Raw genomic sequence first — 72,089 nt, 5'->3', positions numbered from 1 at the left:
TTCTTCTGGTCAGGGTATTCTTCTTCGCCCATGTACTAATTTCCAGCTTAAGGTGTCACACCCTGCCCCGAGCCCGTCTCCTGAGCTCAGGAGAGGTGTGAGGGACCGCAGATACCACCCTTTTGCGATACCTACTACCCAACTAAAACCTCTTTACTCTCAGTAAACTTTAAGTCAAGGACATAAGAACAACTGAATGATTAGGCCCATTTTATTACAACAATGTAACATTTATACAACTCTAGGACTTAACTACAAAGTTTACAACAACAACTCTTAAAACTCCGGAAGTGTGACTGTGGCTGTGGCAGACCTTAACCTTAGCAACACTCTGGAACTTTTCACCTTTCGCTACCTGGGAAGAAAAACATGAAGGAAAAGGATGAGCTTCACAAAGCTCAGTGAGTGGTAAGCAACTTCTAGAATCTATAACTCATAATACAAGCATATCACAAATATGAGGTTAATACTCAAACCTCATCCTTGAATGAGTCTGATCTCTACCTACACACATGGTAGATAGTTAACTATTACTAATCATAAACGCTTACTCTCTTGTGTTCCCTTTGTTTCCTATTTCCTCTATGTTCACATAGCTCCCCGTTCATGGGCTCAGAAGCTAGGCTTGCTGGCCCTCTAACCATCCCATATCAGGTTCCTCCTATAGGCTCAGGAACTAGATCTCTTGGTCCTTTGACCATTCCATGAGGTTCCATTTGGGGCTCAGGAACTAGGTCTATTGACCCCCTGACTATCCTGATCACATAATCTCATTTCTCATACTTTTTACTCATTCATAAAATAAGCATGTACAATACTGCAAAAGATATGCTTAAGACTTGAAGGAAAGTACCACTCACCTTGCTAAGGTATGAAGCTTTCTCTAGAAGTTCCTTGGTCTTCTCGAGCTCCTCTTTTGAACCCTAAATTCCATATTAAAATTAAAGCTCAGATTACTCATAGTTCTAAGCCTTATCTCGAGATACTTCCTTCTACAAACATTCTCTAAAATGTCTCAAGAAACTTACCTTAAAATCTTAGCTCAGAACTTCTCGTGGTTTGGCCGGAATCTTCAAAACATCAAGACTGGCCCAAGCTTACCCGACAGCTCGACCCTTCTATTTTTTCCTCACTCTCCAATCTAATTCCTTGGAGCTTCTTCTCTGGCAGCCCTACTTGAAAACTAGACTCTCATAGCTTTTAGGCGGCTTTGAAATCTCTCAAAATGCACGAGTATTCTAGGAGAACACCTCGTCCCAAATTGATGCTACTTTCAGACTTCACTGTCCTACAGCATCTCCTCCTCTTCGAACTTCATGATCAACGCATGGTCTTGCTACGAACTCTTCATCTTTATTTTGCTCCTCTGGTCTTATTCTGACGAGTTTTCCTTCCAGCAGCCCAGCCACAGAAAATAGACACACAGAGCTTTTGAATGCTACTAAAATTACACAAATAGCCTAAGTAGTTTGTCCAAACCGACCCAATGAATACAACCTTCTAGCTTATATTACCGCCTAAAATCCAGCATGAACCCTCCTTGTGCCACCTGACCCACTATTGGTGATGAAGGCTAGGATTTAGCAAAACTCCTTTTTCTAACTTCACGAACAATATTACTTCAGCACTACACCTTATTAGATGGCATGGTCTCGTTCATATGCTTATTATGCATTCCATCATCAAGCATGACCTTCCTTAGCCTAGCCGGGTTTTGTCCTACTTTTACACTTAGCTACCTAAGAGCCTATTTATTCTTGCTTCCTTCTTCTACCCTTCCTAAGGCATGGCTTCATTTAGCTCATTAGAAGACATCACATTACTTAATCTTACTTGAAGTAATTAGGGTTTGGGTTTTACTGCCCTTCATGATCAACGCATGGTCTCCTCCCAATCACCTTCTAACACGCTTCCTTATGTTCTTTGAAGAGGATTTTGAGATATGAATTGAAGAAACACCTTGTGGTGGTATTTATAGGCCAAAGGAAACGATGCTTCTCACCTTTACTAAGCCTCAATGCAAGACACCTTCTATCTTGAAATGTTTGAACCATGTTTTGCCACCACCTACTTCCTTGTCATTCACCTACTCTTATGTCACTCACCTACTTGAGTTTTCCTCGTGTATAAAATTTCCTTTGCATGAAACTTTATTCATCCAACTCCTACTAACTCAAGCTTCAACCACCTCTCGGTATAGACATTTGTTCGGATGAGCTCATCAGCCTTGCATAACACAAGCCTCAACACCGCTCCATCGTTCAGTCCATTGTACAGCTCTTGCACTTCATCACTTAGCTCCATCGTCCAATGAATCTCTCGCTATCGTTTAACATTCAGCCCTCTCGCTGCCTCTCGCTATAATTGTCTAATGCCTGCGTCCATCACATAGCACTAATGCCCCATCGTGTAGCTCAATCATTTAGCTATATCTCACTCTCAACGATCTCACGTATAGCCTATCGCATAGCTGCTACGCCTATCATTTAGCTCCATCGTGCAGCACTGATGCCTTATCATCTAACGCATTCGTTCATCGCATAGTATCATCACCCAACGTCTGCGTCTATCGCGCAATGCCCATCATTTAGTATTCTTCCTATCATGTAGTGGTCAGGCTCATCGTGTAGTGCCATCGTGTAGTCTATCACTCAGCGTCCACGCATCATCTAGTGCTCAGCTTGTCTCTAGTGCCCACTCAATGCTTAACGCTATCGCATAACACTATTGTTTAGCTTCCACGCTTATCCTCTAGCACTTACACTGATTGTATAGTGTCGTCTCTTATCGTGTAGTGCATCGCTTTACATCGTTTAGCGTCGCGCGCAAAGCTACACGATCATCTACCCAATGCCTTGTACTCAAGTTTCTCTCACTTTCTCCGCTCTCGCTCACGCAGCCTCAACGCATAAGTAAATCTTGGCAACGCTTCTTGCCAATGCTTCAGCCAACATGCGTCCAACCTCACAAAACGCATGGTTGCCTTTGGCTTTCATGCTTACTCTCTTTTAAACCTCTACTAACTCAGTATCATCTCATGCGTTAATGTTTCCTAACACCACAGCATGGTTTCTTTTGACTTTACACTTAGCCAAATTTCACTAATTAAGGCTTAACTCAAAGCTACTTAAGGAAAATCTATTCAACACTTAGAAATTTTCCTTCCTCTTTACATAGGATCTAACTCTTACTTAGTTAATTCCTTTAATTACCTGCTTAAGTCGAGAAATTGAAATCGAGGTTTCACATAAGGCTTATTCAGATTCAGATTAGACTTCTTGTATAATCTCTCGTAAGTCTACTACTGGGTTCTATGTTTTTCTAGGAGATTCTCTTATATCTTAGAAGGCTGAGAAACAAACGACCATCTCACAATCTTCTGTAAAGTCGAATATCAAGCCTTAGCTACTACTAAATGTGAATTGATTTGGATTTCACTACTTTTGAATGAATTACCGATTGCTCTCATATCTCCTGCCATCATATATTGTGACAATGATGCTACACCTCATATAGCTTAAAACTTGATGTTTCAAGAGCGTACGAAGCATATTAAGTTAGATGGTTATTCCATTTGAGAGAAACTTATCAAAGAAGTTATCAAACTGCTTTCAATTCGATCCCAAAAGCAACTTGCTAACGTCTTCACTTAAGCCTTATCATCCGAAGTTTTTCTTCCTTTTTTGTCCAAGATAGGTGTGATAAATATTACACTCCATATTGACAGGGAGTATTTGTTGTAGGTGTCAAGCCCACTTGTTACACAAGTAAGACTTTATTTTAAACTTGTGTTTTGTGAGTTCAATTGGGGCTAATTTTTAGATTGGACCATTTTGGAAGCTCTGAGTTTTCGTTTATGTGATATGGGAATGATCTAAGGAAAAAGAGAGTGAAAAAAAAAAGAGGTAGAAAATTGGAGAGAAAGACAGCAGTTCAATTTTTCAACAACAGCTTTCACAAAGTTGTCAATTTTGAGAGTTTGAATCACTGGATCGTGCTAAAATTTGGTCTGCTTGTTCGGGACACATTGGGTCTTATTTTGAATGGTTGGGTCATTGTTCGAAGCTCTCATTTGTCTGTAATCGCTGCCTAACAGAATTTGTAAAACTTGGTGATTTTTATTTTTTTATCTCTCATATGTTCATCTTTTATGAATGAAAGTATTGGTGGATAATGAACCTTTGTATGCTGATTTGGGTTCTTTTTCCCTCAATTTTATCATAATAATAGAAGTTAAGAAGGGTGGACTCCTTACAAGTTTCGTGGTTTTCTACTCTTCACATCGAAAGGGTTTTTCACGTATGATTCGTGTGTGCTCTTTGTTTTTAGTCTTCCAGAATTTTGTGGTTTATTATTGTCCATTGTTGGTTGATTTCTTGGTGATTATTTGGTAATTTATTTGTGGTGTTTTAGAGAACAATTATTTGGTTGATTTTTCTGGAGGAGATTCTAATGGGTTGTTGTTATAATGTTTAGGTCCTAACGGTTATTATCAAAGCAGAGTTTAATTTAATCATTGTTATGGAATCTACTAGTAATGGTAGAGGTAGTTCAATGATAAAAGATACACCAATAAATTATTCCATCTGGAGACCGATAATGGAGGATGTGTTATATTGCACAAATTTGTTTGATCCAATTGAAACAACCACAAAAGCAGATGACACAATTTCTAAACTTATAAAACCAGAGAAAATGGAAGAAAAAGATTGGGGAAAGTTAAAGAGAAAAACTTTGGCGACTATTAGGTAGTGGGTTGATATTAGTATTTTTAACCATGCGTCTAAAGGGTCCATTGTAAACCCCGAACTCTAAGTTTCCTAGATAAGCATGTTTAGCCAAAGGAATGTTATATAAAATATTTAATAAGTGAGAATCCATGTTTATTTATAGGAGTTATGGAGGAAGGGAAGGAAAAACACATTAAATGAGGAAGCTCACTAATTGGTTTTGGCTGGAGGCACTAAGTGTGGGATGACGTGGCGGTTTAATCTTTGAACTCGGGAGGCGGCAGGAAGATTAAAAGGAAGTGGAACTTCAAAAGCTTAGTTTTGGCAATTGGCATGAGCAAATTTAGTGAAATTAGTGCCATTTGAAAGTTGGGAGAATCTAGTTTTCGAGGTTGTCTTGCTGGAGAAGGATTTCAGGAGCAGAAGAACAAAAATGAAGAATTTTCAGAAGGGGGCAGATTCTCGGATTAATCAGAGCTCGAGGTGAAGATTGGAAGCTCTAGGCTAAACTACAAGGAATTTTTTGCTGAAATTTTAAGGTAAGAAATAACTCAATTATAAACAAGTTTTAGAAGAAAGTTTCTTGAAAAGAGTTCTGGATTTTGAATTATGAATTTTTGAAGTTGAAACAGAAAATCTGTACATAAGCAAACAGCTGCTTGGGAAGAACAAGCAAATAGCTCACCGTAGAGAGCGAGAGCGAGATAAAGAGGATGAGAATCTCGCTCAGGATGATAATCTCGCTGATTTTTGTGCTAAATCTCGCTGAAACCTTGGGCTGAATCTCGTTGGTGAGGAAGCAAAGCTAACTAGAGGAGGTAAGTCTCGCTAGGTTGAAGACTTGCTAGTGAAATGCTTAATCTCGCTCATGAGGATAAACTCGCTCATGATGATTATCTCGCTAGTAATGCTGATTTTGTTGATGAAAGTTTCATTAGTAAACGAACTATCTGAGGTATTTTGCTGAGAATTCTAAGGAATTTAACTGGGAATTATGTCCTTTCAGGCCAAGAAGAGCTAGGAGAGGCGTATAAACCATCAAGATCCCCGACGAGCTGTGAGTGACTAAATGAATCTAATGATTTCAATACTTATGCATAAAAGACCATGTAAGTTACAGTGATGTTGATGATGAATTCATATTTCCTCAAGCAACAAATGTTTAATGAATAGCTTAGCATATCTCCTCCGACTTGTATATGTTTTAATGCAGGCTAAGGTATGTTGTGAATTTATTACAAAAGTTAAGTTTCTAATATGAAGCATGTGTTCTGGAGGAGGGCTATGATAGAATGAGTCCTTGTGTAACTAGCATGCAATGAAACTTAATTTGATGCTAGGAAATAACCCGGTACTGAAGGATACGGAGAAGGCATCTGGGTAATAGTACCTAAGGTATTGACGGTACTTAGAAAACTCCACGTGCACATAGGTAGTTCTGAATGAGAGGCCGAAGTATGGGTCTCCTAGGCCATATACCACCAAAGGGAGGCCGAAATATGGGTCTCTTGGCCGGTAATAGACGTTGGGAGTGAGAGCGATGTAGGCTCGTTCTCAACTAAGGAATAATGATGTTTAATGATGTCTAAGAATGGTTCTTAATGTTATATTTAGAGAAAGTTTCTTGAGATGTTCATCGGTATATTTACATGTTTATAGTGATATAATGCATGGTGTAATATGATTCTATAGTCACTCACTGGGCTACTAGCTCACAGATTTTCTATGTTTTCCTTTTTCAGGTAATGGTTAGATTCCTCAAGGTTGATCCTACTGCTGCTTGCCACTGAAAGGCTCGGCTTGTTAAGAAGACTTAGGTTGATGGTCTGTTTATGTACACATGTTTTGTGAGGGACTAGGGCCTTGTTAGTGATGTTTGGGCCCAGCTGTAAATATTATTTCTGTAGATGTTATGTCATGACCGTTTGCATATGTTCATATACTCTCATGTAGAACCTTAAGGAGGCATGTTGTATGCGTACATTATTAATGTTTAACAGGTTGGTATTTAGGTTGGAAGGCTAGGGTGGTGAATGTTAGCAGTAGGGCTAGTAACAACCACCTTCATACTCTCTTCCAGATTAAGAGGGTAATCTAGGAGGGGGTTTGACATCCAACCCATATGAGTTGTGGAAGAAATTGGAAGGTCTTTATGAAAGGAAGACCATACATAACAAAGCTTCTTTAATCAAAAAACTTGTTAATTTGAAATTAAAGGGCAGGAAATCTGTTTCTGAGTATTTGAGTGACTTTCAGGATATTATTAATAAGCTGACTACTATGAAGATTGATTTTGATGATGAATTACAGGCTTTGTTCTTGTTGAGTTCTTTGTCGGATAGTTGGGAAACCTTAATTGTGACTATGTAACTCTGCTCCATAAGGTATTTTATCTTTGGATGTTACCAAATAAAGCATGTTCAATGAAAAGATAAGAAGAAAGGAGATAAGAGTTGATAATTCACATGTTCTTGTTGTTGAGAATCATGGAAGAAACAAGAGTAAGGGACCCAAAGATCGTGGTAACTCAAAAGGGAGGTCCAAGTCTAGAGACAAAGAGATTAGGACATGTCATTACTATTACAAACCTGGCCATATAAAAAAAGTTTTGATATCGTTGGAAGAAAGAATAAAGTAAGAAGCAAGACTCATAAAAAGAGGAAGATGATAAAAATTTTGCAACAACTATTTCTCATGTGATAATGTTGTCACTTTGATTTGTGCAGCCAGTGAATGAGTTCAAACACAGAGTGGGTGGTAGATTTAAGTGCTTCATACCATTGTGTTCCCAAAAGAGAGTATTTCATGAACTATCAATCTTGTGATTTTGATAATGTGAAGATGGGAAACAAGAGCTCAGCTAGCACAGTTGGGTTAGGTAATATTCGTGTGAAGACAAGTGTTGGGTGCACACACTTACATTAAAGAATGTACACTATATTCCTGATTTATGCCTTAACTTATTGTCTGCAAATGTTCTTGATCAAGAAGGATTTCGACATAGCTTTTGCGATGGTAAGTGAAAATTGTCTAAAGGTTCAATAATAGTTGTTCAAGGTGAGTTGTGTTATTCTTTGTATAAAATAAATTTGAGCATATGTTCTAAGTGGAATACAGTAGAAGAAAAGAATTCTCCAAATTTATGGCATCGAAGGCTAGGGCATATGAGCAATAAAAGGATTAAATTGTTGGCAGATAAATTGATAATTTACAAAAATACAAGTTATTATAGTCTTTTACTTAGAATAATGAGGATAGATAAGAAGAATATGCATCAATTTTGTTAAAAATTTATGCTACATATTAAACTTGCGCTGAAGTATCTCAAAAACACCCTCTGACCGCATATCATGAGTTATATTGCACCAAAATTTCTATTTTGCAGACTAATCACAGAACTTCATCGTATGCACGGAACCCCTATCCAATAAATAAATAATTGGTCGCATGCTTCGAGATCTCTGAGCCAGCACCAGCAGATCACCTGGCAAGTATTCAGAAGATTGACCATGATAGCAGTGTTGACATTCTCACCTACCGCGTCAGACGATAGCAATTTATCAGAGCAGAAATCCCACCAATTATCAATGCACGACTCTATAAATAAAGCTTTGACGCCATCAAGGGAGAAGAATCTTTAGACGGAGAGACAGAGATTTTTACGAGAGACAATTCCACTTCCATACTTCACCATGATTCTTCATCGGAGCCTTGCTGGAGCAAGAGTCTGAGAAGGCCTTCTCCATTCACCTAACCATTATATCACCAGTAGCCTTGACATTCATCTGTAGGAAGCAAGAGATTGCTAACAATAGCCCTTACCTTATCTCTTCAATTCTTTAGTTGTTGTATTGCATTTTGTTTAAGAGACTACTCATTTGTGTATCCAACAACAATATTTCTATTGAAATATCATCATGTCCACTTTCATCATCTTCTCTATCTTCACTTCCACTTTATCTATTATCATGAGTAGCTAAGTTCAACGGGGTGAGGGGAAAGATTAATACCATGATCTAAGTAGAATTTGTGGGAGTTATCCTATTTGCTTAATGTATGAATATTAAAATGCTTACCTATGAGAACTCATTGAGTCAAGTAGTTATGACTAACTACCTGAGAAGGAAAGTAGTTGTGGATTTCATTAAGCAAAGCAAGAAGTATTTCTAGAGAGAGAAACAACCTTGCACTCAAAGCAATTTTATCCATGCATCATAGAAATATGATAAGTGTGGCTAACCACTGAGAGGTATGTAATAACCTGAATTGCGTGCCAAGGAAAACTCTCATTATAAGCTTAGTGATGTGGTATTGATCTTCCCCAAACCCTGCCTTCTTCAGATATTTTCCTTCATGTTAAGACTGTTGTTTCTCTAAATTACTCTTAAAATTTATCTCATGGTTTTCTCTATTAGTTTAGAAATTTATATCACATAAATTAGTTAATCGCATGAACTTGACATTATTCTAACAATATTTACTTGCCGCATACCCACATTCACTAGTCACTCTATTATTACAAATCCCCGTGTTCGACCTTGGGTTATCCTAAGAAACTTGTAATCTTGTTATACTTGGCTTGATGACGAGAAACCGTGTGATTAGTGCATGATTGCTGCAACTAAACGTATAATATTGATATCGTATCTTCAATCCAGTATAGCTCATAATATACGCATCATTAACATCGCAACATAAATCTTTTATTCCTGTTGATAAAACGGTTTCTCTTGACCCTTGTGATCATTGTTTGGCAGGTAAGCAACATAGAAGTTCCTTTTCTGGAAAGTCCACCAGAAGGCAAGGAAAATTAGAGTTAATATATTTTGATATTTGTGGGCCTATTGAGGTGGAGTCACTTGGTGACAATAAATATTTTGTCACTTTTATTGATGATGTGACTCGAAGAACTTGGGTGTATATGTTGAAGAAAAAATGCCAAATATTCAAGATTTTTAGGAAGTTTCACGTCATGATTAAAAGGGAGATCGAAGAAAATTGAAGTGTCTTCGATCTGACAATGGTGGTGAGTATACTTCAAATGAGTTCAAGTATTATTCTTCACAACATGGCATTAGACATAAGAAAACAAAGCCTGTCACACCACAACACAATGGAGTTGCTGAGAGGATGAACAAATCCATTGTGGAGAAGGTGAGGTGTATGCTTAGAATGTCTGATCTTTCTAAGACATTTTAGGGTGAAGCAGTGCAATGTGTCGTGTATTTGATGAATCAATATCCATCAATTCCTCTTGGTTTAGACATTCTAGAGAGAGCATGGAAGGGACATGATCCCACTTATTTGCATCTCAGAGTCTTTAACAACAAGGCATACATGCATGTGCCTAAAGAACAGAGGTCAAAGCTTGATTCGAAGACCAATCCATGATTTTTGTTGGGTATAGGGATGAAAAGTATGGTTATAAGCTCTACGATCTAGAAAAGAAAAAAGTAGTGAAAAGTAGAAATATAGTGTTCTTTTACACAAAAAGGGTGTAAATCTTCTTAGTACAAGGTACACTTCTACTTTAGAGTTGTATATTGATACTACTAATGATTCTGCATATACTCCTATTGTTCAGCTGACAAATGAGAATGTTGATGATGTACATGATAATGTTGGTGAGATACAACCTGATGGTAATGTACCAGATCATGCTGATGATGATGATCTTGATGAGTCTTCATCTGATGAAGAAATTCATGAGGAAGATGCATATGAAGAAATAATCATGGAGAAGTTCATGAGCAAGGGGAGCAACCTATTCCCCAAGTGGAGGATACTCAGGCTCAAAAGTCCACCAGAGTGCGTAAGCCTTCAGAAAGGTATTCAAGCTCAGAGTTCATTCTAGTTAATGAAGATAGAGAGCCAGAGAACTATCAAGAGGTCTTGTCTCATGATGAAAAAGACCAGTGGCTCAATGCAATGAAGGATGAGATAAATTCCCTGGAAGAGAATGGAACCTAAGAGCTAGTGAAGCTTTCAAAGGGCAAGAAAGTGTTGAAAAACATATGGGTTTTCAAGTACAAGAAGGATGGTGAGAAGATAGTGAGGTACAAAGCCAGATTAGTGATTAAGAGATACATCCAAAAAGAGGGCATTGACTTTGATGAGATCTTCTCTCTGGTGGTCAAAATGACATCAATCAGAATAGTGTTAGGATTAGCAGCAAGTCTTGATCTTAAGATAAACAACTTGATGTAAAAATAAATTTTTTACATGGTGACTTGCATGAGGAGATCTACATGGAGCAACCTGAAGGATTTGAAGAAAAAAGAAAAAATAAAATTGTTTGAAAATTATAGAAGAGTCGTGGGCTGTGATAGGCACCAAGGCAGTGGTACAAGAAATTTGATTTGTTTATGATAAGCAATGATTATAAATGAACTACAACTAATTCTTGTGTGTATTTTAGAAAGTTTCCTGCATACAACTTCATCCTTCTTCTTTTATATGTAGATGATATGTTGATAGGTGAAAAATATATAAATATGATTCAAAATTTAAAGAAAGATTTGTCCAAGTCATTTGACATGAAAGATTTGGGTTCTGTAAAGCAAATCTTAGATATAGAGATTGCTCGTGACAGGAAAGCTGGAAAATTGTGGTTATCCCAGGAGAAGTATATTGAACGGGTGCTGGAAAGGTTCAATATGAATCATGCTAAGCCTGTTAGTACACCGCTAGTGACTCACTTTAAGCTAAGTAAGAAAGCTTGCCCTACAACAGAGAAAGAGAAAAAAGTTATGTCATCCATTCCTTACTCTTCTGCTATTAGTTCTTTGATGTATGCTATAGTGTGTACTAGACCTAATATTACACATGCAGTCAGTCTAGTGAGTCGTTTTCTATCTAATCCAAGTAAGACTCACTGGGAAGCAGTGAAATGGATCTTCAAATACTTGCAGGATACCTCCAAATTGAGTTGGTATTATGGAGGTGGCAAACCTATGCTTAAAGGGTTATATTGATGCAGACATGGCAGGTGATCTTGATAACAAAAATTCTACCTTAGGTTATGTCTTTACATTTTCAGGGGGAGTCATCTCTTGGAAATCCAATCTAAAAAATGCGTAGCATTGTCCACAACTAAGGCGGAGTATATTGCAGTAGTGGAAGCAAGCAAAGAGATGTTATGGCTTAAAAGGTTCCTTCAAGAGTTGAGTTTGAAGCGAGATGAGTATGTAATATTTTGTGATAGTCAGAGTGCTATAGATTTGAGCAAGAATTCAATGTATCATTGGATATGAGATGTAATTGAAGGAAAAAGATTGAATCTGACGAAAGTCTACACCTACAAGAATAGTGCAAATATGTTAACTAAGGTAGTTCCTAAAAGCAAGATTGATCTTTGTAGTAAGCCTTCCGGGATGAGGTTCAAGGGATCATGAATATGATTGAGTCTTCTCCATGTTGGGCTAGAGGGGGAGATTGTTGTGAGTGTCCAACCCACTTGTTGCACAAGCAAAACTTTATTTTAAACTTGTGTTCTGTGAGCCTAGTTTGGGCTAATTTTTTAGACTGGCTCATCTTGAAATCCCTAGATTTTCTTTTATGTGATATAGAGATGTCTCACGAAAAAAGATAGTGAAAAAAAAGGTAGAAAATCGGAGAGAAAGACAGCAGTTCGGTTTTTCAGCGACAACTTCCACAAAGTTGTCGATTGGCGAGTTTGAATGTTGGATTGTGCTAAAATTTGGTCAACCTGTTTGGGACACATAGGGTCTCATTTTGAACGGTTGGATCTTTGTTTGAACCTCTTGTTTGTCCGTAGTCGTTGCCAAATAGAATTTGTAAAACTAGATGATTTTCAATTTTTTTATCTCTAAAGTGTTCATCTTTTATGTATGAAAGTATTGGTGGGTAGTGAACCTTTGTATGACTAATTGAGTTCTTTTTCCCTAAATTTTATCATAATAAGAGAAGTTGACAAGGGTGGACTTCTCACAAGGCCCATGATTTTTTACTCTTCACATCAAACGGGTTTCCCACATATAATTCATGTGTACTCTTTGTTTTTAGTCTTCCAGAATTGTATGGTTTATTGTCGTCCATTTTTGGTTGATTTCTTGGTGATTATTTAGTGATTTATCTGTGGTGTTTTAGAGAACAATTATTTGATTGATTGTTTTGGAAGAGATCCTAGTGGGTTGTTATTACATTGTTTAGGTCCTATTAGTATTAAAGGTGTATATGAGCATACTTGTAAATTTACTTTCATCGTATTACTTGGATCGTTCTGGATAGTTGGGCCTATATATATCCACTGGGCTGATTAATAACAAAATGACCCAATTTATTTACTTTCAACAGGCTTGTTATGTTCATCTAAAAATTTGATTGATGAAACTTGTATCCACTTCAACCCAATGGCTTTTGTGTCAATTAATTTGTTAGATTATCAAGTGATAGGCTCCAAGGTACCAAGGTCTATACACAGGAATAAGAAAGAAAGAAAGAAAGAAAAAGTGAGAAAAATGATGCAATGATATAAATGGTGAGGAGTAGAAAATAGTTAACTATGAGTGTGTGTTTGATTGTGGTGGGCCATTTTGTTAGTTAGAAAAGGCATTTAAGAGGCTGAGTAAAGGAAAACTATTTTTATCTTTTGGTATTTTTACCCTTTTTTGTAGCTCTGTTGAGCATTGAGGAGAGGGGACTTCAGAAACTCCCTTGGTTTTGTCAAAATAGTGAATACATAGTTTGAGATTTATAATATTGATATCAAAGCCACTATTCTTTATAGAATAGAAAAAAAAGATGGTAGCCTAAGTGATTGCATGGGAGGAATAATTTACTTTGTTGCAAGTGGATATGGAGGCGAGGATAGATCAGCGATTTGTGGAAATACAGAATAGAGTTGAAGCCACAATCACTTCGAAACTTGATCAGGTTAAAGAGGAGTTAGGAATAACTATGGAACATAAGATTATGCAAGGTTTTGAAGGTTGGTCAGGGAGAGGAACCGTTAACGGGCAGGGAGTCTCTAGTTCGAGCCAAAACAAAAAACAATAACTAGTAACAGAAAGTAACTCGTGAGTAAGGAATAGAAACATATCAAAGGTACAATGAACATTGTGAGCGGAGATGTTCCTTTATTTGATATGCGATTTAGAAAATGAGAGATTCTGATTTTCAAGGGGGAAGAAGGCAAAAATCCTTTGGGATGGTTGCATCGGAAACGATATTTGTGGTGAATAATTTTAGAACATAATAATTTTATTAGTCCGACCTCCATCTTCCTTCACCATCCCTTTCATCCTCTAGAAGTTTCATGATAACCCAATCAAAGGTCAAAATGGAGTTGTTTGAATGTATCAGAGGCTAAAGAAGGAATTGTTTTAAAGGGATATGAAAGTTAGAGTTCTAGCTTTTTTAGGTGCCATGTGTCTACAAATAAAGTACTTATCTCTAGCATCGATTGGCCTCTTATAGCCCCTTTCCGTTTCGAAAGGAATATGCCTGACCACACCTTCTTGTTCTAGATTATGAATAAAGTCTGGAAAAAGTCAGCGAGGTTGGGTTTTGGTTGCAAGGGCATGATGCAAAGATATTAGGATTAAGATCAAATTTATAGCGGGCACAACAGCTAATGAAAGGCTTGGTTGGCACTAAATGAAAGGAAAAGTTTGAGGCTCGAGATTAGGTATATATCGAGCTACGTGTTATACCCCCGCCCAAGCTACCCTATTGTCCTAGAACGAGATATCAAGACAGCAGATGTCAACCCTATTATGACACCTATTGCCCATCTAAGAACTGTAATCTATTTTCTTGCTCCTCTATCACCTGATAGACAAATATAAATATTTTGAATCGTTCATGCATTCTAACTTAAATCTCTAAAGTAACTAGAACTTTTCATATAAAAAGGCTAACCCATCACCAACTTGTATATATAATTACAGCCAGAGTTCACAACACCAAATCACAAACATAAATTACAAACTTAGGGTCATTATGCCCTTTTCCAGCTAATAAGTGTTGGGTTTTATGTCCTAAAATTTATGGTTTGTAAACAATAAACTTATTTTGTTAATCAATAAAGATATTATTGAAGTTTAATTCAATAAAGTAGTTATTGAATATATGAATTGCTCATTTGGTTTTAGAAATAAAGCCAACAAACTTAAGATCCATGGCTATTACATGAGTACTTAAACTTTATGTAGAGACATAAAAGTGGATCAAGTTCGAGTAGGTAGAAAAAATGGTCTACAGTATACGGATAAGGTTGGGTACCTTATCCTGGGGACACTATCAGATATGGCTCACTTTGTAGGTGATACAATTTTTTGTAAAGTGCTACAAATGAAGTGATTCTAATTCGTTCATGTGGAGACATGAGGAGTGGGGGCGTCCTATGCAATGAGTTTGTATAAGATCGGACCAAGAAATAAGTCACTCTTACTTTATAATATTGTTTACTGAGACTAACTATTTCAAAACGATAACCTAGGTAACTTAATCTTAATCCTGAGCTAACTATGAACTCCTATTTACTTGCGACTATCCATAGATTTGCATCGATGAGGGTTTACACAACAACGCCGGCTCAATAAGGCTCCCATCTTAGCGGTAAGACCGGGTAGATAGCTGGAGACATAGGGTGCAAGATGGAATTCGCTCCTACCCGCTTTTAAGGATAGTAGAGATGTTGTTCCCTTAAATGCTGACTCCAGGTCTTAAACAAGGGGCCTCACCCTCTCATTGGCCCGAAAAGGACTCATTTTAAAGATTGAATCTCAAACCAATTGTTCATTAAAGAATCAGTGGGACTTAAGGAACAAGAGGTAATCTTAGGGGTAAAATAGCTATTGACCCAGCCATTTTACGAACAACCTGTGAAAGATTAACTTACTAATTATGGTTATATCAAGTGGACATAATATATCTACAGTTAAGGGAGTGCAACTATTGGGCTTTAGTGGAGTGGCCCGGTAGTTAACAAATGGTGATTAATTAGGTTAAAGAGTTTAACTGGTTAATCTCCGATCGTTGGAGCCCATGATCTGTAGGTTCATAAGGTCTCCTACTAGCTCACAAACAAAATAAACCTTAGAATAGTGTGATGAGTGAATTTGAAACGTTCAAATTCGAATTAAGGAAATTAGTAATTATATATGATATAATTACTGGTTTAATTATTGAATTAAACGAAATTGAAGAATTCAATAATATTTAAATATGATTTAAATATTAATTTCATGAATAGAAGATTCATGGTAGTGGAGTTGGTGTTTGATTAATTTAATATTTGATATTAAATTAATATATTCGATTAAATTGTTTAATTAATTAAATCAATTAATTTTAAAATTGAAATTTGAATTTTGTGAAAATTCAAATTGGAAAATCAATTTTGTTTAACTTAATATTTGGAAAACTAGGTTAAAAATTTAATTTTAATAAAAATTCAATTAATTGGTTTGAATCATTTTTAAAATAGAAATTGATTTTTACAATTGGGAAATTCGATTTAATTTGATTAAAATTGAATTTAATTGAAAAATTAGAAAAACCCAACTTTAGTGGGTTTTTCCAACATGAATCACAATTCCACCAAAATTCTATTTTGATTTTCTAAGTAAGAGTTGTCCTTTTTCAATGCAATATGGTTGCATGGCTGGAAGAGATAAAACCAATTGATTTCAGCTGATTGTGATTGATGAAAATTAGATTTTGGTTAAGAAAAGAGCTAGAAGAAGGGTTATTTAGCTTGAAGAAAACCAATTAGCTTTCTCCTCCAAAATTCCTCGATCCAGCTTATTTGAGCCCCACAACTCAATCTAAGGTCCTAGAGAATAGTAGGGAAGATCTTGTGGTGGTTCACAACCAGTTTTTGAGGAAATTAGAGCTAAATTTGAAGATCAAAGGTGTTCTTCAAAGGTATTTTTGAAACCCTCTTTATTTTGAATGAACATGTTTAATTTGTTGCTAAAATTAATGAATTAGAGTGCTTAATTATCCTGAATTCTTCTATCATATGCTTGCTACTTTCGACAATAAGTACATGAGTTTTAGGAGCCAACGAGAGAAGCACATAGAGCAGAAGTATCATCTCATCCGAGAGATTGTGCATCGAGGGGACGTGATCGTCACGCAGATAGCTTTGGAGCATAACGTTGTTGATCCATTTATAAAAGTCCTCATGGCTAAGGTGTTTGAGAGTCACTTGCAGAGTATGGGTCTATGTGGCAGGTCACATCTAGTCTAGGGCAAATGGGAGATTTTGTACTGGGCGCATATTATGCTCTAGTTTATTGTTTTATGTGTACTTTTATATTAGTGTGATTTTTATATTGTACACAATACTAGCTTTAGGACAAGAGGGAGATTGTTGGGGTTGATGCCTTAAATCTCGTGGGTTCTATAGTTTGTAATTATAATATACAAATATTTTATTTATTTAATAAAATATGAGATGTTTTATTCGACATTTAGTAGCATTAACCCACAAAACCAATAAACTAACATCCAAGGTTATCTTCTGTAGCTTAAACATGTATGTAGAGATATACAGGTGGATCATGTTTAAGTGGTAGCCTAAATGGTCTGTAGTAGATGAATAAGGTTGGGTACCTTATCTTGGTGACACTACGAATACGACCCACTTTGTAGATGTTACAATTGTTATAAAGTGTTACAAATGATCTGATCTTGATCATTCATGTAAAGACATATGAACATGGGTATTCTATACAATAGAGTTTGTATAAGACCAGGCTACGAAATGACTAGTCTCATAATATAATACCGTTAATAATAGAAACTTACATTTCACCAGGATGACCATAGGTAACATGATCTGAATCTTGAGTGAGTTGTGAACTCCTGCCTATGAAGGCAGTTCTTTGATTTGTATGGGTGAGAGTGCCAGATCGCCGGCTCAATAAGTCTACCATTTTGGAGATTCGTCTGATTGGAGAGCTGGGAACACAGCTATATAAGACAAAATTTACTTCGTTGGGAACACAGCTATACAAGACAAAATTTACTTCTTCCCTAATATCTGGATTAGTAGATAAATTTCTCCCTTAAGGGCTGATTTCGAGGCTTGAACAATGTGGCTCCACACCCGCTCTTGGCCCGAGAGGGGTTTGGTCATAGTTGAACTATGACTTATTGTTCATTAGAGGGATTTGTGGTACTTAAGGAGTTAGATGTAACTATAGGGGTAAAACGGTAACTTTGGCCCAGTTGTACTTATGAGTAATTTGTGAAGGGTCATCGTATTGTTGACTAATTATATCCAATGAACATAGAAATATATCTGTAATGTGCAGAGTGTAGTTGTCAGTCTTTAGTGGAATGATCGACAATTAATGAATGTTGAATAATTTAATTTAAGGAGTTTAATTAATTATTCAAATACTATTAGAGCTTCAATCTACAGGTCCATAAGGTCCCCTCTGTAGCTCAACAGAGATTATTAGAAATTAATTTTAGATTCATTTGAATTGTTCAAATTAATTGAGGGAATTAATTATATGTGATATAATTTAACTTAATTATATATAATATAATTAATATAATGTATTTGATACATTATATAAAGTTTATTTGAAAAGAAATAAATATTTGAATATGATTCAAATATTAATTCTATGAATTGGATTCATAGTTGTTAAATTTAATATAAATGTGATTTATATTAAATGCAATATTAGAGAGAAAAGAAACTAAAACTATAGATTATATTGTATTTGATACAATATAAAACTATAGGTCATGTGTTATATTATATAACATATATAATATATGATAAGGTAGTTATTATATATATATATATCAAATTATTTGTTATATTATTTAATTTTTTGGGGAAGGAGTTGTAACTCCGTACCCACTATTCTCTCAACTTCGTACATGATTGTGTGATGGTTTTTCAAAACTTTGGTTAGAAAACATGTTTGGTTTCTAAACTTTTACTAATAATTTATTTTTAAAATTTTGTGGCTAACGATTTAGACTTTGTACTCTTAAATTTGTACTATTTTAGTTCCTAAATTTAAAATAAATAACAATTTAATCTCCATTATGAAAAATCTCTTTCAAATTAAGTGTTATTTATGTTATGTAATGATTTGATCTTTATAGTTTATGAAAAAAAAAATGATTCTCAATGATCAATTTATCAAGCTATATGTGTAAGAATTTTCATTAAATTTGAATAATATTTTTTGCAATAAGGACTAAAGTGACAAATTACACATGCACGCACACATGCACCCATACCTATTTTCAAAATTTAGATGTAAAACAATAATATTTTGAAACCTAAAAACCAAATGAAACTAGATTTAAAATCTAGTACCAAAATGATTTTTTTTTCAATTTTTTTGTTCGATATCATTTTTCAAAATCGTGATTTTATTAGTCATTAGTATTCTGACATGTTTAGTGCTTCTGTTCTTCAAAATGATAAGCTAGAGTTCAAAGACGTTAATTCCTTAACTACCCTTTAGCTTATAACCACATAGTAGGGCACAAAGCTTGCTTGGATTTATTATTTTAGTGTAAATAATCGTTTAATTGCAACAAAAGGTTTGAAGAGTCACTTGTATTGCTGCTAACTTTGAAACGAGCACAACTTTCATATCCATAGTACCTTGTACCCCAAGTGATCTGTCAGGTTGTTTGATTTATGTGTTCTTTTGTTGTTCGAAATGGTTACATACTTTCATTGATTAGAGGATTCATGTAGACTTTTTCCCTTAAAATATGTTTACTAGGATCTTTTTAGGTTGGTTCTTTTTTTCTTTGTCCTTGTCATATATGGTTGTGTGCTTTGTTTGTGTCTTGACCTCAAAGTAAAAGTTATCTAACACAACAAAATTTGTTATGCACGATGTTATAACAATTCCAAGAACATCAAAGATAAACATATAAAAAATGAACATGAACAGAACACAGAGTTTGGTATCCAATGAACACAGAAATATATCTGTAGTGTGAAGAGTGCAACTGTCAGTCTTTAACAGAATGATCGGTAGTTAATGGATGTTGAATAATTTAATTAAAGAAGTTTAATTCATTATTCAAATGTCATTGGAGCTTAAATCTACAGGTCCATAATGTAACGACCCAGATTTGTACGCATACAGGAAATTAAATATCAAATAATAAGCAGGACGAAATTTTATTTAAAGGGGTGGAAATTTAGAAGGAAAAAAATAATAATAATAAATAAATAAATTGGAAATTGGAAAATTTATTCATTATTCAAAAGATAATGAATAAGGGAGCGAGCGGGAGCAAGAAAGTGGGAGAGAGCGAAAGCCACACCAACGAGAAAACTGGAGAAAACGAGATTCTGAGAAGAGAGTTGCGCGATCGAAGGAAAAATTGGAGAGCGAGAAACCCAGCGAGCGATGCTAGCGAGATTGAGGCTGGCGAGAGTAAAGAGAGCGAGATTGAAGGAAAATTGGAGAGAGCGACAATTGTAGCAAGGAAGTTGGAGAGAGCGAGAGTAAAGAGAGCTATTCTTAGCGAGACAGTAGGAAAGAGCGCGAGCGAGAGCGAGAGAGTGGGAGCGAGAGCGGGAGCGAGAGCGAGAGAGCGGGAGCGAGAACGAGAAAGCTGGAGAAAGCGAGACGAAAGAGAAAATTTGAGAGCGAGAGTGGAAAGAGCGGGATTTTCAGCAAGAAAGCTGGACAGAGTAAATTCCTAGCGAGAAAACGGGAGAGAGCGAGATTTTAAGAGCAGAATGAGCGAGATTTGGACAGAAGCGCGAATTATGCGTTGAATTTGGCCACGATCTTATAGATTATACATGGAAAACCCCTAAAATTGAATACAAACAAAGAATGATGACGTAAGGGCAAACGTTAGCCAAGATTAGGTGTCTTATTGAGAGGAATCCATAAACCATAAGTAATTTTAAAAGAAACCACCTGTACGATGATTTGTCACACTGAGAAGAGCTGAAAACTACTATAAATAGGACCCTTTGCCCGAAGATTTAACCCATTCTCAAACAAATCTCTAGTAACAAAGAATCGTGTTGAAAAAGTAAGTGTGAGTGAGGAAGTTCTGTGAGATTAAGAGAAAAGCTTGTGGTAAAGTGCTGCCCAAATTTCTTCTTTTGATTTAAAAAGGGAAAACTCTGCTGATAAAATCATAAAGAATAATAAGGATAATTAGATCACAGTCAAGGTAAGTAGTTTATCTCACCTCTCTTTAAATGTTCTATGGTAGTGTACCTTTATTATGTTGCATGGTTATGTTAATTGTTATATTGCATTACATGTTTAGAACACGTTTCTCTACAAGGGACCCCATGCATTATGTTTTGTTCACGATTACGTTAAATCAAGTTTTAATTAGGTGCAAGTTATGCTTCCAGTCTAATCTTATGGTTATGCTAATGGTTGATGTTGGATGCGACTCTGGCCCTACTGACTGCATGACCCGCTAATCATCAGATGGGTTAGTTTTCCGCTTAGGTTCTCATCTTCCTATCAGGGCGGAGAGATTTCTGTTGGAAGCATAACGTTTAATGCTAATGGTTGATGTTGGATGCGACTCTGGCCCTACTGACTGCATGACCCGCTAATCATCAGATGGGCTAGTTTTCGCTTAGGTCCTCATCTTTCATCAGGGGGAGAGATTTCTGTTGGAAGCATAACCGACCACCATATGTTATTATACGTTTTCGTCCCAATCATATGTTTTCATGACATGTTGCTTGTGATTGTGCATTTGGTCACTACCCTACGTGAGAACTACTTACTGGTATATTATATACTATTCCTATATTTTTACAGACTTTGTTAGGTAAGGACGCAGCGTAGATGGCAGAGTTGGACGTCGCTCAAATGGCCAACATCAAACCTCATTATTATAGGCCACATGCATTTTTACCACCACGCTAATGTTTTATGGATCCTGGTGTTTGATTAAATAAATTTTTATATAATTTTTTCTATCTAATTAATAAAATTTAGATTTTGTTCTTTGAAATTTCAACCAAAACTCATCTCATGATAGAAAAGTCTAAGTATGCATGTCGTAGCGGTCGGATCATAATGTGTAAGGATCCGGGCGTTACACATAAGGTCCCCTATATACTCAACAGAGATTATTGGAATTAATTTTAGATTAATTTGAATTGTTCCAAAAATTAATTGAGGGAATTAATTATATTGATATAATTTAACTTAATTATATATGATATAATTAATATAATATATTTGATACATTATATAAAGTTTATTTGAGAGGAAATAAATATTTGAATATGATTCAAGTATTAATTATGTCAATTGGATTCACATAATTAAATTTAGTATAATTGAATTTATATTAAATATCATACAATAATGAGAGAACTAAAACCAATATATATAGAGAGTGATAGATAAATGGTAATTAAATTATTTGTTATATTATTTAATTTTTTAGCGAAGGAGTTATAACTCCCTATCCACTATTCTCTCAACTTCATACGTGATTGCATGGTGGTTTTTTAGGGGAGTGGTTTTCTTCTTCTTCTTTGGGTTGATGGGGAGAACTCTATATAATTTTCTCAAGGACATCACACTAATTTCTCTCTCAAATTCTCTTCTTCTCTTCCAAAAATCTCAGAGCTCATACCTCTTGAGAAATTCTCATCTCAAGAGAACACAAAGGTAATTTTTGTGGTAGTACCCCTTGGTTTTACCGTTCATGGTCTATTGTTTGTGATCCTTTTGGAGAGGGGAGTTCATGAAAGTTTTGGTATCTACAAGGGTAAGTTTCTTGAAACCCTAATCCAAATTTCTTTTTCCCTCTCTTGCATGCTGTATAATTTGATGTGATAATGCATAAAGGTTCTATAAATTTTGTGTTATGTAAAAATAAATTTTGGGACGGATCCCCGCTTCCTCAATGGAACTTCAAAGTTCCTTCAGTGAAGATTTGAAACTACATATATATTAATCTGAAGAGCATATACCTTAACCACGTTCAAGTTGACATGCATAGAGTTGAGTTAATCATTGTGCTTAGTGCAACATTTGATAGTGAAGATTCGAACCTTAAGTATTTTAATCAGAAGATACCTTAATCATGTTCCGATTGCCATGCATAGAGTTCAGTCGAGTTATTTCAGTATCTAATGTGAAATTGTGCTTTTGAGTTTAACATTTAAAATAATGTATTTTTATGATTTGGGGTTCTTTCTTTTTATCACCCCACCTTACATTTTATCTAAGGAAGCAAGACATCTTTAATTTCTCTACCCAAAGGTCACATTCAAAAAACCCTCCCCTACCCCATATGAAATGTGATATGTGATGGATTGGGCCTTGCTGTGATGAGCCAAGATCCAATATTTATTGGACCACCCACTTCTGTCAATTCCCATCTCTCTCTTGTCCTAATCATTTATCACTTTTTCTAGTCTAGAGGCAAACAAACAAAAATAAAAAGGTTAAGCAAATATTTTTTGGTCCCTACCATTTGTAACCATGGTAAAAAATCATTATGAAATTTTTTACCCACGTAGATTGATAATTAATAGAAAAGTAGATTTATTTATAAATTATAAAGATTAAATTGTTAAAGATGAAAAATTGACACTTAATTTTACTAAAATTTTTTATAATAAGAATCCAATTGTTATAAATTTCAAAATATAAGAACTACATTATTATTCGTTAAAATTTAAAGAATAAATTATTACAAATTTCAAAATACAAAACTAAATTATTACTAATTGATGGACAAACTTAACCAACAAAAACAATTTTTACCCAAATAAAAACATCGAATTTAGTTCCTTTTTCTACAATTTCTTCAACGCATTTTATAATAATTTTTAAAACATGATTATAAATTTTCCAATTGAATTATATTTTCATTAAAGATGTTAGTCTTGTCTATATTCTTTGATTGGTCTCTAAACTAGCACTAATGCCAGCCCTCTTCTAGATAAAAATTTTCTCAATACCTTCTGGACTTTCAAAACCATGTTCTTTACATACCTTGTTTTATTTTATTTTTTTAGCATTAAACTAATTTTCCTTGTTAATCAAAATTTTGTTACTGTGTTTTTTTTTTTTTCTCTTAACAAAAGTATGTAGAAAATAACAAAAAGAAAAGAAAAAGGCACAAAAATTAGTGATATAAATAAGACTCTAATATTGCATATATAAATTGTTTGTTACAAGAAATAATGAATAAAAATAATAAAAGAAACACAAGATGAATCAAACAGCAATAATCAAAATATAGAAAATAATGGTTCTGTGATTTTTATTTAAGAAAATGGGTGTATAATAATTAGAAAAATCATAATATTCATATTCATATTCATATTCATACCAGGCTAAGGCTAATCTTAATCCTTTTGACTAAAATCACCGGAGCGAGCTTGGTTTTTCTTATATGGATTTGGTCTACAGATCGGACGGCGGAGAAAGAATCAAAAAAGCCACTGAGATTAATCAGACGTTGACGGTGTTGCAGAGGAACATGAGGGACAATGCGGACGCGTCGCCGCCGATTCTCCCACTCCCAGTGAGTCGCTCGTAATAATCCACACAAAACAGAGAGAGTGAAAGTTGAACCTCATCCTGAGTCCAAACTCGCCTCACCAGGTCCGAGTACCCGAGTCGACTCAGCACCGGCCGGATACTAACCATGTACAGCCGTTTGTACCCTCCCAAAGCGGCCACCACCGATTTCACCGACGACGGAAGCGGCGATGTTACATGACGGAAGCAAACCTGTTCCCACACCGATTCACTTCGAGCGATGGTGCACCAGAGCCGGCAGACGCATGTGGCGACGCCGAGCGACGGTCCGTCTAGCCGCTTGAGGATTTCAATCAGAATGTCGAGATTGTCGTTGATTAAGAACTTCCGTCTCTTCTCGTTCGGCTCTGGTATGTGATTCTTCTGCATTGTTTATGTTTAAGCCCTAGAGTAATTAGGAATTTGGTAGGTGAAACTTGAAACTCTATGCCTCTTTGATATATATGGAATTGACAATTAGATTGAGAGATGGAAAGAGAGAGAGAGAGCTTGATCTGATGGAAATTCATTAACAAGGAGAAAAAGTCTAAGATAGGATTTGTCTTGCTGTGCGTCTCGAAGTTCGCGTGTTTGTGAAAATGTCTGTGAGAAGGATTGAGAGGGTATCGAGGGGGGAGGAGATGGGGCCAAAGAAGAAGATCCAAACCAAAAAAACCTCAAAACCAATGCAAATGAATGCGATGCTGCTTAACTTTCTCTTTCTTTGGTTTTCTTTTTTTTTTTTTTTTTTCAAAAAACAAATTGGTTTGGGGCTTAGCAGAAGCTGTAGTTGAATTTAGTTTGTGCATATTCCAAGAATTTGGGCGTGTGTCCTTTGTGATTTGGGAATCAATCTTCAAAGGAGGAGGGAGGACCTTTGAAATTGAAATCAGCTGTGCATGGATATGTTACTGTCTTTATTTTATTATGCCTATCTTTTCTTAACTTCAGTGTGTGGACTGTGGACCATCTCTAAACATTGTTCACTGGACTCTAATCATGAAACACCAATTTGTGTATAGTGCCTTATCAAATTATGGATTCTTAAATGTTAATGATGTCATGACAGATAATATGTGCAATGAATCTTGATTATAATTGCATTTAGTTTTGCAATCATAGTATAAATTAAAGCAGATGTCTGGAAAAGTGTTTTTGAAAATTCTTGCAAATGAGAAAGAAAGTATTTTTTTTAAGCTTTTATGATGTCACAAGTTGTAGTTAAATAGTGTATCTCTTTGAAGGATTTGATGTCACAAGCTTTTATTTTATTATGCCTATCATTTGAAAGTCCTATCCTATTCCAGAAAACTATTCCATATATTTACTCTTTTTCTACCTAAATGATATATTTTTGTTTGTGAATTTAAAATTGTGACATGTTATTGACTCTATGATCTTAATTGTCGAATCACCCTCAATCTCTCTCTCTAAATCACATTGCTCCGCTCAACCTCCTCTTTCTTCTCACTTCATATAGTTTAATCATCCATTTTTCCTCCCCATGATTTCTGGGAAGACTTATCCATCGTACTCCACAATCTCACATCATTTACTCTCTTTCCATCTCAAGAACAGAGGGATTCTATTTCTAATTCCTAAATGTTTTTTCTTTTCCATTTCCCTTTTTTTAAAAGAAAAATGTCACTGTTTTATTGATGCAGATTTTAAGTAGATGGCATGTTATACTTAAGACTTTGCTCACTCTCGTTCTTTAGTCATGTCATTCCCTGTCCCTCTCTTGAAGAGAGAGTTAATGATTTTCAACTTTAGGGATAGGCAGGCCAGAGACACACACCCGGGGGGCAGGGGTGGAACTTTTAGACTATGAAAAACGTGTTGACAATCACATAATTGTACCATAGAGGTATATTTTGCATTGTCTTTGCTTATGAGATATCTAGAGGTTAGCATTAAACTTGTATGCTTGAATTAAAATTATTATTCTTAAAATTCTGAATCTTGTTGGATGGTTCATTTCTATTACAAAACGTACAGTTTTTTTCATATGGTATGGCCTTCATATGATACAGTGATACATACACATCATACTGAGGAAATATATGCTGGAAAACTAAAAACAAAATAGACAGAACTTTATGCACTTAGGGGAAAAAGGTGAACCAGAAGACGATAAAATGCATTAAAAAATGTTTGAAAATAAGAAGTGTTGTTTGTGAGCAGGAAGAAAAGTCAGAGGGAAACAAGCATCATAGGTTTCCTCAGAAAACAATAAATAAATAATGTAAATATGTTTGAGAATTGAGAAAACCCATTGAAAATCATAGACAGGGTAATGCCCATTTGATTGTCTGATAGGGTTGTCACAGAAAGGAAAACCCCAAGTCCTTTGAGACAGAAAGCATATAATAAAATAAAACATCATTATATTGGGTGTTAGAATTGACATTTAGATTTATAAAAAGACCCTTTAGGTTGGGTTGTGGGGAAAGGACTTAGGAGGAGGGAGATTCTCTTAGCGCCCCCCCCCCCCCCCTGCCCCCACCTCTATATTATATTCTTTTAGGGTTTCTGAAGATGTTGTTTTGTTTCATGTTGGACTTGTCTATTGGACTCATCTGAGAAAAGCACTGTTCCCAAGTCTTGCTGAGAAGAACTTAATAATTGCAACAATACAACAAGAAACCCCTAAAGGTCAATAACCCATACAAAAATTCTTACGTTTTCCATTTTCTCACTCATTTGCTTAACCTTCTGTGTTAAAAGACTGCCTTTCGTACTTACTTTGTTGTTGTAGAGTTCTTGTCATCATCATCTTGTAATTTTTCCTTTTTTACAGCTTAATATTGCAATTCAAGTTATTTAACTCCCCCCCTTTTTTATTTTTTAATATTTTCCATGCATACATTTGCGTTCTAATACCGTGTTTACTTATATTGTATGAGCTTAATATTTATTTAATCACAAGACAGTGACATTTTCCCATTTTGCTGTAAATCTTCTTTCACTTTTTGGGGGTTTCATCAATTTAGAACAACAATTTCTTTAATGAAATGTGTACTGCCTCTTGCTGATTTGCATAATATTTTGTTAACTCTGCGTTTGTTTACATTTCTATGTTTGAAAGTATTGTGTGCCTATGCAATAAAATAGAAAAATGGTAAATTATACATTCGTTTCATATATTTGTTTTACCCTCCATGGTCCTAGAAATGCTTTGATATTGATTTTTCATGTCAAATTTGTGCACGTGATTTGGTTTTGTATGTAGATACTTGTTTTTATACGATTTTGAAATTTGAATATATATGTGTACTAAAAGTAAGGTAGATTTTGGATGTTTTTGCATATAACACAAGAACTTAGGTCTTGATAAGTTTCAAAACCTACTATATTTCAAACTCAGAATTCTACTATTACTAGGTCACTAGAAACAAGCTTAACAGTGAACTATGTTTGAAATTAGTTCACTATTTTTTAATTAATTAGGGGATGGAGTTTTATGATTTGAAAATTAAGCTTATAAACATTGTTTTCCACTTGTAGGTTTTTTTATTTTGTCATCTACTTTCTAGCATGGTTTTCAAAAACCAAGTCAAATTTTGTCAACTAAAAAATAGCTTTCAAAAGTATTTGTTTCGACTAAAAATGCAAGTGTTTTTTTTTTTTTTAAAGAAATGTGAAAAAAAAAAGTGTAAAAATTGGGAAGCAATGTTCAAACTAAAATCATTATTAAATCAAACCTAAATGTTGAACTCATCTATTTTTATTTGTGGCAGTTTTTTTTGTAAAATATTAAACCTAAAGTGAGGCATAGGAGTTTACGAATTGAATTGGAATTCAACAAATTTTGAGGAATTTCTCTCTCTTAAGAACAAGAACATGATTTTTTAATTGGTCACCTCACTAACAATAAAAAAATAATTAGTAAAAATGGTAAACATTAAGGGCCGTTTCGGCCCCCAATTTGGAATAGGCTTAGCTCACTCAGCATTCGAGGAGTGTGGAGTGTGTTCAGAAAATGGGGCTAAAGATTTTTGTTAACTCCCCTTTTTCTACCGTAATACAATTTATAACTCAGCATTTACATAACCAACTCTTTCACCTTCCAACGTTAGCGACCACATTTGACAATTAACTCCGGAAATCACCTTTAATGATCATTCTGACTGCCAATTCTAGGAAAGATCTCAAAATTAAGTCTATTTTCTCTTTCTTACAATGATTTACATTTTTCTTATGTACAATGGTTGAATTCTTCGAAAAACTAAAAAAAATAAAATTAAAAGTTATTTTTTTTAGTCTTCAAAATTTAGCTTAGTTTGTTAAACCATTAGTAAAAAGCAAATAACAAATGAAGAAATTTGGAGGTGGACATAATGTAATACACTTAATTTTTTAAAAAAATAAAATAAAATAAAAATAAAAACTAAAAATTAGATGGTTACCAAACGGAGTCTTGGTGTTTAATAGTCTACTTTTATATTTAATATGACATCAATTGAAATATTTTGAGTTCATAGAAAACCAAACAATCTTGGATAGAAAATCACTTATGAAGTACAATTACTTTATGTGAGGCAAAGAATCCGTATCAGACACGTATCAAATATCGATACTTCCTAGATACGTATCTATTTCTACGCGTGCATTTTTTTTAAAAAAAAAAAAAAAAAAAAAAAAAAAAAACAAGTAAGTCATCTAATCTTTTTCAATATAAAACTAGACAACATATTTAAAAAGCTTATTGCTCGAGTCCAAAACTAAAAGGAAAAAAATAAATAAAAGGTCAAACCTTAGAATCATCTAATCTTCATCCTCACATTTGAATTCCTACAAGTCCACCAAAATATAAACCGTTCGGATATCTTCAACAATTCAATGAATAAGTTATTTGTTTATCTTCATACTTCTGCATACCATAATATGAATAACTTTTCTATTCCATTTTATTAACTATTGTACTTCAACATCTTAGATGTTGCAAATGTTGCCTTTTTTGTATTGTATTTTAGCATTTGTATTCTATTTTGTGCTATTATTATTAACATGTATGCTAAATTTATCTATATCCTAGATTTTTTTAAGAAAAAGAAAATATATCTTCAATATACCAGTATCATCTTTTTTAGAAATATATATATTAAAACCATGGTGTATCCTTATACGTATTTGTATATTAGTTTTTTAAAAATTGGCGATCGTCATATCTGATCGTATTCGTATTGTTTAACTGTATCTGTGTTTGTGTTTCATAGAAATTCACTCTTGTAACATTTTCAATATTTAACAGTTTTTTGAATATGAGTTTCTAGAGAGCAAATGTTGAGTTAAATTTTGTAGCGGTACTTTGTTAAAAGAAGAAAACCGTAACAAAGGTGTTAAAAAATTTAATTACTTAATTTTGTAGATTCAAAGTAGTCCATAAATACCCCACTTATCTTTCTATCAAAACACAATTTATCAGTAATTTTTCCAATAAGTACTTTTGAGAAAATGTAATCAAACACATGAGTGCCTTTTATTTTAAACAGTTTTTAAATGAAAATGGCTTTTGAAATACACTTTTTTCTAAGCAATTCAAACATATCTTAGTTCAAGTCTTTTATGTTAAAAGAAGATCGAATTATTTACAAAATACTATATTTAACATATCATTACTTAACTTCTTATACCAGACTAAAATACTCTACACCATAAACGTAAATTATTCAAGTTCACATACTAGTATAATCCAATAATTTGTAATAACCACAAAACTATTAGGACCAACTTTGTGGAACCTAGCTAACGTTTATTTATTTATTTATATTTAAAAGAAAATTGATAATTGGATGGTAAAGTAATGGAAAAAAGGATAATGAATGATGATTAAAGGGGTAAACTAAAATAATAGAAAAAAGAATAGAAGTTTGTTGGTGGCAAAACACATAATGATAAGTACTTGGGAACAACATGAAGAAAACGAAAAAGCAAGTAGAGAAAAGGTAAACAGAAGACGACTCTAAAAACAAACAAACCAAATAACAATCAATTCTTCTAAAATCAAATGCTATTCTTAATTTTAATCGCATCTTCCCTTTCCCTTAACTGCTTCTGCTTCTCCTTTTTGCTTCTTCAACCATGAAGCTATGGGATCTCAACTCATCTTCTTCTCTATAAATCAAATTTCATTACTCTTTTTATTACTAATACTTGTATAATCTTGTCTCATCTATGGCTTTTCTTTCAACTATAAATTTGAATAGCAAAAGTTTGCAAGTGTGTTCTATAGTGGAGCAAGATTGATTTTATCTATGTTGTTTCTTAATGTTTATTTTTGTTGACTTTAGGAGTTCTAAAATTTGGTTTTTGGCTTCTTTTGGCGGTTTATTTAAGAATTGTTTATAATGACTTCCTAAGTTAAGTAGTTGTAAATATTGCCATCAAGTCCAAATTATTAGCAGATATAGTACAATACCAAAAAAATTACAAATATAACAAAACTTAGATAGTCTATCAGTGCTAGATCATAACACTGGTAAAAGTCTATCAGTAATAGATCATGTCGTTGGTAAAAGTCTTATCAGGGATAGACCGTATAATTGATAGACTTTGCTATATTTTCAATTTTTTTAATGTTATTATACACTTAATTATTATCCCTAAAAATGATATCCATTGTAATTACCCTAAAAAATTATTCCAAATCAACTCATAATGAGTGAATTTGAGTTTTGATTTTTGGTTACTAGGATCCTCTTTGATTACTATTTTGCTTTTAGCTTTATATTGTCGAAAATTATATTTGTTTCGTCACAATTTTTTTAATAAGCTTCTCACCTCCTTTAAAAACACATTCCAATTCTAAGCTAAATTTTAATAACTAAATTAAGTATTTTTAAAACATTTTTTTATAGTCTTAAAAAATTTGTCAATGCCTCTAAAATAATTTTCAAAACATAGTTAATAAAAATTAAAAATTATAAATAGAAGTAATGTTTATATGTTAGATTTTAAAAAGTAAATATTTTATTCAACTAGATTTAATGAATTAACTTCTTTTTTTTTTAACAATATTTAAGTTTGAATTTAGTTTAGAAAAAACTTTGCCTAATAAATCACTTATAGAATGTGTAGATGAAAATAATAAAAACTTTTGTAGAGAAACTAATGAGAAAAAGCGCATATTGAAAAAATAAAAAGAGTAAAATAGCATCGATTGGTTATAAAGGGAAAGAAGTTGTACATTTGTAAGAAATTAAAACGAGTATTTTTTTTTAGTACAACAAGTGAGTATATAAAATTTTAAACCTCTGACTTCGTGAAAAGTAGTATAAATCATTTACATATAATTTTTATTTAAATTCATTCTAAATAAACCACACACATGAATTATTTAAGTCAAGAAATTTGAGGAGAGGGCAGGGAAGACAGGCTGGAAATCAAATTCATCAATCAGCCCATGATTTTCCAAACACTTTCGAAAGAGTTGAATCATGATGGGCCTAAGAAGTGCTTAAACTAAATTGGGCCGAGCCCATATTGTTGGGCCGCTTATGGAGGTCCAAAATTCCATGTAGGGATGTATCCAATAGGGAGACGGTGAGGAAGAAATTCTATGAGTCGTTAAAAAGTGATTATATAAAAATCTCAACTACTTCGTGTATTTAGTAAGATTGATTGTGAATAAATTTTTCAAATTCACTTTTTTAATCACGTTTATTCTCACAATTTTTAAAATGTGTTAGCTACTAGCTTTTAGAGTAGATTCAACTGTTATTTTTAATTAGTTTTTTATGGAACAATTGCAATTTTAATAAAAAAAATTTGAAAATTGAGCGTGTGTCTCTAGGTTTTACTTTTTTGAATACATATCAAAAAACTTCTGTTTGAAAATTTGATTCTGGTTTCTATATGATTGTCATATGGTTGTCACACCTGCAATTACAAAAAAATTGAAATCATGGTTTTGGTTTATTAAAATGCCATACAATACAATTTTCCATATTTTATGACTTAAATTTTATTTTGTGTATTTGTTCACACAACTAATTTCTGTACCCTAAATTTTTAAATGGATTAGTTCAATCCTATCAATTTTTTCTATAAATAATACCATATTTTTTAATTCTTTTTTTTTTAAAAAAATGCACATATTTCTCTTATAATAACAAATAATCTAGAGTAAAGAAATTTTAAATTTAAGTGGAAAGCCTATATGGTATAATATTTTTAAAATATGAATTAAGAAAAAAAAAATTGTACAAATTCTAAGTGTGGGTCTGTGTAGTCATTATGCTCACTTTGGAGAAGTTTGAAGACTTTCTATTTCAAACGAACCACTACGTAACAAACTTTAATGATAAGGTGATTCTCAAATTCTTTTAGAATATAATATAATTATCCATTAATATAGTGTTTGTACCATCGATCTCAAAATCAAAGGTTCGATTCCTTCATCTCATACTTTATAATTATGAATGTGGGTTTTAAAAAGTATTAGTAAATAAAAAGTAGTTAAAAGTTGAATTATTTAAAAACTTCTTTTCAAGAAACACTTGAAAGATGAATTATCCAAATGACTTTAATGTCATTAACCAAAAAATCCTCAAAATATGTAGTAAGAAATAAGAACATATTTATGATCGCTAGAATCATTTGAAATATGATGCAACCAAATAACTATGTATTTAAAATAAGTTTGGAACAAATATAAGATATTAATTATCATTTTTTATTATTGAAAATAAAAAAATCAAATAGTTTTCAAATGAGGCTTAAATGTTGTCTTTGAAAAAAAAATGTCTCTTAAGTTTTTTTTTTTTTCCTATTGGTTATGAATGTGATGTTAGGATTTTGTATATCTATATATATATATATATAAAAAATTAACGAGAGTCCGAGACAAAAGCCTCCTCATTGATAGTAGAGGAGAACCAAACATAGTCTATGAAAATGACCCTACAAATTTTTTCAGAGTAGGAAGAAGGGGTATTTACAAAACAAACACCAAAATCACCAAAATACAAAATTACATTTATCACTTCCCTTATCAAATACAATATAAATAAATATTCATAAATTTTGTACCAATGTTCCCTATAAAATTGAATGAGTGGTCGTAAAAATTGATATTTTGACCCACATTTTTATTTGATGTAGTATTCATATTATCTAAATGTCAAAATGGTTGTAAAATACTAGTTATTTTAAATGGGTCTCTTGATCCAAAAACATAAATGAGCCATTTTCTTCGATAACCAACTTTCGGGCCTAGGTTTAGAATTTAGCATTTAAATTGAAGGTTTATAAAATCCAAATTTAATAAACTATGTTTAGAGGTTAATTAAGGAGTTTGAGTTTCGAAAAACTATACAATGAAGTAAGTAAAAGAATAATAATAATAATGTCAGAGTGAGTTTGGCTCAATGATATTGACATGTACTCAGTTAAATCATCATCTTCATAATTATTTTACCCAAAAATAAAATAAAAAGTAATAATACAAAAACATATAAGTTCATCCCAACAAACTTCAAACTTGACAAATCTACGACTACAAGACAAGGGATGGTGTTGACTACACAAGTCAAACTCAAATCTTCAACCAAGATATTAAACAAAAGAAAAAGGCACTCAACAATATACTTCTAAAACTTTTGGGTATTTTTTTAATTAAGTCCCTAGATTCTAACAAAAAGTTTTTATTTTTATCTATAAATTTTAAATTTTATTCCACAAAATCACAGAAATTGACACGTTTGCTAATATTTAAAAATTGGTTATGGAAACTATCTATGAAATAAATGATAAAAACAATCTTAATCTTAACATAGTTTACAATTTATCATATTTACACATCAGCTTCCAAGTCAATTATCTTTCTTGATTATGATGTAAAGTATATTTTTATCAACCATTTCAAAGTTGAAGAATATTTTGCAAAATGAATGTAAAAGTACAAAGATAAAAATGAAAAACATGATTAAATAAAACTACATAGTTTAGATATATTTTATGTAAATTAAGATTAAAATCAAATGAGACACAATAAACAAATATAAATATCGCAAAACAAACATAACTCAATTAACATATAAATGCAATAATAATCTGGAAGTTCATGTTTTGAATTTACATTCCTTCAATTGTACTACAAAATAAATGAATAAATATAAATATTGTCTATATATTAGGGAGGGAGGGGGGCAGGAAGGCTACAATGGTAGGGGACCGTTGAGAGAGGAAAATAGTGTCTGACCACACCAACTCTTCAACTTTGTACTTTCAACAACAAAATAAACATACCACTTTTTCATTTTTATTTTATTTTGTAAAAAAAAAAAAATCAAAAGAAAAAACAATGGAATATTTGGGCCCCAACTTGACTTCGATCTCCTGTTATAATAGTTGAAAGTATTGTAATATATATGTAAAATTATCATTGTCTACTGTATTTTCGTAATCATCTTCTCTCCTCATTTGTAATTCATACTAAATTAATCTGCACCCCAAGTACATATTATTATAATCTATATTAAAATAGTCTACATCTCAAACATAGACTACTATGATTTACAGATTATAATAATCAATTCGAGGCTCCAAATAGTTCATAATATATTATTTTAGTTTCTATATTTTAGAATTGGTTAATAATTCTTGAATTTAGTCGTAGATGTTATTAATTTTTATAAAATAAAAAAGAAGAAGAAAAAGGGAAATAATAATAATGAGGAAAATAAAAGGAAAAGATATTGCAGTTATATTCTTCTATCCATACAGAATCCTTGATTAGACATGAGCATGTCCTGCCCTTTAGTCAAAAAGGACGGCTGTCTTTTCCTGGCCCCACCTTCTTCCCTCTCTTTTTCACGCGCTCCGCCTCCGCGCGTTCATTCACCCCACCAATTCAATTCATGACCTTTCATTCTCAATTAAACTTCATATATGTTAATCTTGTATTAATAGAGATAATTGTCCTTATTTTATTAATTTATGTTAACTCTCCATTTTATTAAATTAGATCCTATACTTAGGTAAGTATCTACTTAATATTTCTCACCCACTAATTTTAATATCGAGTTACATGTAACCTTTATAAATTTAGCTTCTATAACATCTATTTTTGTATAATTTAAGAATGGTTTAAGTAGTCATTAGTGTAACTTCTTATATATTGTAGATTAAAAAAATCATCCATCTATAATGTGATATTATCAAAGGCTAAATACACGTTCTAGTCTCCCATGGTTGGATAACTCCTATTGTTTTAGTAATTTACATTTTTAACATTTCTCAACAATATTCATCTTGGTGGCCAATATTAAAATTGGTTGATTCAACTTATTTGACTTTCTACTTAGAGTGTCAGCAAATTTTATGAAAAAAATAAGGTTACATCGGTTATAACACATGTTGATTAGGATTCTACATTGAAAAGACGAGAACACCTCACAATCTTTAAAACATACACGAGTTACTTCTCTTATTGTCAACTAGTTTTGAGATTAAAACCTCCTATTTATTTAATATGGTACAAAGCTCATGAAATCCAAACGAATATTTGGTTTAAAAAAAAAAAAGATCCAATCTAAGAATAATAAGCTTAAACAGACACTATCTTGAAAGATATGTTGATGATTCGACATCGAAAAGATAAGGGGACCTCACAAAAATTAAAATATATATGAACTATTTCTCTTATTATCAATTGATTTTGAAATGCAATATGTATCATGGAATCAAACAATAAAAAGGTGTCATAGTTGTATTTGTATTTAATCACATGGACAATATTAGTTGAAGTGGTGGCAGTGGGGGAAAAAGGTGGAACCAAGTGAAACAAAAATAAAAGAAGAAAGGTTAGAAATAAATGTAGTAAGGCAGAACAGAAGGATATTGGAAAGTGAAATTGGGAGTAAATGCAGAGAGGGGTTGGGCATGGGCATATATATTAAGGTCTATCTATCTAATCTAGAGTAGGGGAAAAAAGTTTCTTTAGCATAAAAATAAAATTTTAAAAACCACAAAAATATATATATATATATCAGAAAATTGACAAAGCATAGATAGCATTTGGTTGGCTGGGCAGGTGTAATTTTAACTTCAGTTCTCTCTCCCATTATTTGCAATTCTAATTAATTAAACCACTCTTTCATTCTGTTGATAAACTTAAAAAATTAGACCTTTATTCTTTAATTAAAAAAAAAAAAAAAAAAAAAAAAAAAGTAATAGGGTAAATAAAAAAGAGTTATTGAAGTGGGGAGGGTGTAAATGTAACTTGACAATACAAATAAATAGTGATTAAGGTAGTCAGATTCTCCAAAAAAAAAAAAAAAAAAGAAGTAAATTAATGAAATAATAATGTTAAGTGTGTAAAGGAAGCAGTCAGGTGTGGGCTAATTCCTAAACAGAGTTGAAGCAGTATAGAGAGTAAAGAGGGGTAGTACCCAACCCAGGCAGCCATGGGACTGAATTTAGTCCTATACTCCTATTAGCCCTTAGCTTAGCTGCATTTTTAAAAGGACTGATTTTGACATCTCAATCTAACCCTTACCCTCCCCCATCCTTTTTTTTTTTTTTTTTTTAAAGAATATATGTATTCTATCCTATACAAATTCAAATATATATTATATATATTATATATTATATATAAATTATATTTCCACTCATCTAGAGGTTGGTCAACTCTTGTCATTTAGGGACGTTTAGATATTAAGACTATAATAATCATCTCTTGTTATAGAAAATATTATTTTAAAATTATCAATTAGCTACAGTCAATACTATTTCAAAACCTAATTTGCTACAGTTTTTACTACTTTACATTTATACTATTTTATTCTTTGTTTAGTGTTTACTATTTTCTTCTTAAACTAAAATAGTTTACACCTCAAACACATACTATTATAACCCAAACTAAAATAGTCTATATCCTAAACATAAATTATTATAACCCAATTATAATAACAACAACTATATAATCAACTTCTTGCCCTAAATATCCCATTAGAGATTGTATGGGATGTTGAGTTGAGTTCTGAAGTTTGGAGTTCATATTCTATAGTGTGCAAAAGTTATTTTGTTTGAATTAGGAAGTCCATGTTTGGAATGCCATGACCTAATAATATGCTTTTCTAGTGACTATTATTCTAAATATTTTATTCAATAATTATACACATTTTCTAGAATAAAGTATGGATTGACTTTTCTTCTTCTTCTTCTTCTTTTTTTTTTAGAAGTACACATGTATTGTTGGGAGTTTAGATTCATAGGATTTATGGTTTACTTTTGGTCATGCATTTCAATTTTTTTTTTAGTATTCGTTTTACAAATTTTTGAAAACTCATCATACTGATACATTCTAATTAGTGGAATGTTATGAGTTGTAATATGCAAAAAAAAAAAAAAAAAAAAAAAAAAAAAAAAAAGGTAGGTCATCACAGGATTTAGGGGTTTTTATGATATCTTATATCAAATTGTAGATTATGGTTTAATATGCATGTATGTTGGTGTTAAAAATGCAATAAAAGCTCCACATTAGCTAGACAAAGAGATGATCATGATTATATAAGGGGAACAACTATCACCAATTGTATGAGGCTTGTTGGGTGAAATCAAAAACCACGAATGTGTAAACTACTATATAGGACGATTATTAAACACTATAAACTAATAATTTAAATTTTGTATTTAAAAACACTTTCACCAACCAATTTTTTTTTAATATATAAGTATATTATTGGTTGATCACTAGAGGTGGTAATTGCGTGGAGTTGAATGTTGAAAGCAATTGATGGAGATGATTGTTGGAAGTAGTCATCAAAGGTGGTTGCCAGAGTTTAGCCGTGGGAGGTGGTCGTCAAAGCATGTCACTGATGGTGATTGTTGTTGGAGTTGGGTGTCAGAGGTGGTCGTTGGAAATGATTGCTAGAGTTGGCTATTAGAGATGGTGTTGGAACATGTCACCGAAGTTAGCTGTCAACGGTGGCCAGTGGATAGAGTCATTAGAAACATTGGGGGAGGGGGAGAAAGAAAGAGGGAAAGATGAAGTTCATTGATTAATGTGCAAACATTGTTGTCTTCTATAGTGTGTTTGACCCGAAGATTGAATTGGGAGGAGTGAAGTACTCTCTTTGTTTGGTCCAAAGAGTACGTGAGTCTTACAACTAAAAACATTAATTTCATATTTTATTAACTCTTTACATCGTGGTTCTTACGATTTCACAACTTCACTCCTTGTCATAAATATTCATATTATTGTGTGTTTATTTGAATAATTGTGAAAAATATTTTATGTATGTTCAGTTACAAGAAATATAATGCTAGTAATGTTATTGTTTTGGTGTTCATACAAATTATTTTACATGTCTTTGATGTTCATAATATAATGCGATTTCACAATTTCAGTTACAAATTATCACTTACTCAATAACCAACTTTGATGTTCATACAAATTATTTTACATGTCTTAAAATCCCTTATATACAAACCGAACCCTAAGATACTGAAACTATGTAAGAAGTCCAATCCTGTGGCAGAATTCGACTTTAAGCGGCAACCAAAACTCCTTCGTTATCGAGCGATGGGGGAGGACAACTAAAAAGAATGAGCTGGGAAGCCTAGTAAGTGGTGTTTTAATACGAACATAGGGTTTCCTTTCAAAAACACTTATGGAAACCATTTTAAACAAATATAAACCAACAACTGAGTATAGAGATATCCAAATAAGTTCCAAAACATGATCATCATTGAGGCAAACATATCAACACAGTAGAATGACATGATCATAAGTTTCCTCATACATATCAGAGATAAAATCCACATAAATCACATCCAAGTCTCGAAAACCATGACAAACTCTGTATCCATTACCCTTCTGGTATATACATACTCAACTTCAAGACAACTCGTCAAATGTGCACATGGACATACTCGAGGCATGTTGACAATCCCAATCAAATGCTGATGAAAGTATGCTTGACAATCCTAACCAGATGCACACGAGAAATGCTGACATTTCCCGGGTGTATAATCCAGTGGTAAAGAAATCAATTTCCATCAAATTCACATAAATATGAGTTATCATAGTAAAAATCAAAACTCTAAAATTTCAAATTCAAAACAGATAATTTCTATAGAAATCATATAGAAACAGTGAATAAAATCCCTGGTAAAACATGTTTCCCTACAAACCCTAGATAAAACATATTTATTTAAATCAAATAGTTCATAATTGCATAAAAACATATGAAACAGATCATGCCTAGTTTATTACAAATCAAACTTACTGTAGTACCATATGTACATAATATTATGAAAACAACCGAAAACAAAACACTCACAGTTGAACCAGCTCCTTTTGGATCCCTAACTTCCAACTTGACACTCGACTAACCCAAAATAAGTCAAAGTTATTCAATTGGCATCCAAAGACAGCAGTGGACGCATGGACAACACTTCAATACATAGACAATTGGTTTTGAATGCATAGACAGAGGTTGATGGCAGTGCTTAATGCATAGACAGTCAGTTGGATGTATAGGATGCGTTGGTTGGTTGGCCAGACCCCTTCTTCTTATTCTTACTTCAACACCCCAAGTCCTTCTCTCTCTCTTATCCCTCATTCATTTCTTTTAGGAAACTTAGAAAATGAATATATAAGTTGTGAACTTCCTTTTTTACTCTTAGACTTAGTATTTATAGGCTCTCAAGAGATGTTGTGGAGATGTAAGTTGTGAACTTTCTCTCTTACTCTTAGACTTAGAATTTATAGGCTCTCAAAACTATCTTTGACATCTCCACAACATCTCTCAGCTTGCTAGCTCGTACTTTCCTTTCTCCATTCGTGGTCTCATCATACATGCGTCACCTTCTACTTTAATTCATAGCCCCAATATGCACGTGTCACTTATACTTCTCATTTGCCTAAGTGTCCATCTCTAAGGTCTCTTCACCTCAAAGTCAGTTATCTCCTTCTGAACACTCAGTCAATTTCCTCCTATTTATCCACCTCACACTTCCAACATCTACATATGTGGCTTCAGCTATTAACTTATCCTTATCTCCTCCATGCAACCACCAAATGCACGCACAGACATCTTAGAGATGTGTTTACCTCCTACCATGCATTGGCATCTCTTCGCCTTTCACCATGCATTTGACACTCCCTCGTTAGGTTAAATGCATGGTCCTGTACGTCTAAGATAACTTCTCGTTCTCTTGTTGAAAACTTGCATTCAACACAACACTTAGGGTATGTGTCCAATGTCAACTTCCTAAGTCATGCGCCCGAGATATCTTTTTTAGGGTGCTTTTGACCTACATCCTATATTCTTAGTTTTGGCTTTCTCAATGTTACTTTCTTTTGTCCAAGACATGTGCCGAAGATGACCTAACTATGCGTCCAACGATGTGTTGAACTTGCTCATGTATTGTTCATGCACGCAACATAAAGGTTGAGCCCTACCCTTTTCCTATTAACACCTAGTCAAATTCTTCCTCACTATATCATGCATCCATCCCTCAAATTTTCAACCTTAGACATTTTTTTTCCATGCATCCAACCCTAAGCAGTAAGCATCTTGGTTCAAGTTATTGTTTAGTGAACCTTAAAATTAAGTGAAGGGAAAAGAGAATGAGGGCTTACACAACAAGAGTCTATAGTGATAGATTTAATATCGCCGATAGAATATATCAGTGATAGGATCACAATTCACATGTAGAAGTATATTAGTGATAGAAGGCTATAACTGATAACAAACTCTATTATTGATAGGTATGGTTGATAGCATGCGCCAGTTAAAACGAAGCCAATGGAGTAATTTTGGGATTTTCGAAGATTGATTTTGTTAGATTTTCAATATTTTTGCCTTATTTTGTTATATATTCAACCGTTCCATTTATTTATTTATTTTTAGAGAAACTAACTATGTGATTGATTATTTTTTTAAAGAAAATATTTGTGTATAACTCTCTATTGTGTAGCTCCTACGACATCCAATTAAAAATTGTGGCATGACATTATTTTAAAAATGATTAACTAAAAAATATTTTTTTATGTATTGAAAAAGGGAGATAGACTATACTTAATTATTACTATTTTTGGAATGGATGAATAATTCAAATGATATGGGCCTATACTACACGTATATCTTATTGCATTAGAAGTGATGAAAAAGAAAACAAATATCTTATTACATTATAAATTTATTCCGAAATGGATCTTGAATTAACACATAATTCTTTGTACGGTTACTTTTTTTTTCCCTTTTTTTTTTGGTTCCAAACCGTACTTTAACACATGATATTATTTGATTATTTATAACTCTCGGGTTTCCTCCGTGGGAACCTTGTAATTATGTAATAGTAAATGGATGAGATTAGTAAACTAATTATCATATATTTAATTTATACAATAAATCAATTGTAAAAAATGGAATCAAATTTTTTTTTTAAGAACATAGGATTAAATCTAAAGAAAATAAATACGTTTAAATAATTTATATTATTGTCAAAACCGGTATAACTCAACTGACATCAAATATGACAAATAGTTATATAAAATAAAGGAAAAAATCACTTTCGACCTTAGACTTTAAAGGAAAAAGTATATATAAAATTACCATTACGTCTATGCTAACTTTGACTTGCATATTGTATCAATTAAAACTCTAATTTTTAATAATTGTATCAACTGCAGTTCAAGTTTCTATAAATAAATTAATTTAAATCATCGGTTAGTAATTCATAATTATTTTCAATTTATATTTTACTTTAACTAAATAAATTATTTAAGTAATATTGTGATTTATTCTCACATAATATTACCTAAGATTAGCTAGAAAAATTATCAAAATAGAGATAAGATGAAAATGTGCTTTTATTAATGAAATTCAGGACTGCCCACTTGATTCCAACATTTCTCTTCAGTCTTTGTATCAATTCTTGCATATGAAAGTCTCGTAAACATGTAATAATTATAAATTATTATTATTATTTTTTTAAAATCTAATTGTGAGTCTAACGATTCAAAGACTATAACTGTACCAATCATTAGCCTTATTATTATTATTATTTTTTATTGAAGAGTATCAATTATTCATTTAATAACAAAAAAATAAAGTTTGGAGAGTATGGAAAAGAAAAAAGTAAATGTTTTTTTTTTCCTAAAAATAACAATTATATATGTGAGAGATTAACCTTTTCAACTTTAAAAGAGAGAATGTCTTTATTTTATATATATCTAGTGTTAAATCATTTGATTGGCTTCATTTGAAAATTAAAGGAATTGAAAGTACTGTTTTTAAATATAGGAAAATGAGCTAACTTATTTACAAACATAGTAAAATATCACTGTTTATTAGTGACAGAAACCGAGAGACTAAGTTAATTGCCGTTAAATTAATCTCACTGACAGACACTGAGAGAATATTAGTATTGTTAATTCATTTGATTGACTTTATTTGAAAATCAAATGATTTGAAATGACTATTTTTAAATATAGAAAATGAATCAACTTATTTACAAATATAATAAAACATTTTAAACAATTTTGACATTTAAAATAATTATCCGAATTGAAACTAATCATGGAACAAATTTATTAGTACAATCAAAATTAAATCAATAATTTGTTAAAAAATATATAAATTATAAAAAAAATCCACAAAAAATGATATTGTATAAAATTCCACTTGAGTTCAAACAAAAATAATTCAACTAACGTAGAGTTTGAAATTATCTCACTCCATATATTGTTAAAGAAAAATATTTGATATTCAAATGACAAGTATGTGGCAATGATTTCACGACTCAAACATAATCATCAAACATTTAAACTATTAAAAAACTAAAGTCAGATTGCAATAGCCATTTGATCAAACAAAATCGAAATAAAAAATATTAAAAAACAAGTGTAATTTCCTGATTATATATGACTAAACTTACTGGTACATGTCAAGATGCATACTCTCAAGTGCCATTTGTCTTGTGAAAATGTAGATAATCAAAATTTTAAGATGTTCGAAATTATAGATATCTAAAATGATAGATCTCTAATATCTTTAGCTAATCATATTAATTTTATAGGAACATTTTTATAGATATAAGAGAACATTTTGATAATAGTATTTATTTTGTAGGATATATACTTGGAAATCTTGAAATTACATAATACAATGTTTGTTTTGTAGGATATCTATTCGGAATTTTCTTGATTTTATGTAATGTTTTAAGAATGTACTCACAGTTGATTGATTTATAATTAATTTAATATAATTTGAACTTATATAATAATTTTTTTTATTAATTTGATTTTCTTTTTAAATTAATTTTTTTTTTATTATTATTTATATGTTGGACAATATATATATATACACACATATTTGAAAAGATGTTCACTCTTTGAAAATCTTAGATGTCCGTGAAACAAAAATCTCTAATTTATTAGATCGATCCTACATCATTATTAAATATTGTTTGAATGTAATATAGACAATTTTCAAACTGGATGGAAATTTTCTAATACTACAATCCTATGTAGATTTTATTAAGGTAAAATGTATTCTTTGATTGAAAAGTTTCTATTTGTTTAAAGCAGACACTTTTAATTTGATCCAATTTTAATTTTAATTTATATTTGATCATTGATGTTCAAAACTAACATACTTAATCTATGAGAATTAGATGAGTCAAGTTACAAATTTATTCATTATCATTTGGAGAAAATTAAAATTTAATTTCTACTATTTAAAAGTTAGAATTCGTCCCGATAATTTGATAAACTTTATAAATAGTCTCTATAATTATACATAGTTTCTATAACTTCATAAAATCCTTATATAAGATTTTATCAAACCAGAAAGATGAAATTCTAATTTTTAAAATAGAGTCAATTTTATAATTTAACTATTTAAATTTGAATTATGAAGTTTAAGATTGGTTCCTAATTAATCTTTGAATGCATTTGGCACGAAAAACTCACACGGGCCCTTAAGCACTCATTCAACCCTCTTCTCTGGTTCGGAAATGTAGTTAAAGCTAACCTGCAAGAGTACTCACACTAAAATAGTGCCGAGCCAATTATAATCCGATGTTTAAGTTAGTATATAAAACATCTAGCTTAGCTAAGCATGTAGAGAGTTGCTTGCCCTTTGAAGCAATTAGTATGGGGCTATTTATAAGGTCCTATCTTCCTACTTTTGTTTGAGAAGTGTATAATACTAATGGTATTAGAATAGGTGTGACCCTCGAGACTACAATGATAAGTTTGACTCAATCATTTCTCTTGGTAAAACTCCACGAACTCAACTGATTGACTCAAAATTTGAGGATTTGATTTTTTTTCTTTTCGATTCATAGGGAAGTTTTAGAATCCCTTTGGGCTTCAGCTTTGCCTTGGGCATGAAAAAAAAAGTAATTTCATTTATTAAAAAAAATAGAAATGCCTAGTAATTAACATACTTTAACCACCACGTCCACAACTAACGAAACTCTAGTTAGAGATAATTTAAAAACAATTTCAAGAACGAATTAAACATAAAATTCAAAACTTTAGATGTCAATTATTGAAATTTTTATAGAGAAAATAGAAAGCAAAAGAAAAGAATTGTCTTATTTAGAATAAGAAAAGGAGAAATAATATGACACTTTCCCATCGTAGCTACCAACAATAGAAAAATAGCCCAAAAAAAAAAAAAAAAAAAAAAAAAAAAGAAAGAAAGAAAAAAAAAAGAAAAGAAAAACAGAATGGTTTGCAGCCATTAGATTACCAACAAACAAAAAAGAAAAAAAACGGCAATTCAGGATCTGAGTCTTCTATGACGTCCTTAATTAATCTATTAATTAAATTACTCACTCCCCCTATTAATTTCTCTTTTTTCAGTTTTCACCCCCCAAAAAAAACCCTAATCGAGGAAAGACCCTTCACATCTATTGTATGTAGATAGACTCTGGCTTTTTTTTTTTTTTTTTTTCCTTTTTCTTGGTAATCTAATCACATCCACAAAAGTAAATTAATAAAAAAAAACTGACAAATAATATTTTGAAAGCAATTTTCCAGAGGGAAATCCGCATAGAAAAGCACCTGAAAAAACTAAGGTAATTTACAAAACACAACAGTTCTCTCCTTTCTCCTTCACAGCCCCGCCGTCTTTGCAGTCCCAAAAATTAAAATCTAAATAAAAATTAAAAACCCCATTTTTTCCCATTAAAACAATTAAAAATCAAAACTTTTTTTTTTGTTCTGTATTAAAATACCATAAAAATTGAGTCTTTCTTACAAGGCTTGTGGTATGTTTTTTGTGTTCATATATATCCAAGAATCCCCAACACCCTCTTTGGGACCCTCATTTTGTGTCTTTATCCACACCTTTTTGTCTTTCTTCTTTTCTTCTATCTCCCCATCATCTTCTTTTCTTCCCTTTTTTTTTTTTTGGGAACTAAATTTTGTTTTTTATTTTCCTTAAAAAAAAAAAAAATTAAAAACAACGAAATTTGAGTTTGCCATTTCTCATATTGTTGTTTTTGTTGTTGTTGTTTGTTATGTCTTCCTCCGCCCCTTCTTCCTCCTCTTCCGGTAGTGGCCGACGGCGGAGAGGTGGCGGTGATTTTGATGGTCCTTCTTCATCCCGCCGTCGTGGCGCCAATGAAGTTTGGCCGGAGCCATTTGTTGAAGCACTTGCCACTCAAGTCGCCATTGATGCTTCTCGTTCTCTTGGTCGAATCCATGCTGCTGCTGCTCTATCTAATGTTTTCCAGGTGACACCCTCTCTCTCACGTGCCTCCTTTTTCTTTTTCTTTCTCTCTTTCCCTTGAATTTTGTTATATCCCAAATGAGTGTTAGTCATTCTTTTAATTTTTATTTTTGCTTGCTACTTGTTCATTCTAGTAGGAAAAAAAAAGGGACTACTATAATAAAACAATAATGATCTCATGAAAACCAACACATTATAAAGTTCTGATCTTTTTTTTGTTAGAGGTGTAATAATATTTTAAATTTTACCGACATGAGTATAGTTCAACTAAATTCTCGATTGCGACTGTGAGGTTTTAATCTTCCGCTTACATGTTCAACTAAAAAACGATGTCTTTTTTAATTTTATGAACAAATGTATTGACCCATCTGAGTATAACTTAACTAAATTTTCGATTAGGATTGATTTACATATTGAACTTAAAAAAGATGTATTTTTATTTTTACGATCAAATGGATGGATTATAATAGACATATACTTTTGAAAGAGAGGTCAGAAGTTATAAGCTTGTTATTGAATTTCAAAAAAAGACAAATTTTGAATTTTATGAAAAGTTTGAAGAGGGTTTAGTTAGAAGATGAAAGTGTATATCTAGTAATGAAAGGGATTGATATCAGATGGATATATTATAATTATTGTTTGTTTTTCCTATTTTGACATGTTATTGTAAGTCATTTTCAAAGTGGTCTTTTTTTTTTTGCTCCTTTTTCTGTTTGGTGGAGAGAAATTTTGGTTTGCCTTATTTATTATAGTGCTTTAGAATTGTCTATTTTTGGGGCCCTTTTGCATATCTCATGGAAAAGCGTTCTTTTGGCTTAGAATTTGCCTTTTATAACCTTTATTGGCATGGATCTCTTTTCTGTTCTATAAAATCCTCTCTACTTTTTTGACTGAAAAAAAACACACTTTTAATTTTTTTCCCCTTTATTTTTATTTTTCTTCCATCTGTCTCACTATCATCAAATCTATTCAAAAACCCCTTTCTTGGGTTCTAACACTAAAATGCAAATAATGACTTTTTAAAACATAAACAGTACCTATACACATGTAAGTAAAATATATGTGTACCGTGTAATTTAAGGAAGAGAGAGAATATATATTATGTCTTTATTTTTTGTCACTTCCCATTAACATTCATTTTCTTTATACATATCTATAACCTCCCTCCAAAAGAAAAAAAACCAAACCATGCAAAGCATAATATAACATGGGAAAAATGTTGGAAAGTTATGTTTTGTTATAAATGACATTTTGTGTAAAACATCTCATGCGTGATGTTGGTAGTAGTAAACTATATAATAAAAGTGGTTATTGTTGAAGAAAGAGAACCAAACCACATCTTAGGAGCCAAAACAAATTAAGATTCAGAGGGATTCGATAGAATAGACAAGCGAGTCAAAGCTAAAATGAAAATATTCATTTATTTATTTAAAAAGAAAAAAACAAAAAAGAAAGAGAAAGAGAAGAAAGATTCTGTAGTTTGAACAAGAAGGGGAAATGTCTACACCTTTCTTGGAAATGAAAATGGAAAATACTTGGGGAAGCACGCTTTTGAATCTCCCATGTTTTTGTTGTTTTTTTTTTTTTTTAAATATATGTCCTTTTTTTAATGATGTTTTTACAAAGCCTAGACCTAGAGTAGTCCCCAATTCAAAACCCCATCAAAGGGGAGAAGAAATTATAAGGCAATGAAATGGATTTTTATTATATGATCCATGGACCACAAAACACACAAGTGAAAAAGGGTTTTTTTTAGGTTCTTTTCTTCTTCCTACTACTGACTGACAAACAGACAGATATCTTCTTCCCACAGTTATTCTATAATTTTTTTTAAAAAATTTTTTGAAAAAGAAAAGAAAAAAGTGGGTAGCATTTTGCCATGCTCATTTGGTGAAAAAGTGCATATCTTTGACCCTCCCTGTCACTAAATGTACATATGTGAAAATTTTATGTACTTTTGTGTACTCTGGTTTTTTTTTTTTTTTTTTTTAATAATATGGATTCAATTCAACAATGATAAAAGAGAAGAAAATTTCCTCTCTCTTTGTGGGCCACTTTTTGTTATTAATTTTGTGTATGAAAATTGAAATACAGTGTCTCTTAACTTGTAACAAATAAAAATAGGTTGTGTTTGAGGCAGGCATGGAATGCCATTCCTTGTGTGTTTGGATCTCTTGTTTAGTCTCTTCCATTTCAGAGTCCTTGTTCACTTCAAATCTTTGTTTTATTTTGGATTTGATATGAATAATTTTATCCAATGAAGTTGTAGCATTGTGTCCTGCTCGTGATTCATGTGGGGTCTCTCCCCTTTTGCCTTCACATGCTTTGAGATATGTTCCCCCTCTTTCTGTAATCATACTAAATATCTCTTCTTTCTTCTTTTCTTTCTCTTTCTACTTTGACATTGCTCGTCATCATTGACTGCTTCCCCTGCCTCTTTGACTTCATATATTAACCTTTTTTTCTTTTTTTCTGTTTTCTTTTTAATTTGTTTGTGAAGGTGTGTTCCACGTGGCGTGCTGTGTCTCGGTCTGAGCTATTGTGGCATCGTTTGACCACTCGGATATGGAGTCGGAGCTTTCGTGTACTCGACACGTGGCGAGATGAGTACATCTACTGGCACACTACAGCTCGCAATTTTCGTATGCGTAGATCTCTCCATACTGTCCTCCAATATGATCAATCCGACGTGGATGAACCCGACGGTTTGATGTGTCGTTGCCTTGCCATCTCCTTGCGATACTTGGCATGCGGATTTGCCGATGGTACTGTTCGGCTATTCGACCTTGCTACACGGTTGCATCTCACAACATTTCGCCCCCACCACCGCGACCGCCTTGGTCAATTCTCTCGTGCCGTCTCTGGCATTGTGATCATTGCTGATGCTCGTCTCGTCTTTGCAAGCATTGATGGCGATATCCACATTGGAATCATTGCCCCCACCCCTGGCGCTATTTCCCCAACGCGTCGAGTCCACGAGGGCAATGTGATGAACGATGGCGTGCTAGTTGACTTTGCCGGTTGCGATCGGTGGTGGGTTGGACTCTACGCAGGTGTACCTGGCCGTGCATTCCACATATGGGATGGAAACAGTGAAGAACTCGTGTTCGTAGGTGGGTCGTTGACCGACCCAGAATCCGTAACAGGGTGGCACATGCTGGCGGAGCCGACGGAGCAAGTGGGTCGAGTACGGGTGTCGAATCGAGAATCAGCAGTGGCCTGCACTAGCCTACAACTCATGGTTTTGGACTTAAGAAATCAAGAAGTGGTATTAAATGAGGAGGAAAATGGGGTGGTACGGATAGTAACATCAATGGATGTAAGCAATGAGACTTACATAGTGGTGGATGGACATGGAGTGGCTGTGGTACGACGAGTAGACACGATGGAAGAAGTTTGTACATTCACAGTAAGAGGGGCAGCTCAAAGAGGAGCTGTGGGCTGCATCAACACGGGTTATGCCGTGATGAGCTCCGGCGGAGCGATAAGGGTTTGGGACATCGAGCACGGCCAATATCTGTACAGGTTTAGAGAGAGGATTGGGGCTGCCAATGCCATCGTTGCCAATGACCGATACGTGGCTGCCTCCGGTTTCGACACGACATTACATTTGTGGGATTTTGGTGCATAATTAAAACAAGGTAGTAGAAGATCGGTTATGGGGGTAATGTGTTGTACAGTTTGGAAAACAGTTGGTTTTTGTGGCTGTGGATGGAGGTTTCATTGTTATTCCATTTTGTTGGGAACTTGAAGGCTTAGGTTTAATGGGAGATTTAAATTATGGTTTTTTTTTTTTTTTTTTTTTTTTTTTTTTTTTTTGTCGTGGGGGAAGGAAATAGGAATCTGATTCATTGTTTTGAACAACGCATTTTCATTTAAATTCAAGGAGGAATTATTATTGATGGAGTTTAGGGAATGATTATTGGAATCTCATGCCTTAATTAATTCATTATTATTAATCATAATCCTCATCATTATGAAATTGTATTTTTTGACTTTCTCAGGTACTTTCTCTTAGCCAGGAGAGAATCCACTGGTTTGGGTTTTGTCTGTCACTCACATTTTTTTCTCATAAACTTCCAATTTAAGTTTTCATTCACTACTTTCTCTGCAGGTATTATTTGGTCAAATTTTAGCAATATTATTACTATCAGACATTGATTTTTTTTTTTTTTTGGGTGGGGGTTCCTGTTACAAAGGAAAATATTTAATTATCATGCTTTCAATGTGGGACCTACTAACTAATATAATAGATGATAATGACGAATAAACTATACCAAGTCTTTTCTGTCTTCACAAAAGTGTGTACAATCTCTTCTAACTTAGATATGTATAAGGACATCAAATCTTAAACTTTAAGTGATACCAATTTTTCACATCATTTCATTCCATCATCATTATTGTACTTTGGATAACGTTAGTAAATAGTTGAATGATGAAATGTGAAGTTGGAACTTATTTATATAATATTAACATAAGATGGAACCCAAATAGTATTCTACATTAATATCAACTCAACTAGCAACAATTTAGTTGGTTGCTTTATCATGGTTCAAATGATCCACTTTCAGTAGTACGAAGGAATGTACAATGATTTTTCAACTAAACTGATAAACCAACAGCATTGGTTTTTTAAGAATGATAACTAAACCAATCTAACTTGAAAGTTGATTTCCAACCGAACCGTTCAAATTCCATTGATGTTGGAGAAGTGAAGGTTTTGAGATGCTTCGTAGCCATCAAATTGTCCACTATTGAAAAAGACCACGTTGCCACAGAAACAGCATCAGTGACCAATAAATCCTCCACTGTCGAACATTGACAGAGTTAAAGCCCATGAAAGTTCCATGGGATGAAAGACAAGGCAAGGATACACATTCCAAGCGTAACATAAGATACATAGTTCCTTCACATTGGTAATTGACTTGGATTGAATCATTTGATATAGAGCTATTGACAGAAAACTATGAATCAACTGATCAACAAAAGTCAATATGAATCTGGTATGTTTCAAGTCGACGGAGGCACCATCAAGTCTTACCTATAGGAAACTTTGAGTTGGATTTTAGTTCATCATTGTCTTTTGCCTTTATCTCCAAGTCCGAAATGTAGCTGTATTTTGTATCTTGCATAAGCAGAAGAAGCTCAGGTGAGTTATTGCAGTTGGATCACGAGGCAGTTTGATCCTTTTGGAATATAGAACCAGAAAGGATTTCTCATAAATCCCATGTCGATAACTCTACCAAAACGATACACAGAACATAAATCGTTAACTATCCAATGCATCTTTGTTATCGTGCAACAAACCAAATGCTTTGAGTTTGTCCAAACCTTCTGGCAAGAGATGTTGAGCTTCCAACTCACTGCATAACAATATAGCTGTTTGAACTTTTCCACACTGGCCAAGTCCAGCACAAAGCTCGTATAAGTTATTCAAATAAGGAGCCTTGTGTCTCCTCAACATTTCCTTCAATAATTGGACTGCTCCATCATAATCCTCATTCTCACAGAAAGTAGACAGCAACATCCTGAAGGTCTGATCGCAAGGAATAAAACCACTTTTTATCATGCATTTATATATTTGAAATGCACGCTCCGACTTCTTCTGTACACATTCCCCATAAATTAGAGCAGAAAAGGTTGAAGCATTCGGGACAAGACTCTTCTCATCAAGCTCTCTAACCAGATATGCAGCTTTCTTTGTCTTCCCCTCTTTGCACAGTCCCAAGATCAGGGCATTGTAAGTAAGGATATCGGCTTTAACTTGAAACCTTGACATCTCTTCAAAAAGTCGATTTCCCATCTCACCATTTCCCACTTTGTTGTAGCCATTTATCAAAATGTTGTAGGTGATAGTAGTAGGAGATAAACTCATCCCTTTCATCTCACCAAATAATTTACTTGCTTCTTGTAGCTTCCCATCCTTGCAGAACCCATTGATAAGTGTATTAAATGTAACAACATCTGGAGGAACTCCATTTTTTTCCATTGCACTTCTAAGCTTCATGGCTGAGCTCAGAAGACCTTTATTGCAGTAGCCAGAAATAAGTGTATTATATGATGCAACATTAGGAGAAAACCCCATGGTTCCCATTTCCTCAAACACCTGAGTAGCCTGATCTAATCTTCCCAATTTACAGGAAGCACAAATAACCATGTTGAGTGTATATGAATTTGGGGAAATTCGACTACGCCGCATTTCCCCATAAAACGCCAATGCAATATCACCCCTGTTGAAATTAAGCAAGGAGCTGAGAAATGCATTACATGACTCCACAGTGGGTAAAAATCCATAATCCTTCATCTTACAAAATGTATCAGAGGCATATCTAAACTTCTTCAAATGAGCAAAAGTCTTGAAAAGCAGATCAAAAACATGCCGGGAAGAATCACACAGTCGGTAGGAGTACAGTAAAGATTCAAACAACTTAGAAGGAAAGTCAACAGAGCAGGATTCTATCATACTCCTCAAAATTGATTCTGCAGATTTAAATTTTCTATGTTTAGCAAGTATATGAAGGATTATGCAATGAGTCTCAAGGGTAAGAGAAGAAGGATTTTGAGTCGAAACCCAATTGAAGAACTCGAGCGAAAGTACATAGTCCCTCTGGGTTTTCAGTAGAATGTGTTTGACTCTGAATGCTGTCAGACCCAATGACAAACAATCAAGTTTAGTCCAATCCGAATGAATCAGATGGCTATGTACCACGTTAACAAAATCAAGGTCTTGTCCTCTGGGTTCGGGGATTGATCGATGAGGTATTGGAATTGATTTCCAATTCCTTTTCCCTAAACTTACATCCAATTTAGGGTTTACAGAAGCAGAAGTTCTGGCTACAGAGCCCAGCAGAGTGGAAAATCTACGATATGGCAAAAACCTCATGGTTTTCGCACAAATCAGAGTTTCGTGATTGATATATAAATTCAAGAAATTATTCTTCAATTGATTGGCAGCCCAATTCAGATGCAAATCGAAGGAAATCGAGAAACAGGAATTCGAAGATTAACTAACCGATTTGATTGTAGAAGGATTGCAAATTAGTTTGCAGGAGAAATCGGATTGCGAAGGTTGCTCAGTGAGTGGGCAAGAAAATTAACGATTGAAACCTCTAATCCTACTAACTGCGAAGCTTAGGTTGAACGGTAGAAGCTGGCGCCTTCCATTTTTTGAAGCTCTCACTGCCAAGCTGTGTTCTTTCTTCTTCTACATTCTTTAGGCCAATTTGATTTTAATTTTTGGAAACACATTTTGGTAATTGCAATTTAAACCTAATTTACATATAATGTTGCAATTATACGAAACTTTTTTTCTTTTTCTTTTCTAAAAAGAAAAATATCAATTTATATCTCTACATGAATTTTAAACATTATATCAATTTATATCTTTAAGATGATTTAGATAAATGACCAAAATAAAATTATGATTTAGAAAAATGGCCAAACTGATTTTTCTTTGTAAAAATAGCCAAACAACTAATTCTAATGCTATTTAAAATATAATAATAGACAAAAACACCCCTACACAAATTCCCTATAATTAAGGTGTATTTCAAACAAAAAAAAATCTAACCACCTCAGACGAGATCTAAGTAGCAAATCCAATCTCATTTAGTTTAAAATAATATCTAAAATAATGTCACACAAACAAAAATATCTTGAAGCTACAAAATCTAACCAAGATAATTAGAAATTAATGGTTGAAAACTAGAAACATAATTGTAATAGTTAGAATATTCATCATATTTTGTCATACACCTATAACTTAAATCCCACACATACCTTGTAATAATTAAAATAAGTTACAAAATTGTGCCATCCAAATGTAAATACTATGTACGACTATCAGCATCTACACAAGTACTCTATACTAAAAACTCAAGTGATGAGAATAGTAGAAATTGAATATTCGCCCAGTAAAAAAAAAAATCTCCCACTTGCCCTATTCTATATGCGGCCAGTCCCATAGATCCATATTCTGCAGGTGACTCTTAAACACCTTAGTGGTGAGGGCCTTTATAAACGGATTAGCAGTGTTGTGCTCCGAAGCTATCCGCGTGATGATCACGTATCCTTGATGCACAATTTCTCGGATGAGATGATACTTCCACTCTATATGCTTCTCGCACTTGTGACTTCTAGGCTCTCGGGAATTAGCCACAATACAACTATTATCACAATAAAGTGTGATGGGCTTTGATATGTCTGGAACGACTTTCAGATCAGTCAAGAATTTCCTGAGCCAAATAGCTTCCTTAGCAGCTTCACAAGCTGCTACATACTTAGCCTCCATGGTGGAGCTAGCGATGCACCCTTGCTTGGTGTTTCTCTAGACTACTACTCCTCCATTAAGAGTGACATTGATCCTGATGTGAATTTCTTAGAATTCTTATCAGTCTAAAAATCAGAGTCCATGTATTCAGTAAAGATCAAATCCTTTGAACCATACACGAGCATGTAGTCTCTCGTTCTCCGTAGATACTTGAGGATGTTCTTAACGGCGGTCCAATGATCTAATCCTGGATTAGATTAATATCTTCTGACTATTCCCACTACATAGCAGATGTCAGGTCTAGTACATAACATCACATATATCAGGCTGCTACAGCCGATGCATAGGGGATCTGTCTCATTTCCTCAACCACTTGAGGTGTCTTAGGATATTATTCCTTAGACAATGTAACTTCGTGCCAAAAAGGCAATAAGCCGCTTTTGGAGTTCTGCATCAAATACATGACAAGCATCTTATCAATATACGATGCTTGAGACAGAGCTAGCATTTTATTCTTTCGATCCCTAAAGATCTGAATACCCAGATCAAACTGAGCCTCTCCCAAATCTTTCATTTGAAATTGGGTTGCTAGAAAATTCTTAACCTCAGTTAGTAAACCTGCATCATTCCCAATGAGTAGGATACATCTACGTATAAAACTAGGAAAACTACTAAACTGTTGATGATCTTCATGTATACACAAGGCTCTTCAACGTTTTGATCAAAGCCATAAGATTTTATCGCAGTATCAAACCTTATGTTCCAAGATTGAGAAGCTTGCTTCAGTCCATAAATGGACCGATTAAGCTTGCAAACTGTTTACTCTTGACCTTGGGTTATGAATCACTCGGGCTGCAACATGTAAATATTCTCCTCAAGATTGCCATTAAGAAAGGCAGTCTTGACGTCCATTTGCCAAATCTCATAGACATAATATGAGGCAATGGATAGGAGTATTCAAATAGATTTAAACATGGCATCAAGTGAGAAAGTCTCCTCATAGTCGACTCCTTCAACCTGGATATAACCCTTTGCTACTAATCTAGCCTTGAAGGTTTGCACCTTCCCATTAGCACCCCGTTTCCTTTTGTAGATCCATTTACAACCTATAGGTTTTACCCCATCAGGTTGATCTACAAGATCCCACACTAAAATGAAATACATAGACTCTATTTTGAGATCTATCCCTTTGATCCATTCATCTTTGTTAACATCCTCTATTGCCTTCTTGTAAGACAATGGATCCTCAACTTCACCATCACCTACCATAGCCAGGATTTCTATTAAACCCATATAGTGAACGCGGGTTCGCAGCCCTCCTATTACGTCGAGGTTCTCTCAATACTTGAGGTGGATTTAACCTACTAGATGATCCTAATTCAAAAACTCTTGTTGAGGTAATGAGTTCTTCAATAACTCTTGTTAAAGATTCAGTAGTTTCTTTGGAAATTTCATTCAACACGATTTTACTATGTGGCCCGTGTTCCCTTATGTAGGCTTCTTCCAGAAAAGTAGCGCTTTTCGATACAAACACTTTGTTCTTTTTAGGATCAAAGAAGAAACCACCTCTCGTTCCTTTTGGGTAGCCTACAAATAGGCATAATCTTGAACATAGTTCCAATTTCTTAAGATTAGCCCCAAGCACGTATGCTGGGCTACCCCAGATTCTGAAATGACATAAACTTGCTTTACGACCATTCCATAATTCCATAGGTGTTCTAGCAACACTCTTGGATGAAACGCAGTTCAGGATGTACACTGCAGTATCTACTGCATAACCCCAAGACGAGTCAGGCAAGGAAGCGCAACTCATCATAGACCAAACCATGTCCAACAAGGTTCGATTTCTCGTTTTTGATACACCATTCTGTTGAGATGTACCAGGTGCTGAGAGTTGAGATATTATTCCATGTTCTATCAAATAGTTCTAGAATGATAAATCCATACACTCTCCACCTCGATCAGATCAAAATGTTTTAATAGCTTTGTTTAATACATTTTCAACTTCACCCTTGAATTCTTTGAACTTTTCAAAAGACTCAGACTTATGTTGCATTAAGGAAACGTACCCATACCTGGACTAATCATCAATGAAAGTGATGAAATATTCAAAACCACCTCTAGCTTTGACATTCATCGGATCGCAAAGGTCCGAATGTATGAGCTTGAGAGGTTCTTTGTCCCTATGAACTTTTCCAGTAAAATGTCTTTCAGTCATTTTGCCTTCAAGGCATGACTCATATACAGGTAAAGAATTTTCTTCTAACTCATTTGGATGCCATTTTTTTATCAATCTCTCAATCCTATTGAGATTTATGTGACTTAATCTTAGGTGTCAAAATTGGACATTTTCTTTTGGAGAAATTTTAAGTCTTTTGTGTTGAGTTACTGCAGTCTTAAAAATTTTAGTGTTATGGAGTGCCTTAATAGCTAATGGTCTTAGCATATAAAGGTTGTTTTCCATTTTTGCAGAACAAATAGTAGCACCATTTTTGGAAATAAACACTTTACTAATAATGAAGTTGATAGCATAACATTTTTCAAGCAAACACTTTATAGAAACAATGTTCTTTTTTAAACCAGGAACTACATGTACATTTTCTAAAATAAGAAATTTGTTCAGTAAAGTCAACTGGATTCCTCCCACTGCCACATCCGAGACGACGTGTCCAGTTTCAACTCGCATTGTCATCTTACCAGCTTCTAGTTGCCACAAGGAACTAATTCCCTTAAATGAAGAACAAATGTGGTTGATGGCCCCAAAGTTTATAATCTAGGAAGAATCATCATTCTCCACTAAGCAAGTTTTCAAAACAAGTAAATCAGATTTACGTTACTTGGCTTTCTTCTTTTCTACCAAGTATTTGAGGCAGTTTCTTTTTCAATGACCATCCTACTTGCAATAGAAACAAATTCCTTCTGCAGCCTTGGGCGGCCTTCTGCCTCCTTGTGCAGCAATTGAGAGGTTAGCTTTCCCCTTCCTTCCTCTTTTCTTCTTCCACTTTTTGGTGCCGAAGGAAAAAGGTACAAACTTAGTTCTAAAGGTTGAATCTTTGTCGAACTTTTTGAAAGATGAAGCAACATTTGCCTCACCTTTATGATCCTTGTTTTTATGCAAGGACTGGAAGTTTGTAGCTCATTAAGCAAAGTGGTCAGATTGTAGTCAATCTTGTTCATAACAACATTGCTACGGAAGTGAAGGAAACTTTCAGGTAAAGATTCCGATATGAAGCTAACCTGACTGGCTTCATCGATGGAAGACCCATTCATCTCTGCCACGTTGAAGTGGACCATCATGTTGAGAACAAATTCTCGAATAGGTGCCCCTTCTGGCATACGTTCATTGAAGATGTGTTTTAAAGCATCATGTCTGAGCTATGTGGACGATTGTCCGAACATTCCCCTCAGGGACTCCATGATGTCACGGGCTGTGAACATGGGTTCATGCTTCTTGGCAAAGACTTCGGTAAAACTTGTCAAGATATATGCTTGCGCCTTTTCGTTTGCCCTTGTATAACTCTCGTATGCTTCTCAAACATTTCGTGCAACATTTTGAGCTGGAATGGGAGGACAGTCCTCCATCAGGACAAATCGAAGATCATCGATGATTAAAATCGCGTTGATCGTGTTTTTCCAAGATATATAGTTTTCATCCGTTAATTTGTTAGTGGCGAGCAAATTTAGTGTAGCGATAACCATAATAAAGATTGCTTAAAACAAACAAATTATATATGAATTAGTTTACTTTGCATTAATCATGAAAACAACCAATTGTTTTTAGCAGAATTTTAATGTACCCTAAGTGACATCTAATTTTGCAGTGATGTTTTAATGAGGCATGACAAAAATCACCATAGGGTGATCAGATATCACTTGACTAAAATGAGACATTCTCAACTAATAGACATAACAACTCATTAATACTGTTTCTATTAGTCACCATTGTTCGGTCAAGAATTAGTTAAACTAGCTTAACCATTTTTGTAAGAGCAACCCCTCATTTTAGGTCCTACAGTTCCGTCCCAATGAGCCTACCACAGGGAAAAACTGATTGGGACATGAAACTAAAGTAACCCTATCCATTTCTGGAGATTGAATAAAGCGTCATACAAAACTGCTATCCTTTAAGGGGACACCTATGATGCCACGAAGCGATACATGAAACTTTACTTCAACCTAATGAGAGAGACTGAGGGATTTGTTGTCACACGTCCCTCTCCCACTTACTATAAACAATCTCTCCATTCACCTTGATATTGATCTATACAAATGCCACTCGTAGGGGGACACCCATGGTGCCTTGAGGTTGAGTATACATCTTATGGTGTGAATTTACAGGGAGCAACAAGTAGAGGAAAAAATGAAGTATCATATATCTCATTTTCCTCCCACTGAGTGTTTTACCTAGGGTTAATTAACTTAGGAAAAATCGGCTACTGATTTTAACTAAGTGAGTGTTTAATTTTCTAAAAAAACAACACTTGTCTTTGATGATTAAACAATTTTGATTGAAGTCTTATTAAACTCTTTAATAAGCTTTACAAAACTTGCATGCATGTAATAAATCTATCTAATTCACCTTTCCAGGTACGTTCCTAGGTAGGGGTGCGACTCTGTCCTTTTAAGTACCCCAGCCTAGACAGAGCCCGTCTTAGACAAAAAGTCCATTATAGATACATTTGTTACATATTTAATCTTTTATTAAGAATCAATTTAATCCTATTAAACCGATTAAATGATTAAAATAAGATTTCTAATCTTATTAGAAATATGATATTAGGTCTATCTCAATCATATTTTAAAACGTTTTTAAAAAATGATTATAACCTAAGGTTTGCATGAAACTCTTTATTATTGATTTTAATTCTAATTTCATTTAGTTATAACGATTATAAATAAATGAAACAATTAAAATCCATTCATTGCATGCTTGACATACTTTAGTTAATCATAACATTTATAAATTAACCCAAGGTAGTGTCATTCTTCATGCAATCTCAATTTCATTAATAACATATATAACAATTACATATGATAAAGTAAAGAAAGACATTAATAACATAGATACTATAAAAAAACTACATTCATACTTTATATTATAACTCTTATAATATAAATGATGCATGTATATAATATAACAATTATACTATATGATGCATGAGCATGCTATATAATTAAATCATGCATATTCTAATATTATAACACTTATAATATAAAATAATGCATGAAAATAAATGCATAACCTAAGGTGGGATTTTTAAATCTATATAACATACAATATGACATATAAATTAATAAAACATACATCACATGTATATTTAAAAACTAGAAAGCAATAAAGTGGGGTAATTATTACATTAATAAAAGCCATCTGGTTCGAAACAAGTGAGCTGGGCCTTCAACCGCTTGAACATAGCCATGAACTAGTCCAACCATACTGCCCTGGAACCGTTCGAACAGGAGAAATTTCTCTGCCACGCAGCGTCTCGACGCTATGGAGAATTTTCTCCGTTTGCTGCTCGGAGCGTCGCGACGCTATGATAACATCTCCTACTGCACAAAATCGATCTTCCTCGAATTGACTTCCAAACTAAGCCTCGTTTCTCTAGAACACCTCCAGGAACAACATGAACGACTCGATAAAATAAGAATACAAACTCTATAGCATTTAATTCCCCAAAACATGGACCCTTACAACCAAATTGTAAAGATTAAAAGCCATAAATCTATGCCCTATCCCGAAAACATCTATCAACCATGAAACACATTCAATAATAGTCATTCATCACATGAATTCTACACAAAATGCAGTAAAATAAAAACACCCACCATCTCTATAAAATTTAATTAAAAAAAAAGAAAATTTGGAATGTGGACCAAAGCTCTGATACCAATTGAAGGAACCCCTATGAAGGGGACCTTGAGCGGAAGCAGGATCTTCCCAATTCCAATTCTTTTGAAAAAAAAAAAAAAACTGTTTCAAGAAACCTTTACCTCTTGAAGACTCTCTTCAACGTAAATGATTTCCAACCAAAAGCACAACCACGTATGAAACTTCGGTATCCTTTGGATGATGGATTTATAAGTGATGGGCTCTGACTGATTTTGGGAAGAAGGAAAGGGATGAAAGATTTTCTTAGAGGAAAAGTTTTAGGTCTCTGTAATTCTATAATTCTCTCACTTCCCAGGAGGAAGATGAAGACCCCTTCATCCACAAACTACGTATGTGGTAGAGAAAAAAAAAGGGAGAGAGTTACAACTTCCTCCCCTAATTAATTTTAAAATTAAATAAAATAAATATTTAATAATAAAATAATTAATAAAAAATTTTCATTCATAATTAAATTTATAACAAATATATAATAACCAATTTATTATATATTCATATAATCATATGTTATATCATATACAACATATAACATATAGTTTAATATTGTATCATATACAATATAACCAGTAGTTTCTTTTCTCTCACTAATGACATTTAATATAAATCACATTTACATTAAATTTTAATTATATAAATCTAATTCATATAATTAACATTTGAATCATATTCAAACATTTAATTCCTCTCATAAATACTTTATATTATAATGTGTAAAATACATTATAGTAAATATATCATATATAATTAAATAAACTTAATTATATCACATTTGATTAATTTCCTCAATTAATTTGAACAATTCAAATTAATCCAAAAATTGATTCTCATTAAATCCGTTGAGCTACCGAGGGGACCTCATGGACCTGTAGCTTGAAGCTTCAATGATTTGTAAATAATTAATTAAACTATTTAATTAAATTATTAACTATCCGTTAATTGTCGAGCGATCCACTAAAGGCCGATAGCTGCACTCTTCGCACTATAGATATATTTATTTATCCATTGGACATAACCAATCCACCATATAACGACCCTTCACAAATTGTTCGTAAGTACATATGGGCTAAAATTATCGTTTTGCTCCTGTAGTTACATCTAACTTCTTAAGTACCATTGATTCCTTTAGTGAGCAATAAATCATAGTCCCACTATGATTAACCCCTCTCGGGCTAGGAGAGAGTGTGGCGCCACTTTGTCCAAGCCTCAGAATCAACCCTTAAGGGAACAATTTATCTACTTTTCCCAACATTGGGGAAGGAATGAATTCCATCTTGTGTAGCTGTGTTCCCAGCTCTCTAATTAGACGAATCCCTAAAATGATAGGCATGTTGAGTTGGCTATCTTACCACTCTCACTCATACAAATCAAAGAACTGCCTTCATAGGTAGGAGTTTACAACTCACTCAAGATTTAGGTTGTGTTACCTATGGTCGTCCTGATGAAATGAAAGTCTCTATTAAGAACGGTGTTATATAATGAAACTACACATTTCGTGGTCCGATCTTATACAAACTCCTTTGTATAGAATATCCCTGCTCACATGTTTCCACATTAATGATCAGGACCAGATCGTTTGCAGCACTTTATAATAATTGTAACATCTACAAAGCGGGCCATACTCGTAATGTCATTAGGATATGATATCCAGCCTTATCCATCTACTACAGACCATTTAGGTTATCATTTAAAATATGATCCATCCGTATGTCTCTACATACATGTTTAAGCTACAAGATAACCTTGGAACTTAGTTTATTGGTTTGGGATTAATGCAACGAAAAATGAAAAAAATATCATATATTTTATTAAATAAATAATGAGTTTGTACAAAACATTTACAAACTATAGGACCCTATGAAGTCCTCGTTTTAGATTTGGATCAAATCTGTGGTGGATGGTGGAGAGAACATAATGAATGAGCAATTGAAAGATTATTTTGGAAAATACTATATAATGACAACAAGTGTGTGTGTGTGTGCATTTTTTTTTTTTTGGGGGGGGGGGTGGAGGAGGGGAGGGGTGTATATTTACATAGTTTTAGTTTGTATTTTGTATCTCAAAAGTAAGTTCTTACTCTTTTTTGATACACCAATAAAAGTTGTTTGTATCTAACAAAATTTTAATTTTGCTATGTAACCCTTATGAGTTTTGGTAATTTGTTGATTACCTTAGTTTTAGAGTTAAATTGTCATCAAATTCCTCTTTTATGATTTATTATTAGGATTTTTTTAAAGTAATTAAAATTTTATTTTGTGCATGTACAGGTAAAAGTATTGATTTGCACATGTGACGTGCGTAAGTAACAAATATATTGTTTTTAATTTTTTTCAATGATAAAACGATGACAGACATTTAATATCGGATAATTACTGAAAAAAAGTAGGTGAAAACCAACATTGAAGATAATATTCAATATCGATTGAAAACTGACATTGGAAATAGTATTCAATGTCAGTTAAAAACTGACATTGAAGATAAATAGCATTGAAATCTTGGTCATCTATAATGTCGGTTTAAAATTGACAGTAAAGACAACCAATATTAAAGACCTTTTATAACACGATATTCAATGTCAGTTCTCAACCGATATTGTACCCTTATAATGTCATTTTTAAACCGACATTAAAGCCTAGTTTTGTAGTAGTAAAAAAAAAAGCTAACAATAATCTCGACCTATAATCTTAAACCTAGAGTGTCTAGTTTCCACAGAGCGAGTGCGAGAACGAGAGCAAGCCTGAGCGAGAATGAGAGCGAGAGAAGAATTTATCGATGAAATCAAATATCTGGAACTTAAATTCAAGTTTGGAAGCCCAAAAGATAACAATAATCTTGCTCTGCAATCCTAAGTTAGAGCGAGAAGTACCAAGTGTGTCTGGTTTTGGTCACGTAGCAAGGGTTGGAGAAAGAGCGAGAGTGAGATTGTACCTGAGACAGCAAGCGGGAGCTAGAACAAGCATGAGCGAGAACAAAAAATGCAGAAAAAAAAATAGGGATTCAGGAAAAGTGCTAGGATGGAGAGAAAAAAATGCGTATGAAGCTTGATATTTCTGGGTTTTTTTTTTGTCTTCAGAGGAAAGATAAGTGTGTTTTTGCCCAAATCAAGGTGTAGAGTGAGGAAAGGCAAGGGCGAAGTATGACAAAATCCAGTTGGGTCCCATGTAGTTCATCTATTTGTTGGGGTTGATGCCCTAAATCTCATAGGGTTCTATAGTTTGTAGATTTTGTTGAACAAATTCATTATGTATTTAATAAAATATATGATATTTTATTCATTGTCTATAAAATATATGATATTTTAGTTGCATTAACCATAAACCAATAAACTAACATCTAAGGTTATCTTTATAACTTAAACATGTATGTAGAGATATGCGGGTGGATCATGTTTAAGTGATAACCAAAATTGTCTGTAGTAGATGGATAAAGCTGGGTACCTTATCCTGGTGACACTACGAGTATGGCTTGCTTTGTAGGTGTTACAATTGTTGTAAAGTGCTACAAATGACTTGATACTAATTATTCATGTATAGACATTTGAGCGGGAATATTTTATATAAAAGAATTTGTATAAGACCGGATCACGAAATGTTTAGTCTCATTATATAACGCCATTCATAATAGAGACTTACTTGTCATTAGGATGACTATAGATAACATGACATGAATTTTAAGTGAGTTGTGAACTCCTGCCTATGAGGGCAGTCTTTTGATTTGCATGGGTGAGGGTGACCAGACCGTTAACTCAATAAGCCTACCATTTTGAGGATTCGTCTGATTGGGGAGTTGGGAACACAACTACGCAATATAAAATTCACTCCTTCCCCGAGGCAAGGGTAAGTAGATAAATTGTTCCCTTAAGGGTTCATTCTGGATCTTGAACAATGTGGCACCACATCCTCTCCTGGCCCAAGAGGGGTTTAGTCATAGTTAGACTATGATCTATTGTTTATTAGAGGGATCAGTGATACTTAAGAAGTTAAATGTAACTATAGGGTCAAAACAGTAGTTTGGCCTAGTTGTACTTACGAGCAATTTGTGAAGGGTCATCATATTATTGATTGGTTATATCCAATGGACACAAAAATATATCTGTAGTGCAGAGAGGTGCAACTGTCAATTTTTAGTGAGTGCCTCACAGTTAACGGATGGTGAATAATTTAGTTAAAGAGTTTAATTAATTATTCATGTACCGTTGAAGCTTCAAGCTACAGGTCCATGAGGTCCCTTTGGTAGCTCAATAGGATTAATTGAAAATCAGTTTTTGGATTAATTTGAATTGTTTAAATTAATAGAGGGATTTAATTATATATGATATAATTAAGTTGATTCAATTATATATGATATAATTATTATAATGTATTTGATACATAATAGCTTAATGAGAGGAAATAAATATTCGAATGAGATTCAAATATATTTTCTATAAACTGGTTTCATAGTTGTTAAATTTAATATAAATATGATTTATATTAAATGCCATATAATAGAGAAAAAAACTATAGTTTATATTGTATGTGATACAATATTAAAACTATAGGTTATATGTTATATTTGATATAACATATAATTTAATATATATATATATAATATGATAAGTCAGTTATCATATTTATATTTATATTATTATTATTTTAATAATAAGGGAGGGAGTTACAACTACCTTCCCTTTCTTTTATCATACTGAGAAAGTGAGAAAACAACAAAAGTGTTTTGTGTGTTTGTTTTGAGTTTTGAGAACTACTCAATCCTTTTTCCTCAACATTAAGTTTTCCCTCAAAACCAAAATAGCCAGAGCTCACCACTCCTGGGTTCTCACCTTAAGAATACTGAGGAAACATTCGTGGTAGTGTTCGTTCTTGTTCAAGGTTATTCTTGAAGAACGTCTTCAAGGAGTTCGTGAATTGTATGAGGGAAATCATGAAGAAAGGTCTTCAAAGGTGAGGTTTCTAAAACTTTTTCTTAAGCATGCTGTAATTTATTATTAAATGCATATCTTGTTTATTTTTTTACTATAAGATTTACATTCAATGAAAAATGGAATTTGGTCGATCCACTTCTGCTCAAGGTTCTCTCCCCAAAGAGTTCCTTCACTATTGTAATTAGATTGACACCTCAGATGGGAGCAATCAAATTGTTGGAATGGTGATAATGTTAAACTGTGAGCCCCAACAATGCTTTATATTTACAGAATTGGATAAATCATTGCAAAAGTAATCAAGTGGATCTCACTTACATGAATTGGACTATATTTGTTAGGATGTGGAATAGTAAACATGGCCTTAATGAAGTGAGATTGTACAAAAGTACTTGAACATTACAAGTTTCCAATACTTACATCATTTTCATCATTAAGGGGGTGTTTGATAACCAAAGGAGAGTTACCAACTCAATATTTGATAACCAACTTTAAATTGTTAGTGGGGTTTAGTTGGTTATTTTACCAACTCACCCCAACTCTCCTCAATTCTCTCTTCCTCTAATTTTTTTTAATGGTTCCACCCATCAGTCTCTGTTGGCGATTACCGCTACCACACTCCGGCAACATACTTCAATGACCACCTTTGGATGGCCATCTCCGACGACCAACTCCGAGCTCTAGCAACCATCTCCGATGAAACTCTTGCAACCAATTCCGATAACCACCTTGGTACAAAACATCTCCGACTTCCACATTTGCACGACCAACTTCGATGAAGAACTCCAGGCTCCACCAACTACCTCTGACGACAACTCTAGCAACTAACTCCAACGACTACCTTCGCACAAGCAAATTCGTACAAGCAACTTCGTAGACATACTCCAATTACCACCTTCGTGTGCCCAACTTCGACGACCACGGATAAAATAAAACGGTGGGTTTAATTATCCACCATTTTATCACTCTCACTCTCACTCGTTTTCCCATGCGTTTTCATTACTCTCCTAACTCCTTCAATTACTTTGTCATTTCTCTCTCTCATGCGTCTCTTCACATTTACTCCCATTCTCTCATCTTCTCTGTTATTTCACCTTCTAGTTCGTCTTTCTCATTTTCTCTCTTATTTTTCTATCTGACTTGTATGAGTTTTATTTTCCCTTTTCTTTCTCAACTCCTCCTCTCTCTCTCTCTCTCTCTTTTTTTTTTAATTTTTAATTTTCTTTCTATGGTTGTTCTTTTAGATCAAATTATTCTTCTTCTATTTCATTTTTTTCTTAGATCTAAAAAATATTACATACGACGTCATATTATTATTTCACTAAACAAAATTTCAATGATATGTTTTAAACAACCTATCCCTTGATGTTTTCGAATATTACATAATTCTAATGAAATAGTGGATTTAAAATTATGGTTCAATTTTTTTTAAAAGATAGTCTGTACACTGATGCAATATAATAGTAGAAAAAATAAGCATCAATATTTCTAAAATCATTTCACCGATTTTAAAAGAAGGTAAATCCATATTTCAAAAATTTGTAAAAAAAAGACTATTAAATAGTTGGTTTTATAATTTAAATGGTAAGATTTTGGTTTTTTTTTTTTAAGATTAACATTTAAGTGTCACCCCTTCTATCTAAAACAATGCCAATAATTTCATTTGATGACACTAATCTTTTCAGTTCTTTTTAACTTTTACGATAATTAATGATTAAGTTAAGTTTTTGAATGGAATAATCACTTCTATTTGAGTGTTTAAAAAATTGAATTCAAAATTTTGTGTTATGTATATGAATACTTTGTAAAGAATTTGTTATGTTTTGAGAATGGAAAAGATTTCAAGGTATTTTCGTTTTTATCTTAGAAAAGTTAGGAAAATATGTGTACAGTTGAAAATTAAAATTAACAATAGCAAAAAAAAAAAAAAAAAATTATTTACAAAAACTACACTGATACCCCAACTCAACTCAACTTTGTTCCCAAACACAGACAATAATTACTAACTCAACTTAACTCTACATTAACAGAGATATTGTAACTCTCTAGATAATAATTACCAACTCAACTTTTTGCTTTTATCGCGCGCCACGAGCCCTAAGGGGTCAAAAAAATAAGTTTTTTAAAAGAGCCCAAAATTTAAAAATAAAACTTTAAAGAGGGTAAAAAATGTCCATTTTCATTAAATGTTCAGTAATTAAAAAAAAAACAATTATATGAATTACTATTTATGATCCAGTAAATTAAAATATATTGAACAAAAAATCATTTTTATGATTAAATTACATGTTTAATCTTTAGATTTTAAAACTTGTATTTCTTTGTTCAACGAACTTTAAAAAGTGTAAAGTTAACCCTTTAATTTGTGTGTATAATCTTAAACTTTAAACTTTTAATTTTGTGTTTGACAAATTCCTGAATTTTCAATTTTTTTGTTTAATAAAGTCATAGGTCATTAACTATTGGATTTTTTTTTTTAAAAAAAATACATACATGGATCTACTGATAGAAAATTGTTTAAATTTCATTAAACATAAATTCAATTTTACATCTAATAAATAAAAAATATAGATGTCAACAAAATATTAGACATGAATTGAAAGTTTAGAGATTTATTAGATATTTTAAAAGTTTGTGAACTAAATATACAATTTAATTTTTTTTATTCATTATAATATTTTATCAAAGCTTAAACTAACCCCTGAAAAGGAAAAAAAAAAAAAAAATCTAGATTTAACACGCTGAAAAAAAAAATTAAAAATTGACATGAATAAATTAAGACTTTTGGAATACGCACTTCTATTTCTAGTCATTTACATTGCAAATGGTAGGAAATTACCACAACCAACAGCCATTTGACAATGACGACGAGGAGTTCTCAAGCCAGGTCAAGTCAACTCCTTTATTTATTATTTATTATTTATTTTTAATTTTTAAATTTGATTCATTAAAAAGGTATCCAAACAACACTATACAGAAAATGCAGAGAAAGAATCAAGAAATTGTCTACCTTAGAACAGAGATCAGCAGGAAAAAGCCTCTTTGGTTTGTTAATATATACATAAACTCCTAACGTTTGTTCCAACCCACATTAAAATATGAAGAACTTCCTTTCCATCTTTTCAGTTTCCATTTCACTTTTCTTCCTCTTCTCTCTCTCCATAGCTGCTTACTCATGGATTTTCTACTTGTCTACCACAATTCACAAGGACTATATGTTCTTATTCTGCAATAGCCTACTAGTTTTTATTTGTCTAAATTCTCGCTTGAGTGTTTCATTGGAGAAAGATCGTCGACAGGAACTGGCTGAAAAGAGACAAGCTGCAGGGTGTTGTGAGAGTAGACTACTGGATAGAAGGAGAACAGTTGGAGACGTCGGCGAAACTCTATCCGTTGTCGTTGAAGAGACTTATGGCGATGATTATTATGGTGATCTAGCTGCAGGAGATGATGAAACTTTACTTGTTAAAGTTGAAGTAACTCCAACTGATGAATTAGACGCAGTGGAGGATGATAGGACTCTCTCAGTCGTCATTGAAGAAACTAAAGGTGATGAATTAGAAACGGTGGTGGAGGATAATAAGACTCTTTCAGTCATTGAAGAAACTCAAGATGAAGACTTTGAAGTGGTGGAGGATGCTAAGACTCTCAGAATCATTGAAGAATTTCGAGATCATGAATTAGGAATAGTGGAAGGTGATAAGACTCTTTCAATCTTTGAAGAAACTCGTAATGATGAAGAACAAGAACAAGGAGGCAGCGTTGATTCCATCAGCTTGGAGGAGTTGAACAGAAAGTGCGAGGAGTTCATAAGAAGAATGAAAAAGGACATAAGGATTGAAATTCTAACAATATGATGCCGTTAGAACCAACAAAATGTTGTTCTTGTAACTAAAGTTGGATATTTATGCAGTGAAAGGAAGTGAAACAAATGAATATTGAAACATAAAATTGGATTTAATCGTGTAGATTAAATTCATTGTTTAAAAACTTTCAAATTGGATTTAAACTTCCAATTAAAATGATGTTTCACGTACAAATTTAACATGTATGAAAGTTAAATTTGTAGTTTCTTCAATTTGAATGAGTTATGTTTGATTTTTGTCAAGTAACAACTCAATTGGGTTAAATTTAACAAATGTTTCAATTTTTGTATTTATTCGATTTTATTTTGTATTTTCGAGAGTTACTAAGTTACTAGCCTATAATATCAACTTGGTTCTTCATCTGTAGTATCTCATTCCAAATTGAAGAGTTCTCTCTTTTTATTCTTTCTTTCTTTTGTTCTTGAGTTGAGTTGAAAGCACGCATCCAAGAGTTTTGTTAGGTCCAAGTAGTTCGATGTTGCAATTCTACCGAAGTTATTCGTTGTATCCTGCTAAGACGATCATTGTAGTCTGCTTACAGCCCATGCATAACAAATAATTGTCTTTAGGACAACGCTTATCAGAAGCATGCCTCGACTATGTTTTGGAGTCTCCAAAGGTTTTAAAGTTCTTTCAAGTCTTTGGTTATTTTCATATCTAAGCCTTGTTACATCATTTGGCTTAAGTTTGAGTTTAAATACTATATAATTGTTTCTAGTTGAGGTATAATTAGTTTGGTAATATATTCAGTTCATATATATTCCATTTTTCCCAACAATCTGAAGACAATTAAATATTTGAACTGATGTCTGCAAACTCCTCCACCAATGTTTCGACTTTTGCCATGACGGGATCGCACATTGTCAAACCCCATGCTAAAAAAACCAAAGAAATTCAAACAAGGCAACTTCAAAAGATGGCAACAGAAGACGATCTTCTACCTCACCACATTGAATCTTGCTCATATTTTGAAGGAAGATTGCCCAATTACCCCACCAAAAGTTTTAACTCCTGACATAGATGTTACAAAGTAAGCATGGATACATTCAGACTTCCTGTGCCGTAATAATATACTTAGTGGTTTTTAGGGCACTTTATATAATGTCTATTGCAATGTCTATAATACATCAAAAATATTGTGGGAAGCATTAGACTAGAAGTACAAGATGGAAGATGCTGACACTAAGAAATTTCTCGTGGGAAAATTCTTAGGTTATAAGTTGGTTGATACCAAGTTGGTAGCCAATCAGATGGAAGAATTGCAAATTATCATCAATGATTTGCAAAGTGAAGGATTGGACATTAGTGAAGAATTGGACATTAGTGAGTCAATTCAAGTTGCTGTTGTGCTTGAGAAGTTGTCTCCTTCCTCAAAGGACTTCAAATGTTATCTCAAGCACAAATGAAAGGAATTATCCATGAAGAACCTTATGTTAAAACTTCAAATAGAAGAGGATAATAAAAAATGAGATAAAACTCCACTAAAAGTCAAAGCCAAAGTTCATGTTGTTGAAGCTTCAAAGCGTAAACCCAAGAAGCAGAGTTTCAAGAAGAAAAATGCAAATCATGGGTCAAGGAATGATGCTAGCAAGCACGTTCGAGGCAATTACTGGGTTGGTGGTAAAAATGGTCATATTGTTGCAATGTTCAAGCACTAGAAGGAATAAAGTTCAACAATCAAGCCAATGTTGTGAAAAATGACGATCTGGTTGTCGTCATTTCTGAAGTAAATATGGCTTTAGACACCAAAGGTTGGTGGATTGGTACTGGTTCTACTAGGCACATTTGTAAGGACAAGTCTTTGTTCATTACATATGGGAAGCTATATGGAAACGATAAACTATACATGGGAAATGTTTCAATCGTCTCTATGGAAGGAAAAGGGAAGATCCTACTGAAATGGACTTCTGGAAAGATACTTACCCTCAGTGATGTGTGGCATGTGCCAGAGATCCGAAAAAATCTAGCATCAAGAACTCTACTTAATAAAAATGGGTTCAAGCTTGTATTTGAGTCAAACAAATTTATTCTAACAAAAGGGGTATGTATGTGGGGAAAGGCTATATGAGTGATGACATATTCAAATTGAATATACTGGCACAAATGCCAAAGAATAATAATAATATTAAATCTTCTGCTTATATTATTGAGTTGTGTGATGTTTGGTGTTCTAGATTAGGGTATGTCAATTATTGTTTCTTTGAATAAAATGGTAAGCTTAGGACTATTGCCTAATTTTAACATTGATAATAGACACAAATGTGAAGTTTGTGTTGAATCAAAGTTTACTAGAAAGTCGCTTTCATCCGTGGAAAGAAGTAATGAGTTACTTGATTTAATCCACAGTGATGTATGTGACATGAAAAGTACTCCCACACGAGGTGGTAAGTGATACTTTGTCACATTCATTGGTGATTGTAGTAAATATTGCTATGTATATTTATTACATAGTAAAAATGAAACCTTTAATGTTTTTAAAACATATAAGGTAGAAGTTGACGATCAACTTGAGAAGAAAGTAAAGGTGGTTAGATCAAATAGGGGTGGTGAATATGAATCATCATCACTTTATGAATTCTGTGAAGTTAATGGTATAATCAATCAAATTACAACACCTTATACACCACAACAAAATGGTGTAGCTGAAAGAAAGAACTGAACTTTAAAGGACATGGCTAACTGCATGTTAAATAGTTCAAGTTTACCTCATAATTTGTGGAGAGAAGCTTTGCTGACAGCAAATTTTATATTAAATAGAATTCCATATAAGAAGACTAACAAATCGCCTTATGAAGTGTGGAATAAAAAGTTACCCTCATATAAAATGCTGAAAGTGTGGGGGTGTTTGACAAAGATACAAGTTCCTTTACCCAAAAGGACCAAACTTGGACCTAAGACAATTGATTATGTCATTATAGGCTATACAATGCATAGTGCTGCTTATGGATTCATGGTAATTAAATCAGGAATATCTTATATTCATAATAATACTATAATGAAATCTATTGAAGCTGAATTTTTTGAGGATATATTTCCTTTGAGGGAAGAAGGACACAAAATTATTGGTACCAAAAGAATTAATGAGACTAGTTCTTCGAAAGGTTCAAACAATCATAATATTGAATCTGAACCTAAAAGAATAAAAAGAACTAAGAAATCTACTTCTTTTGAACATGATTTCATAACTTATATGATAGAAAGTCAGCCTCAAGACTT

The 72,089-nt window shown here is 33.1% G+C and overlaps 4 protein-coding genes across 4 annotated transcripts; 2 read left to right on the top strand and 2 right to left on the bottom strand.

Annotated features, from left to right (window-relative positions):
• Positions 1-23,948: 23,948 nt before the first annotated feature.
• LOC120089243 (F-box protein SNE) lies at positions 23,949-27,727 on the bottom strand. Its single transcript, XM_039046666.1, has one exon. It carries the CDS (start codon positions 24,620-24,622, stop codon positions 24,164-24,166), a length of 459 nt encoding a protein of 152 aa, XP_038902594.1. The 5' UTR covers positions 24,623-27,727; the 3' UTR covers positions 23,949-24,163.
• A 17,994-nt stretch (positions 27,728-45,721) lies between these two features.
• Positions 45,722-49,765, top strand: LOC120087650 (transcriptional regulator STERILE APETALA). Its single transcript, XM_039044492.1, has 2 exons — positions 45,722-45,937; positions 48,434-49,765. Exons 1-2 carry the CDS (start codon positions 45,722-45,724, stop codon positions 49,562-49,564), a joined length of 1,347 nt encoding a protein of 448 aa, XP_038900420.1. The 3' UTR covers positions 49,565-49,765.
• A 645-nt stretch (positions 49,766-50,410) lies between these two features.
• LOC120087782 (pentatricopeptide repeat-containing protein At4g26680, mitochondrial) lies at positions 50,411-53,174 on the bottom strand. The gene has a single exon (XM_039044678.1). It carries the CDS (start codon positions 52,814-52,816, stop codon positions 51,203-51,205), a length of 1,614 nt encoding a protein of 537 aa, XP_038900606.1. The 5' UTR covers positions 52,817-53,174; the 3' UTR covers positions 50,411-51,202.
• A 14,825-nt stretch (positions 53,175-67,999) lies between these two features.
• On the top strand, positions 68,000-69,046 carry LOC120088789. Its single transcript, XM_039046227.1, has one exon. The coding sequence runs from the start codon at positions 68,106-68,108 to the stop codon at positions 68,862-68,864; it is 759 nt and encodes a 252-aa protein (XP_038902155.1). The 5' UTR covers positions 68,000-68,105; the 3' UTR covers positions 68,865-69,046.
• The last annotated feature ends 3,043 nt before the right edge of the window (positions 69,047-72,089 follow it).

This window comes from Benincasa hispida, chromosome 10, assembly GCF_009727055.1.
Source record: "Benincasa hispida cultivar B227 chromosome 10, ASM972705v1, whole genome shotgun sequence".
NCBI lineage: Eukaryota > Viridiplantae > Streptophyta > Magnoliopsida > Cucurbitales > Cucurbitaceae > Benincasa > Benincasa hispida.
The sequence above is the reverse complement of the archived record's forward strand: the minus strand, read 5'-3'. Positions and strand labels throughout refer to the sequence as shown.

Bases quoted from the DNA above. Each gene is read 5' to 3' on its own strand.
- LOC120089243 (XM_039046666.1), bottom strand. From the start codon at position 24,622: ATGCAGAAGAATCACATACCAGAGCCGAACGAGAAGAGACGGAAGTTC.
- LOC120087650 (XM_039044492.1), top strand. From the start codon at position 45,722: ATGTCTTCCTCCGCCCCTTCTTCCTCCTCTTCCGGTAGTGGCCGACGG. The intron at 45,938-48,433 runs GTGACACCCTCT...TTGTTTGTGAAG, and splicing joins CTCTATCTAATGTTTTCCAG to GTGTGTTCCACGTGGCGTGC.
- LOC120087782 (XM_039044678.1), bottom strand. From the start codon at position 52,816: ATGAGGTTTTTGCCATATCGTAGATTTTCCACTCTGCTGGGCTCTGTA.
- LOC120088789 (XM_039046227.1), top strand. From the start codon at position 68,106: ATGAAGAACTTCCTTTCCATCTTTTCAGTTTCCATTTCACTTTTCTTC.